Genomic DNA, 71,782 nt, shown 5'->3' with positions numbered 1-71,782 from the left:
ATAAGGGCTGACTGCATTCTCCTGCCCTGGCCCAGAGAGTTTGATCAAGGTTAAATTTGTAATGGACTGATGTGCTTGGCTAAAGATAATGAGACTGAGAGATTTAAGATTTTTAAGCTGGAAAACCTCAAGCCAGTTAAAATTACAGACACTGAGACTGGTCATAGGTTACTGAACTTGCTATTATCAAACACATTAGCAATCTTAAGAAAGATGGCCCAACTTCTTTACATTAAAACAATGGAGAGGATGCCTGAGGAAAGACTATCAGAGAAATGTAAACTCTTTTGAAAAGAGTTGACTAGAGAAGGAACCTGCTTTTCAAGGCTGATTTGTTTCATTCCTGAATTAAGAATATGGCTGTGTCCTGCACACCTGGTATTGGTTTCAGAATTGCACTTGATTCCAGCAGCCACTGCTGAGAAGTGGCATGAGGCAGGGCCTGATGCCCTGATAGGCTGAAAGAGCCATTGGAAGATGGACCATGGTTTGCATGAAGACCTAAAAATGTTTTGGATATACCAGGACTATTCAAGGGCTGTTGGCCTGCAAGTGTTCCCTGGCTACTCTACTTTGCCCAGATGGAGGGGCAGAATTGGAAAATCTGGAGACTGAAGTTTAATGTTTGTTTGGTGGTGGTCGAGTTTGCATTGTTTTAGTCTCTCCTTGCTATGCATTATACCAGTTAAAAATGTTTACTCTGGGGCTGGAGAGATGGGGTAGTGGTTAAGGCATTTGCTTGCAAAGCACAAGGACTCTGGCTTGATTCCCCAGTACCCATGTAAACCATATGCACAAGGGGGTGCATGCATCTGGAGTTCATTTGCAGTGGATGGAAGCCTGGGCATACCTATTCTCTCTCTCCCTCTCTCTGCATCTTTTTCTCTCTCTCAAATAAATAAATGAAAAGTTTTTTAAGAAGTTGGTAAAAGGGATGGAGAGATGGCTTAGCGGTTAAGCACTTGCCTGTGAAGCCTAAGGACCCCAGTTCAAGGCTTGGCTCCCCAGGTCCCACGTTAGCCAGATGCACAAGGGGGCGCACGCATCTGGAGTTCGTTTGCAGAGGCTGGAAGCCCTGGAGCGCCCATTCTCTCTCTCTTTCCCTCTATCTGTCTTTCTCTCTGTGTCTGTCACTCTCAAATAAATAAATAAATAAAAATTTTAAAAAAAGAAGTTGGTAAATAAAAGTATGTACATAATCTTTTTAAAAAAATGTTTACTCTCTGCCTTTATATGTTGGAAGTATTTAACTTGTTTGGTTTTATAGGGCTTACTATCTTAAATTGGTCAAGACTGTGGGGACCTTTGAAATTAGACTGAATACAATTTACAATGTGTGGTGGTTATAAATCTGTTGGGTTCCAGGGGTGGAACATGATAGTTTAAATGGATGGCCCCCAACATATTCAGTGTTTTATTAGTTTGTAGTTTGCATCTGCAGCCACCTGGCTGGGGATGGTGTTCTTGGGTGGATCTTAAGGTGTGGTGGTGGGTTTGAGATTTCAATCTAAAAATATACAAAGTATGCCTAGCTGGTGTTCCTAAAGTGTGCTATGTTGTGTAGCTTTTGTTTTGTGCTTCTCTCTTTCTGATTGGTCCTGTAAAAGCAGGCCAGCTTCTGCCATTATGTAACTTCCCCTGGGTCTATAAGCTTCAATGAATCCCTTCCTCCATAACTGGAAGTTCATCTCAGCGAACCTGAAGCTGTCTGCTACACTTACTGAGCAAGTTACATACTTCCAATATACAATGTGGAGCCTTGGGAGGTAGGACCTGGCCAGCAGAAGTGGATCAATAGGAATGGGACTTTGAATGTTATACTTGACCCCTGGTTGCTTCTTTCTCCTTCTCCTCTTCTTTCTCCTCCTCTTCCTCTTTTTCCTCCTCCTCTCTCTCTCCCCTTCCTGGCTCACAGTGATGTAAACCATCTCTACCTCATACCCTGTCACCATTAGCTGAGTTGCTCTGCCACGCCATCCATGCCATGGACAGTAACCCCATAGAAATTCTTCCTGAAGTTGTTTCTGTCAAGTACTGCAGCTACAAAATAATTAGCACACTGAGTTAAAATGATGATGAATATGTTGAATTTGATGTGATAATGATATAAATAAGAGATGTCCTGCTAACATATAGAAAAATTACATTATTCCTTATACTCTTCTACTCATTTATTATTCATTCTTCCTTTTTTAATAAAAATATGGGGCTGGAGAGATGGCTTAGCGGTTAAGCGCTTGCCTGTGAAGCCTAAGGACCCCGGTTCGAGGCTCGGTTCCCCAGGTCCCACATTAGCCAGATGCACAAGGGGGCGCACGCGTCTGGAGTTCGTTTGCAGAGGCTGGAAGCCCTGGCGCGCCCATTCTCTCTCTCTCCCTCTATCTGTCTTTCTCTCTGTGTCTGTTGCTCTCAAATAAATAAATAAAATTTAAAAAAAAATTTTAATAAAAATATGGCTGGAGAGATGGCTTGGTGGTTAAGGCATTTGCCTGCAAATCCTAAGGACACAGGTTTGATTCCCCAGGACCCACATAAGCCAAATGCACAAGGTGGCACATGTGTCTGGAGTTCATCTGCAGTGGCTAGAGGCCCTAGCTTTCCCATTCTCTATCTGCCTCTCTCTTACTCTCTCTCACTCTATCTCTCAAATAAATAAATAAATTATTTTAAATTAAAAATATTGTAGTAAAATGCACATAAAATTTACTGTTTAACTATATTTTAATTTTTAAAATTAAAATTGAATACTATTGGTTTCCAGTTTCTCATCTAGTATGTAAGGAGAGGCATCATCTTGTTATCTTAACAAGTAAAAATATGAACAGACTAGAATATCAACAATTTTTCTTAATTGCATCAGAGCAATGAACACAGGGAAGAACTGGTGTCCTCCCACAAACTGAAAAAAAAGGAAGGGTATATAGAATCACAACTCACCATGGCAGAAAACCATAAGCAGTAAACTCTCCAAAAACCAAGGCAGGAAAACCTAAACTGTAATTGAGGACTTGTGAGAGGCTCAACGTGGTCTAGCCTGAGAGTTACAAACTCCAGGGGGTCCCAGTCAGGGGTGGAATGGAGAAAATCTTTATGAGTTTTAGTTCAGGAGCTCTATGAAGCCTTCCCAGACATTGTAGAAAACTCTCACACTTATTGGGGGGAGAGCAGCTGTGTTGGTTTGAATGCATGGCCTCATAGACTCAGGTGTTTTTTGTTTTGTTTTGTTTTGTTTATTAAAATTGAGTTTGCAGCTTCAGCCCCAAGCAGACTGACTCCTGCTACAGGTGTCACTGAGGGCACATCTGAACTTCAGCCTAAAGGTATGCAGACAGGTGTGACCTCCAGAAGTCCTACCTGCTACCAGTATGTACTTGCTACTTTGGGGGGTTTTGCTGACTAGTAGTGGTTTTCTCTCTCTGCTTGGATTTATAAAGTGGAGCCCGTTTCTTCCACCATTGATGGAACATCCCCTGAATCTGTAAGCCTGAAATAAATCCCTTCCTCCCAGAAGACTGTGCTTGGTTGGATGCTTGTCCTATAGATGTGGAAACTGTCTGCTACAGCAGCTATTTTGGAAAAACCAAGGCCAGAGCACTTTTTCTTAAAGACAATCTTCAGGAGAACCATTTTCCCAGAGCCTCTAATAGAATTTTACCACACTCTAACAGTATGGAGAGGGAAATACTCAACTGCAACTGGCACTGGATATCCTCTAATAAGTTATGTATGTGAGGAGACTGAGCAGTCTTTGGAGCGTTGCAGCCAAGACACTTAATTAATTATCTAGCATTCTATTGAATACTTACTTCCTGCATGCACACACACATCCTACATCACCCAGTACATCATGTCTCAGAATGCTAAGCAGGGACCATACCAATGAATGGATAAATGTCAGCAACAGCTACACCTGTGTATATCATATTCAAATTACAGAAAATCTAAGAAAAATCTTGAAAGCCAGAGGATAAAAAGTCCCACTTCTATAGGAGCAAAGGTGGAAATTACATCCAACCCCAGGCATGACATAAAACTAACATAAAACAAATCCAATAATTATGTATACTGCATGCTTGTGTCCTCTTCAGAATTCAAATGTCAAAACCCTAGTCTTGGGTGATGGTATTAGGAGGTAGACAACTTTATGGCCACAAATTTCATGACCTAGAGGAAGTGAACCAATTCCTTGAGCAACAAAATTTGACAAAACTCACCCACAAAAAAAAGTAAACAATATGAATATGTGTCAATGAAAGAAATTAAATCAATACTTAATAGTCTTCTTAAAAAAGGATCATATGGGTATATTCTACCAAATACCAAACATTCAAGGAATAAAACACATTGAGTCTCCACAATCTCTTTCAGGAGATTAAAAACAGAATGTTTCTTTTTTTAAGATTGTATTTTTATTTATGCATTTATTAGAGACACAGACAGAAAGAGAGAGAATGAGTATGCCAGGGCCTCTAGCCACTGAAAATAACTCCAGATGCATGTACCACCATGTGCATCTGGCTTACATGGGACCTGGAGAATCGAACCTGGGTCCTTAGGCTTTGCAGGCATGTGCCTTAACTGCTAAGCCATCTCTCCAGGCCAAAAAACAGAATGTTTCTTAACTTACTCTATAACACCAGTATATTTTAATACCAAGACCAAAGACATCACAAGAAAACTATAGACCAGTATCTCTCCTCAATATAGATGCAAAAATCATCAACAAAATATAAATGAACCAAATCCTACAGTGTATTAAAAGAATTATACACCATGATGAATTGGGATGTAGATGTACACAAGACTGGCTTAACATTCAAAAAGAATAAATGTCATCCATTACATCAACAGGCCAAATAATAAAAATATTACCATATCAATATTAGCAGAAATAAAAATTATTTTACACAATCCCCATACTTGTTTTTCATAAAACTTAACAAGAAACCAACAGCTTTCTCAGTGGGATAGAGAACATTTACAAAAAACCAAAATGAAATAATATAGCTAACATTGTAATTAAAGGTGATAAACTACAGGCTTTCCACTAAAATCCAGAAGAGGCAAGGATGTCCACTCTCATTCCTTTCAACATACTAGAGTCCAAGAAAAAAAGAAATAAAAGGTGTTCATGTTGGGAATAAGAAAGTAAAACTGCCCTTCTCCACAGATGACATGATTGCATATAAAGTATAAAAGAATCAAAAACAGGAAGAAAAAGTGGCTTATTCCTTCTTAATCTATTTTGTTTATATATTTATTGATTGATGAACATTTCATTATGTCAACTATGAATAGAAGTGCTATAAGTATTTTTGTACAGGCTTTTGTGTGAACATGAATTTTTATTTCTCTGAAAAAATTACCTGCAAATGTAATTACTGGGTCATGTGGTAATTTATGTTTTCATTTTATAATAGGTTGTTCAACTTTTCCAGTAACTGAACACTTTTTTCTTCCCACTGGCAATACATGAGAGTTGCAATATATGAGCATACCTTTGGTATTGCCAGGAATTTTATTTTAGCAATTCTAATATGTATAACATGAGGTAAATATGAATTTTCATAATAGCTAACCATGTTGAATACCTTTGTTTTGTATATTCTCTTTAGTAAAGTGTCTATTTAACTCCTACTCCATTGTGATTAGGTTGATTGCATTCTTTTTAAAATATATATTATTTATTTATTTGAGAGAAAGAAAGAGGGAGAGAGAAAGAGAGAGAATGGGCACGCCAGGTCCTCTAGCCACTGCCAACAAACTCCAGACACTTGTGCCCCCTTGTGCATCCGGCTTACATGGGTCCTGGAGAATTGAACTGGGATCCTTTGGCTGTGCAGGCAAATGCCTTAACCGCTAAGCCATCTCTCCAGCCCCTGCATTCTTATTGTTTAATTTTGAGAGCTCTTTATAGGCTCTAGGGTTTTTTTGTTCTATTTATAAGTATATCCTCCCTGTATGCAGCTTGTCTCCCTGTTCCTTGCTGGGCATTTTACATCAATATTCTAACTTGCATGAAGTCCAATATACCCACTTTTTCTTTTATGAAGAATTATTTTTGCTGTCTTAGAACTCATTGCCTAATTCCAGGTCATTAAGATTTTCTCTTATTTTATTTATAAATGTTTTGGAGTTTTGTGTTTTACATTTAAGTCCATGATCCATCCTGTTATTCTTTTTGTGTAAGGAATTGTGGCTCAGTTAAAAGACCTTGGACTATGGGGATGTATGAACCTCATTGGGATTGGTAAAACTATGGGGGCTTAGTTAGACTGAATGTATTGTATTTTTCATCATGTGTGGTTATCAGTTTATGGAGGTCAGGGGTGGAATGTGGTGGTTTGATTCAGGTGTCTCCCATAAACTTATGTGTTCGGAATGCTATGTCCCCAGCTGATGGCAAGTTGAGAACTGAAGCCTCCTAGAGACAGTATATTGTTAGGGGTGGGCTGTTGCTGTTGAACATCTGATGTTGGCCAGGAGATCATGTCTATCCTCTGTTCATGCCATTATTTTCTCCTGCAATTGTGGAATTTCCTCTCAAGTTTGTAAGCCAAAATAAACTTTTTTCCCCCCATAAGCTGCTCTTGGTTGTTTTTCTTCCAGCAATGAGAACTTGACTCCAACAGGAATGAGGTTTGGTTAGAGGTTGGTTATTATATGGATATCTGGACTGTTCCAACACAATTTTCTGAAGACTTCTGTCTCATATGAAGTGTCTCTGCACCTGTGTAAAGCACCAGTTTGGTCATTATGCATGTTTGTTTCTAGAATGTGCATTCTGCTTCACTGATCTACGAGTCTCTTCTGTTGACAATATCACACTGCTTTGACTAGTTTTGTAGTGACTCTTACATCAGGTAGTGTGATTCCTCCAACTGCAATCTTCTTTTTGAAAATGATCTTAGCTATTTTAGCCCTTTTACTTGCCTGTCTACATAACCTTAAGCTTTTCTAGGTCTACCAGAAGTTTTGATTGAAATTGGGTTGAATTTATCAGTTAGGAAAGGAATCCATACTATTGAATTTTCCATTCTTTTTGGCTCTTCTGTAATTTTTTTTTTTCCATCAATGTTTAATAGTTTTCAGTATATAGCTCCTGGACATGTTTTGGGAGATTTACATATAAGCACTCCATTTTAGCTATCTTAAATTGCATTAGCTTTCTTCAGTTTTTCTTTCCAACTTTTATTTCTAACAAGTAGAAATATGACTGATTTTGTGTTGACCTTATATCCTATAACCTTGCTAAACTCACTTATGTTCTAGGTGTTTTGCATATATGTATGTGAATTCTGATCTTTTATATCAGCAAGCATGACACTTGTGGAAAGAGTCTAAATTTATCCATTCCGGTCTTTATACCATTTATTTATACTATATGCCAAATTTTATCAAATGCATGTTATACACAACTGCTAGATTCATGTGAGCTTTTGGTTAAATGACAAATATGAAAACTACATTGACTGATGACCAAATATTGAGTAAGTCTTTGCCTTCCCTGCATAAACCTCACTTGGGTATCATGTGTTTTCTTTTTTGTAGTATATTATTGGATTTGATTTTTCTAATATTCTGTTGGAGATTTTTGTATCTGTGTTACTGAGACACACTTGTCTATAGTTTTCTTATAATGTCATTTTTTTATTTTGCTATAATATCCTATGAATGTTCCAAATGATAACTTTACAAAAATATTGAACTTAGAAGATGGCAAAGATTCTGCAAACATCTCAGTAGCCTGGTAGTCTTTGCTGGTCTGTATGTAAGTTGAAGACCATGTTATAATTTGCTCCTGAATCCAAAATACAGATGGGAGAATATTATTGTCAATGGAAACTGACTTTTGCAATTTCCCTGTCTTTTTGCCAGTCATGAAAACTGGTCTTCCCGGATAGCACATTTCAGTAATTGATGCAATAGATGTTTATACTTTTCATACAGCTTTCCTGTCAACATCATCTCTTTTCTCGTGTTTGGCTGCCACACCCACACCAGTATTTACTAACCAGGCCAACCAAGATGTCCACTCAATTCATAACTGTCCCAGGGAACTCAAGGCATGTCTGCTTCTTTGTCCTCTGGAGAAGTATAGACTGCAGCCCAGCATGGTGGCACATGCCTATAATCCAGCACTCAAAGGATTATAACAGCATTCCTGCTGAGGCAGGAGGATCACCATGAGTCAAGACCAGCCTGGGCTCCATAGAGAGACCTCCATCTCAAAAGACTAAAACATGGGGGCAGGGGGTAAAGTACAAACTGGTAAATAACATTAGCCTGCTGGAAAGCATGGCATTTGGCTGTGTGGACTGCCCATCTGAGTCCTGTGGTTATTCAGGTAAAGACCAGCCCAGCAGAACTACTGGGACACAGGAAAACAGACAAAGGGGAAAACTTCCACTAAGAAGCCCTTCTCCACCTGGTGGGACAGAAAGTTACTTATTCACTTGTCTTGTTTCTTTTTTTGTTTTTCTTTACACAGTGAAAATAGGTTTACTGGAATGTTTTCAGTTATAGCTGAAGGCAGAAACATTTACATTTCACTTTTGTTACAGCAGTGAAAGTGGAAGTTGCCTGCAAAGGAACCACAATGCAGGAAGTATGATAGTCTTGCAAATGTTCATTGGATGGTTATGCACCTCTGTAGTATAATGATCTGGTACCCTTCACAGGCTTCCTGACCCCCAGCCTGACCCTTACTTTGAAGCAATGAGACAAGTTTCTCTGCCACTAAAATGAAAGTATGAAATATTGTTATCAGTGGTTAACTATATATACAAATAATGAACTGGCAAGTATCTAGTTTCAAATTAGATCCTTGGAATAAAGCAAAATAAAGATCTTTGCCTTAAATATAACTACTCAAAGCACATTTTTGTCAGGCAGGAAGAAGATAGCTGAACATTCTCAATGCACCAGTTTGAAATGGTACTTGCCTCTTTCTTGAAAAAGACAATTTGCAAGTTATATACATAAGTTTCATTTAAATTATGCAGCAATATTTTGTTGTTATTGCCCCAGATTCATTTAATGAGGAGCTCTGCCATCAAGTCAAGCATATTTCACAACTGTAAGGATGAAAATCACTAGAAAAAGGGCAGCAGCAACCAATGCCATGGTGGCTTTTATTTTGTATCCACACTGCCACATTTGCCTTTGAAGATATTTGGACTGGCTGCTAAAAGCAGTTACATTATCAGATAAGCTCTCTTTGTGATATTTTCTTGCATGACATCAATAACTTCATCCACCTGATTCTGAGCATGCTTAATTTTACCATTTCTAGGTCCAAATCTTGATTCAAATGGTCCCCTTAGAGAAAAGTCCTCTTCTCCATCTGAATCATCTTCCAAAAGATTTCTCCTTTCACTTTTCACAGAGCCAGTGACATCATCATCATTTAGGTGCCACTTGAACTTGGGAAGCATATTTTTTGCTCAAAAAGTGCTCTTCTCGGGGCTGGAGAGATGGCTTAGCAGTTAAGGAGTTTGCCTGCAGAGCCAAAGGACCTTGGTTCGATACCCCAGGACCCACATAAGCCAGATGCACAAGGTGGAACATGCATCTGGAGTTCATTTGCAGTGGCTGGAGGCCCTGGCGCGCCCATTCTCTCTCCCTCTCTCTGCCTCTTTTTCTCTCTCTCTCTCTCAAATAAATAAATAAAAATAAAGTAAAAAAAATTTTTTTTAAGTGCTCTTCTCTTTCCCAGCAGAGTAAGTATTCACCACCTGAGGCTCCAGAGCCAGGAGCTTGGCATTGGCTGGCCGTCTTGTTTCATTTTTTTTAAAATATTATTTGTGGGGCTGGAGAAATGGCTTGACAATTAAAGGTGCTTGCCTACAAAGCCTGAGGACCTGTGTTCTAGTCCTTAGATCCCACATAAGCCAGGCGCACAAAGTGATGCAGGCGGGCAAGGTCATACATGCACACATTACAGTGGCTGGAAGCCCTAGCATGCCAATTCTTTCCCCCCTCACTCATTTAAAAAAAAAAAAAAGGCCAGGACTTCCAGGTAAGATGGCAGCATAGGAGCCATGCCAAACCAGCCTAGGAATGGATTTAAGCAAAAACAGTAAAACACACTCTTCTTCTGAAAAGTGAAGGATTATAGGTTATTCTTAGACACAGCAGAGAAGTAGGAGAAACCAAGATCCACCATAAAGGAGGAAAACAGCCAGAGGCGCTTGAAGGTCACCAATCAAACAAAGGGATTTTCCAACCTCATCAGCCTCCTTGCAAAGTCAAGAAATCTGAAGGAAAGACAGCTGAGATCAACTAAGGAGCTACTGAAAGGGACACAGGCGGGACTGCGTGAGGAACTCCAGGCTTCTGCACTCTCCCATCCCCCAACCATCAGAACCACGAACCTCCGAACCTCTGGCATTCAGCCCCTGGTGGCATCGCTTCCAGCACAGCTGATCAGAACTCCAGCACCACAGAACACAGGTACATAGGCCTGCATTGGACGTGCTAATCTCTCTTTGCATGTCAGGACAGGTTATGGGTTACAAATTCTTGGTTGGCTTTACCATTTTCGAATAAGCTGTATTTGGGGGTTGGATATTGTTGCCTTAGATGCTTTCAGATTTACAGGGTCTTTGTCTTTTGCTTCTGTCATTATTGTGGGTAGGGTCTGATTCAGATCCAGCCTGGAAACAAATTCAGAATAGAAATTTCTACCTCCCAGCTGACAGGATTAAAGGTGTACAGCAAAACACACCCTTTGAGATTTTGGCTTTATAAGGCTATCTGTTTGTTCTACTCCCCACAATTGCAAACTCTGTGCTGGTTTTTATTGAATATATATATTGCTTAGATGAAGTCTAGAATTTTCCAGTAAATTGTTCCACCCAGTCCACTAGAATACTTGCTTAGCAAGCAAACTCAACACCTAGGATTAGTTATGAGGCTGGATTTGGGTACAAGAGCTACACCTGGCACCTTAAACTCAAATCCTTAAAGTATATAAAGGTGGATTGCCACCTCTGAGAACACTGCAGGTAAGTAAAAACCCAAGCACCAAATCAATTCAGGATGCAAAAGTTGTTACATTATAATACAAGAAACACAAAGAATCAAGACAATGCAATCTTACCAAAACTTGTAAATCCATCAGAAATGATTACCAATGAAACTGTTTTAGATGAAATGCCTGACAAAGATTTCACACACAAAAAAGATTGTATCTATATTCAAAGGAACATACTCCTGAAAGAGAACACTGGAAACCAGCTTAAAGAAATAAGGAGGTCATGACAAGACATGAGTAAGGAAATGGAAAGAGTGAAGAAAAAACAGGCTGAAATTCTAGCTCTTAAGAACACAGTCAAATAAAAAACTCTATGGAAAGTCTCACCAGTAGAATGGATGAAGGAGAGAACAGAATATCTAAATTAGAAGACCAGGTGGCAGACCTAACTCAGTACAACAAAGAGAAAGACAAGCTAATAGGAAGGTATGAATGGGACTTTCAAGATATTCAGGACACTATGAAAAGATCAAACATACGAATTCAGGATATAGTAGAAGAAGAAGAACTTCAATCCAAAGATTTAGTAGTTATTTTCAACAAAATCACAGAAGAAATATTTCCCCAAAATGGGAAAGAAATGCCAATGAAGATACAAGAAGCTTTTAGAACACCAAATAGAAAAAAACTGGAAAGAAAGAACCTCTCCTCACCATGTTATAATTAAACTACTAAACACACAAACCAAAGAAAATACATTGAAAGGAGTTAGAGAGAAAAAGCAAGTCACATACAAAGGCAAACCTATCAGAATAACAGCAGATTACTCAACACAAAATTTAAAAGCCAGAAGGGCTTTGAATAATATATCCCAGGTTCTGAACGATAACAACTGTCAACTGAGATTGTTTTATCCTGAAAAGCTATCTATTCATATTGATGGAGAAATAAGGGCATTCCACAACAAAAACACGCTAAAGGAATTTATGACAACTAAACAAACTCTATAGAATACTTGAAGGAATCCTTCATGCTGAAGAGAAAGCAAAACACACACAGGAGGAAATAGGAAAAAATAAACCACACTCAAATAACAGTTAAAACAAATGAGTAAAGGGAAAACAGGAAGCACTACAAAATAAGAAGAATGGCTAGAATAAGAACATCCCTTTAAATAATAATTCTTAATGTCAATGTCCTCAATGCCCCAACCAAAAGACACAAGCTTGCAGACTGGATTAAAAGGCAGGATCCTGCCATTTGTTTTCTCCAGGAAACTCATCTCTCAACAAAAGATAGGCACTGTCTTAGGGTAAAGGATGGAAAACAATATTTCAAGCAAAAGGACCTAGGAAACAAGCAGGGGTTGCTATCCTAATATCTGGTAGGACAGATTTCAAACCAACATTAGTGAGGAAAGATAAAGAAGGTCATTTTATACTGATTAAAGGGACACTCTAACAGGAGGACATTACAATCCTAAATGTATATGCACCTAACATGGGGCCTCCCAGTTTCATCAAACAAACATTATAAGACTTAAGGTCACAGAAAACACCAAACAACAATTGTAGTGGGTGACTTCAATACCCCACTCTCATCAATTGACAGGTCATCCCAGCAAAAAATAGACAGAGACTTTCATGGAAGAACTAACACCACTGCTTCTCAAACTTTTCCATAAAATAGAAAAGGAAGGAATTCTACTGAACAGCTTCTATGAAGCCAGCATCACCCTGATACCAAAATCAGGCAAAGATAGAACAAAAAAAAAAAAAGAAAAAGAAAAGAAAATTATAGACTAATCTCCCTCATGAACATAGATGCAAAATTTCTCAACAAAATATTGGCAAACAGAATACAAGAATATATCAGAAAGATCACTCACCCTGGCCAAGTAGGCTTTATCCCAGAGATTCAGGGATGGCTCAACACATGCAAATCAATAAATATAATTTGTTATATAAATGGTCTGAAGGTCAAAAATCACATGATCATCTCAACAGATGTATTAAAGGCATTTGATGAAATCAAACATCCCTTTATGGTATGTAAAGTATTATGGTAAAAATAAACTGGGAATAGAAGGAACATATCTTAACATAATAAAAGTTATTTATGACAAACCTATGGCCAACATAATACTAAATGGGGAAAAACTTGAAACTTCCACTAAATTCAGGAACAAGACAAGGGTGTCCACTGACCCCACTTTTATTTAATATAGTACTAGAAGTCTTAGCTATACCAACAAGACAAGAGATACTCATAAAAGGGATACAGATTGGAAAGGAAGAGATCAAATTATCATCACTTGCAGATGATATGATTCTATACAGAAAGGACCCTAAAGACTCTACCAGCAAACTGTTAGTGCTGATAAACACTGTTAGCAATGTAGCAGGATACAAAATAAATACACAGAAATCAGTAGCTTTCCTGTATACTAACAACAAACATGTGGAGGATGAAATCAGGGAATCTCTCCCATTCACAATTGCCTCAAAAAATAAATAAATAAATAAATAAATAAATGAAGTACCTTGGAATAAACTTAGCTAAGGAAGTAAAGGATCTCTACAATGAGAACTTTAAAACACTCACGTGAGAAATTAAAGAAGACACAAGGAAATGGAAAGACATCCCATGTTCTTGGATTGGAAGAATCAGTATTGTGAAAATGTCAATCTTACCAAAGGCAATCTACACATTTAATGCAATCCCCATTAAAATTCCAATGGTATTCTTCACAGAAATAGAAAAAAACAATCCTAAAATTCATTTGGAAGCACAAAAAAACTCAAATAGCCAAAACAATTTTAGGCTATAAAAAAAAGGCTGATGGCATGATCATATCCAATTTTAAGCTACATTACAAAGACATAGTAACAAAAACAGCATGGTATTGGCACAAAGACAGATATGTAGATCAATGGAACAGAATAGAGGACCCAGATGTTAATCCAGGCAGCTATAGCCATGTGATTTTTGACAAAAATGCCAAAAAATATTCATTGGAAAAAAGATAGTCTCTTCAACAAGTGGTACTGGGAAAACTGGAAATCTATATGTATAAGGATGAAAATAGATCCTTCTCTTTCTCCATGTACAAGAATCAAGTCCAAGTGGAGATGGATAGATCTGGAAAGGATTATACTAAGTGAGGTAACATAGGCCCAGAAAGCCAAACATGACATATTCTCTCTCATATGTGTATCCTAGCTACAAATGTATAGACTTGTGTGTGAGCTGGAACCAAATATTGGTAGCAGAGGCCAGTAAGCTAGAAAAAGGCTATAAGGGAGGGAGGAGAGGGAAGGACTTAAGGGGATGGTTTTGCATATATGTAATTCAAAGAACAGATTACAGGGAGGGGAAAGGCCTAAGCAAGGTCAGGGGAATAGAATATGTAAAATAAGGGTGGTGGGGAAGGTCAATCAAAATTCAAGATATTCTGAATAAGACATAGGAAAACCTACTTTTTTGAATAATGGCACATCTAGAAGCCATAGATTGTTACTAGAAAATTTTCAATGCCAGGGATGGGATACTTTCCAGTAAGTTGTTGACCAGGGAGGTCCCTTTTGCCTCCAAAACATCACAGGCTATTGCCAAGGCCCTTGGTTGCCCTTGAGAAACAGATGGCAAGACCCTATTGCTGAAGACTTCGCATGCCTGAGCAGCAAAGTCACTGAGAAATCAAGCTGGTACTGAGTAGAAAACCTTCTCCCTGTAGATCAGCCAACTGAAAGCTGGAAAAAGCATCCCTGTGGGAGACAGAAGTCATCAGCAGTGAAAACAGTGGACACTGGAAGCCTCAAGTTTGGCCAGGCAGGCTAAATGACTAAACGAGTGCAATAGTGGCATGTCTGCTCTGTGGAAAACCAACTATTCTCTAATTGGACTGGAGGCCCACTCTATGGGAGGGAATACATGCCTGGTACTGAAAAACCTAATCAAAAGCCTATGGCAGAGGAGGTCATGAGCCTTAGGGGTATAAAGCCTGCCCTTGTCTGGCTAAATGCATATATTGTTCTCATCAAACTGCCCTGAAAGCACAACACTTAATGTTCATATTAATATATTAATGCTACTCTCACTTCTGGTTAGAGAAGCTTCTCTTTTCAGTTGGCGATGACCACTGGGATGACCCAAAAGGCAACCTAGTGCTGAGAAGAAGGGACGGAGGAGTGTCCAGCACTGAAACATCTCTATCACACCCTCCAGGTTCAGGGTCCATTTCAGAAGAGGTGACAGAAAGAATGTAAGAGCCAAAGGGAAGGTACCACTCCTTACAATGCAACAGTTCAGATAGAAATTGGCCTCAATATCCATGGCCTCGCAGTGCCTAGCAATACCTACACAAGACCCTCATAATAGGAGAAATGGATGATGACATCAAATTAAAAGAGCGACTAATAGAAAGAGGAAGGAGATATGATGGACAGCAGAGTTGTGAAGGGAAAAGTGGGGGAGGGGAGGGAAATGTCATGGTTTGTTGTCTGCAAGTATAAAAGTTGCCAATAAAAATAATTTAAAAAAAAAAGTCTGTTGGGCTTGCCTCAAAAAATATATATTTGAAATTTTTGTTTCTAGATATAAGGATATAATCCCACTGTGGCATTCTAATGTCTATGAAATAGAGTGGCAAATAAATACATGAAAATAGGTAAAGTTCATGTGGAGCTTTTTACTTACAAAAAGAGCTAATATACATTGATTGTAGTTGCTTTGTTTTATTTTGTTTTTCAAAGTAGGGTCTCAGTCTAGCCCAGGCTGACCTGGAATTCACTGCATAGTCTCAAGGTGGCCTCAAACTTGTGGTAATATTCCTACCTCTGCTTCCCATGCGCTGGAATTAAAAGTGTGTGCCACAACACTCAGCTCTAGAAGTTTTTAGGAAATGAAAAGAAGCAAAAATTAGAAAAATAAGTGAGCTTTAATCTCATTACTCAGAGGAAATATGCATTTTGATACTTACCTTTCAGGGTTTTTTTTCATATAAAGATAGAATTTTATGTTTGCTAAAAAATTGGATAATTCCATGATGCTGTTTTAAAAGCTAAACTTTTTCAGGTAGAAAAAATTGATCGCTTCATGTCATGAGATATCTTTCTGCCTGGCTGCACAATGCTTCTTTCTGTTCAGCTGCACCAGAGTTTTAGATACTTACTGCTGAATTTTTCTTTTGCTTTTAAAAGTGTAACAGAGTGATTAATTACGCATTTAATGTGGCAGAGTAACCTGATTGAGAAATCAGCCATATCTGGTTTTCTTGGCTGTGGTCTCTTCAGAAAGGAATGTGAAGTATTTCCCCCAAATCTTCCCAAGAGGGTGTCCAGGGCCTCAAATCTGGGAGGTAAAAAAAAGGTTGAGATGTGGCTTTCTAACTGGACCGAGGCTTCCAGCTCCCAGAGAGGTGGATGATCAGGCGTGGCCACTAATGCAGAAGTAGAGACCCAACTGGATCCCCTTGCCCTGTGTGAGGCTGGCAGAGCCTGGTAAGAGGAGCTGGAAGCAAAACCTCTTAAAGGCCAGCTCCTGGGAAAGGGCCTGGTGAGTAGCAGCTCCGAGGCCTGCAGCAGCAGCAGCAGCGCCCTCAGACAGGGAGCAGCATGAGCCACTAGAGCGCCTCCAAATCAGGACCAGCTGCCCGCTTTCTACCACATCAAACCTTTTGATTACTGGCTTGGGGATTTCTGTTTTGTTTTACTTTTGGAAAGATCCAATGAGTCAAGAAGAAGAATCCTTAATAATGATATTAGACTTCTCACTAACTGTGAATGGGATTTGGAACCAGATTTCAATAAGTCTCCAAAAATAAAGAATGTGAACATTTCTTTCCTGTCAACTGCCATGGAACTATTTATTCCTTGTTTTCATGCAATGCCATGAGGAATACTCATGTGACTGAATGTCTGTGATCAACTGTAACAACAATTATTCACCGAAAGGTCTTCTTACCCCTCCCCCCCCCCCAGGAGTGGCAAGGTAGGTTGAAAGAGCCAGCCCCTTGGGCTGAGGCCCTGGATGATGGAACCTGAACTAGACCAAGGCACGTAAGGGTAGGATAACCTGAGTTTGGTCTGAGCTCCCTCTAGAATGTCCTTTATAGCTGAAAGCAAGTTTCTTCATCTTCCTGTTCCACCATCTTCTAATCTGTGAAGCTCTGTCAACAAAAAGGTCTTTGCTACTTGGCAGTCCTCGGCCTATAGGCAATTTAGACAAACACATTCACTGAAGATTTAAGCAGCTCCATATTCTCCCATATGCTCCAGTCAAACCAGATCATGTTCCAGAACATACTATAAACGTTACACCTCTATACTTTTTCTATTGCTATCCCCCTCCAACTAGAATGAACAGCTGTCATTCCTGCCTACTTGAAGGATGTCCTACTCATGCTTCAAGAATCAACAAAACAACAACAACAAAAAAGAATCAACAAAACAACTACCACTCAGGAGGCTGCCCCATTTCTCCCATGGGAAGCCATTTTTCTTTCTTCTTCCGCCAGCCTCTGACTTTTTCTAAGCTCCCTGAAGGTAGGGGCTGAGCCCCATTTATCTATCTATGTATGCCCCACAGGACCCAGGATTCTGAGAGTTATGATGCAGCCAAATGTTTGTGGAACTAAAATTGGGACCTAGGCCTGGGCTTGGATGTAGTTCCAAGCTATTTCAGGCCCTGGAATGGGTGGGGCGATGAAGGGAATGCTGGGACTGGGAGATAAGAGTCTGAGCAGGAATGTGGCCTGGGTTTCATTGCCTGGAACAGCCCCCACCCCCTTGATACCTCCTCACCCAGCCCCTACAGGAACATGAAAACACAGTGTTCTTGGGACTCTCATCAAGCAGACCATTGGCCTCTTAGGGTCCCCACTCTACCATTCCTTCCCTATGTCCCTATAAATGGGGCAAAGATCCAAGCAAGTCTGCCACAAATGGTTGGGGGGCCTTCAGGAGCAGGTCAAGGGTCCAAACTCCTGGTCTTTGACTTGGGCTCCACTTTGCTCTTGGCCTAAAACATCGTGTTGATCTTTTGTTGGGACTCTGTTTAGAGTGTGGAAGTGGCATGAGCTCATGCTGGAGACTGGGAAGGTCTGTCCTCACCACTGCAGAATGGGACAAATGCTCAGGGTGGGGATGAGGGAGGTTAACTCTTTTCCCAAGGAAGAGGATAGACTTTAATTAGTATGGTGGAGTCTGCAACTGTTTAAAGGCTCCCAGGCAGAGCCCCTGGGCATCATGAAGTGTGAGGGAAATTGTCACACTTGGGGCAGAGACATGAGAACCATCCAGGCTGGCTGTAGGGAGAGCTAGGAAGGTGAAACAGTTAATGGTTTGTTGAAAAACAGGGAGAGTCCCTCCTCTAGGGGCCCAGCTGGCTGCAAAGCCAGGAGCAGAGGCTCCAAGGGTGATGCAATGGGGCCCGCCCTGCACATCAGAGAGGGTGAGGAAGGCAGCTCCCACCCAGCAGCAGCCGCCACGCCACACCACCAGCAGCCGACTCCTCTCTCCCTAGCTCCAACACCCAGCCACAAGTGGGAGGGGCTTTGGGGGTAAAAGGAATAAGATCTTGTCTGCCTGTGCTTTGGGAAACAGCAGTTTCTGTCTGCCTGGCTCTAGCTAGCCTCAATGCCTTTCAAGTCAAGGTGAACTCTATCCCTACCCTGGGTGTTGTGGGGGAGTACCCATCAGGGTAGCTAACCAGCCTGGCTGACCATGTCTATTTTGACCCCAAGACCACTTTCAGTCTTAGGGACAGCAGGCAGGAGGTGGAGAGTCCATGACCATGAAAGTCACAAACAAGCAATGCAACCTCTGATCCCGGCAGGCTTGTGCCTCCACCTTGGGAAGGGAACCCACTCGTCATGATCTGGGAGAGGGTACCTGCCACAGCAACAAGCCCAAAAGCTCCCGAAGGACTCAGGGTACATTCAAGGGTGGGCAAGCTTTTCTGAACTCTGGAGCAGTACTGCTGTCCCCTCCCAGCCCTGGGGTCTGACACAGCTTCCTGGGAGGACTTACCAACATGGAGCACGTGAGGAGAAAAAGGAAGAGCGGCCCTCGCAGAGAAGATACTGGAAAGATTTTCTGCTCTTGATTCTAAGCCTCATGAGGGCAGGAACTATGGCTGTCTTCTTTCCTGCAGGATCCCTGGCACATATCACAGCGCCTGTCACAAAGCCAAGGCTCACAGTGACCAGCCAGAGGCTGAACTCCAAGGCCAGTTGCACAATTTCTGCTATTGTGGTAAACTCCTCACCCCCTCCCAACACACACACACACACACACACACACACACACACACACACTCATAGGTGCAGAAAAAATACACAAAGAAACACAAGGCATCATCAGAACGGGTTCTTAGACCATTGTTTACAACTTTGGGCTGCTTTCCCAGCCTGAAGTTTAATGGGCTGCAGCTTTGGGAACTGAAAAGAGATCATCTATCAGGATCTTTGGTCCAGTCTAGCATTTGAGGTATTTTCAGGGCTGCTGAACCTACAGTGGCCAGACTCTGAACCCAGTTTGGACCAGAAGTGGCAGTTACCCATGAGTGGGGTAGTTCTGCCTTCCTTTTCCAGAAGCACAGTCAAGTGCAAAGTGGTCCTAGAGAGCAGTAGTGAAAAAAAAAGGAAAAATATCACTTCAGGCAGCAGGCAAGTTTCTGCTTATTTCTGGCATTCTGGGAAGCAGTACACAGAATTATTCTGTTCAATACACAACTCCTTGAGTCTCTAGATTTTTAGCTGGGACCCACATCTTCATAACTTATGTTTGTATCAATTAGTTTTTGAGCCAGGCGTGGTGGCACATGCCTTTAATCCTGGCACTTGGGAGGCAGAGGTAGGAGGATCACCATGAGTTCGAGGCAACCCTGAGACTACATAGTGAATTCCAGGTCAGCCTGAGCTAGAATAAGACCCTACCTTGAAAAACTAAATGTGTGTGTGTGTGTGTGTGTGTGTGTGTGTGTGTGTATGACATTTTGCATTTTGCTTAAAGCTGTCCTGTATTATTATCTAATTGGATTAAGTTAGGACAGGCCTCAGCTGGAGAGCTATCACTATTTTTCAAGGAGAAATGAGATCCAACAAAGGCCCAAGATCTAGTGACTACCCTGGGAGCCGAGTCAAGATCTGAGCCCACAGCTCATCCACTCAGACCCTGGCCTTCTACATGTCCTCGACCCTCGCAAACCATCAAGTGTTTTCAAGTTCCCAGCGCAGGACCTCAAATGCCCTATGGCCAAAAGGCACATGATCCAGTCATTACTGGCAACTACCCCACTCCTTATATTTTTGCTCTCTTTTCCTGGCAAGATCTGTGCTGTGACCCAATTTTGCCAGTTTTGCTTGAAAGCCATCCACGCCCACTCCGACTCCCCTCCCCTCAATTCAAATGCACTGGGTTGGAAACAACTCAAATACACAACAACAGGAAAAATGGTTAAATAAACTCATAAGGCAAATGATGAAACACTTGGGCAACACAGACAATGACAAGAATGTGAACAATCTCTGTGCATGGTAATATGTTTTTGAAATACTGCAATTTGAACAGAACAGAACCTAAAATGACAAGTACTCACGGGTCACAGGTATGAAACAATGAGCTTCTGCAGACGTGAGCCAGAACTGAATTGAGAAAGATGAGAGTTTTCTCTCTACAGATCTTTCTTTCCTGCAATGTTGAAAACAGTACATAGGAATAACACTTAATTCCTTGATACATAGGCCATATATGATAACAATAAGCAGAGAGAGAACTGTGAAGGAGTGATTTCCTGATGAAGTTGCAGAAAAGGAAGGAGGAGAGGCTGGAAGTGGGGGTCAGACAGCACCATGGGAAGCAGGAACCAGGATGCCTGGGCTGCCCTGGCCTGAGGTCTGGGGGTCTGCAGTGCTGCTCCCAAGGAGACCAGGCCCATGGTACCTCCCAGAGCTATACAACCCAGTGTCTTCTGGGGCAGAAGGACAGGCCCCAGGGAGGGTTTGCCCTGGAGAGATGGCAGCAGGGCTATGGCTCTGACCACCTACTGCCATACTTTTGTCACTGAGGATCATTGAAATTTTTGTGCACATAAAGTGAGACCTGGCTGGTAGGAGGTGAAAGGCCTACAGAACAAGCCTGGCCTTGCTTGGGTATGTGGGGGGAATACTAGATTCCAGGGAGTGAGCAGACATAAAAGGTACAAACTAGATTTCCCTGAGACTCAGGGATAGTATCCTCCATAGACGTATCAAACCCAGTATGTTTCAAGCTGACCTCATAATTCAGCAGCCCCTCCACGAAGGCCTTCTACTCCTCTGTGATCCACAGGAGGAAAGTGCACTCCTGCTGACCCGCTGTGCACCAGGTGCTGCAGGATCTGCCTAGAGCTTCAGCCCTTGCTCTGTGTGCATGCACTTGTGCCCAAAGCACACCGAAACCCTGACATTGCCCTCTCTCCATTGCCTTGCCTTTTCTAAGACTGATCCTTTAACCTGGATTCTGTGCTCAAGTTCATCCAACTGCTTATTGTCAAGACATCTCAAGCAACATCCCCCTCTTTGAAGCCCCCTCCCGGCCATCCCATCAGCCCCTGCTAGAGGCCAGTGCCTCATCTTATTTGTCGCTCAAGCCTAACACCTAGCACTGCTTCTGGTTCATCTTCATCTTTCAGTATAGTCACACGTTGCTTCATGATAGCAATACATTATGCATCATTGGGCAATTTTACTGTGTGAACATCATACAGTGACTTACATCAATCACAGCCATTGCATATCTGGCTACAAACCTGTACACCATATTACTATCCTGAATACTATAGGTATCTGGAGTACAGTGGTAAATACTTTACCATCTAAACAGGTCAAAAGGTGTATTTACATCAGTACCACCATAAACATGAACAAGAATACAATGGCTGCGCCATCACAAATAGGAGTGTCTTAACTCTGTTATAACTTTATTTATTTATTTATTTGAGAGAGTCTATAGCCATACCACCCTGAACATACCTAATCTCATCTGAAAAAGAGAAAGAGGGAGAGAGAGAGAGAGAGAGAGAATGGGCCCAGGGTCTTCAGCCATTACAAACAACTCCAGATACATGCACCACCTTGTGCATCTGGCTTCTGTGGGTCCTGGGAAATTGAACCCGGTTCTTTGGCTTTGCAGGCAAGCACCTTAACTGCTAGGCCATGGTTTTTTGCTTTTGAGTCAAGGTCTGGCTATGTAGCCTAGACTGGCATTGAATTCATGGCAACCCTCCTGCAACAGCCTCCTGAGTACTGGGATTGCAGATGTGGGCTACCCCACCTGGCTCCGTTCTAATTTTATGGGATCACTCTTGTATCATGTCTGCCTTGCTACATAGCACATGACTGTGTGTTTAGGAATAAATGAATATCTATATAGGATAATTTGCAGTGGCCAAAGAGTGTTTTTGGTTAACCATATCAAGCCCATGTGTGAATCCATAGTGTCATGACATTTATGGTAAGAGTATCTTCCAATTCACTTCTGTCCTCAGGCCACTCCTGTCCTAGGTAGGGTGACCTCTGACCAACAGGTCTTTTAGAAATTTCCCACTATCACACACATCAGGCCAGTATTGGCCTTAGTTCCATGCTCTTCTCAAACACTGGCCCTTGGATGGCTCTCTAGTATGTGTGGGGACTATGCTGTTCAGAGAGACACAGCTGCTTGCTAGTAGAGACACTGTCAGGTTGTGGGGGGCGGGGGGCGGGGGGCGGGGTGGTGGTGGTGAAGTAAATCTTTTCTTTTGCATCCATGGTGAAAGTCTCAGCTGGGCCATGTAGGCATATCTTAGGACTGGTCATGAGGTAGGCAGCATGCAAGGGTTCTCACACAGGTTTTATGTTGTCACACTCACAAGTGGAGAAGACGGCAGCCACCTCTACCCTCTACAGTGGCTGGCTTCTAAGAATTCCCAGGCCCTAGTCTGACATGAACTGCAGAGACTCACCACTTCTCCTGAAGGGCAAGGTGCTGCTCCTCTCACTTTTTTTTCTTTATTTATTTATTACAGAGAGAGAGAGAATGGACATTCTAAGGCCTCTAGCCATTGCAAATGAACCCAGACACATGTGCCACCATGTGCATCTGGCTTATGTATGTACTGGGGAATCGAACCTGGGTCCTTAGGCTTTGCAGGCAGGTGCCTTACCCACTGAACCATCACTCCAGACCACCTAACCATTCTTTTTGGTTTTTTTGAGGTAGGGTCTCACTCCAGCCCAGGCTGACCTGGAATTCACTGTGTAGTCTCAGGGTGGCCTCGAACTCTCGAGCTCCTCTCACTTTTAAGCTGAGCACCCTGTGAGCCATCAGCCTTCCTCCCAGCCAGATACTCGCATACGTAGAGTCACCTTCTGGCCTCTTTCTGGATCTAAACCTCAGTAAATTCTGTCCCCTCTAGATCTGGCCCTGTCCTCTACACCCTCAACAGCAGGAGTACAAGCAACAGGACCAGCTCTGTGGGCCTGTAGCTAGGACGACCCTGTGTCTCCTGGTTCTGGAAGAGTAGAGGTGCACATCAATCTCCAGGAGGCTCATAGCCTGGAGGCTAAAATGCACAACAGAGAAGGAACAAAGCACCTGAACAATGGAAACTTTAAAAATCCAAAAAGATATGGGGGGGCTGGAGAGATAGCTTAGTAGTTAAGGTGCTTGCCTGAGAAGCCTAAGGACCCAGGTTTGATTTCCCAGGACCCATGTAAGCCAGATGCACAAGTGGCATGTGTGTTGGGAGTTCATTTGCAGTAGCCAGAGGCCCTGATGAGCCCATTCTCAAGTATGTGTATATATATTCTGAGCACTCAGAACAGTGGGCATTCGAGAAAGTTCTCTCAGTTTAGGATATAAGTATTCTTCTAGGCATTTCCACAGCCCTCTTCAAACATATATTTGTTTGTTTGTTTTTGTTTTATTTTGTTTTGTTTTTTGAGGTAGGGTCTCACTCTAGCCCAGGCTGACCTGGAATTCACTATGTAGTCTCAGGGTGGCCTCCAACTCATGGCGATCCTCCTACCTCTGCCTCCCCAGTGCTGGGATTAAAGGTGCACCACCACACCCGGCTCAAGTATATACATTTTTAAATTGAAGATAGACACACCTGCGCTTGCTAAAAACAAAAACAGCAATAAGTTGTTTTAAGTCACAATGAGACATGGAGCTTGAAGTTCTCAGACCTGCCTCTGGTGGGTCTTTCAGCCGGCAGCTCTTACCCATGTGCTCTGTTTGGACAAAGATGAATGCTCCAGAGTCCTGAATGGGCCAGGCTCTCAGTACCTGAGTAGATGAAGAGAAAAGAACCAGACTGGCACCTGTATGGGTGAATCTAGGATTCGTGACTCTTATCTCTCTGCCCTCTTGTCCACAGAAATCCCCTGAAAGGGAAGTCTGAGCACTCAGCACAGTGGGCATTTGAGAAAGTTTTCTCGGTTTAGGATACAAGTATTCTTCTAGTGAGATCCACAGCCCTCTTCAAACATACATTTGGCTCATGAATCTGGATAGTCAGGACATAAACTTCCCATATTAAGACTTCAAAGCTGGGAGTGGTGGCACACGCCTTTAATCCCAGCATTCAGGAGACAGAGGTGGGAGGATCATTGTGAGTTTAAGTTAAGCCTGAGACTACATAGTAAATTCCAGGCCAGCTTGGGCTACAGTGAGACCCCACCTCAAAAAAAAAAAAAAAAAAAATCCGTAAAGGCCGTCAGTGGCTCTAGAGGTGGCTATTTGACACCCTTTCCAACCTTGACCATAAATCACTAGAGGAAGAAAAATGGCATCTTAAATCACAACTTTTTTCTCTAAAATAAGGTTGACTCTCAAAAGTTTGGTGAGGCTAGGCATGGTATAAACCAACAGTTCAAGGCCAGTCTGGACTACATAGTAAAATCTCCTCTCAAATAAACAAGCAGGAGAGCTGGGTGTGGTGGTGCACACCATTAGTCCCAGCACTCAGGGGGCAGAGGTAGGAGGATCACCATGAGTTCGAGGCTACCCTGAGACTACATAGTGAATTCCAGGTCAGCCTGGGTTAAGTGAAACCTTACCTCAAAAAACAAAAACAAAAACAAAAACAAGCAGGGCTGGAGGGATGGCTTAGCGTTTAAGACATTTGCCTACAAAGCCAAAGGACCCAGGTTTGATTCCCCAGGACCCGCATAAGCCAGATGCACGAGGTGGCGCAAGTATCTGGAATTGCAGTGGCTCCTGGAGTGCCCATTCTCTTCCCCTTCCCCCTCTCTCGTTCTCTATCTGCCTCTTCCTCTCTCTCCTAAATACATAAAATAAAATAAAGCAAGCAAACAAAACAAAACAAATGGGGATATGAAAAGGTGGGCTTGGGGAAGAATTTAGGGAAAAAATATTGAGGAAGACTTGCTCTCAGCCCAATAGAAAAGAAGGTGGATTCTCAGTCCACTGAGGAGTAAGGGTGAGGTAAAGGGATGAAGAGGGTGTCATAGAAGGAAGCTCCATGGGTAATGGACTAGTGAGCTTTGTAGGATGTTGTGGCCATTAAGAAATCCCAAGCTGGTTGACCTGGAGGGATGGCTTAGCTGTTAGGTATTTGCCTGCAAAGCCAAAGGACCCAGATTCAATTCCCCAGGACCCACATTAGCCAGATGCACCAGGGGGTGCACGCATCTGGTGTTCGTTTGCAGTGGCTGGAGGCCCTGGCGGCCCATTCTCTCTCTTTCTCTGTCAAGTAAATAAGTAAATAAAAATAAAATATTTTTTTTAAAAATCCCAAGCTGGAGAGATGGCCAAAATAACTTTTCAGAACATTTCACAAATGTGATTTAAAAGTGTTTGTTCTGTGATGCAACCTCTCCCCTGTGACCCACAAACCTTCATTAAAAGTTCTGTTGCATGTTATAGTCTCATTTTTGTGGTTTAGGGGTGGGGGAGAAAGAAGAAGGGGCTGAAGTGACAGCAAGAGCTAAAGAAAATTCCAGACAAGGCAGAAACCTAAAGCCAGGGGTGACCATGAAAACTTAATTCCCCCAGTAATTCACATAAATCCTGGGGAGGGCACTGGACTTTCCACAGGACATGGGAATTGGAGCCAATGTCATTTGAATGACTTTCAAAGGACAAGTCACCTCAGCTGACACCAGGTTACAAACAGGCTTTGCCTCTCCTGATGAGCTAAGTGTTACAAAAACAAATGTGGTCACATGCACCTTTACCACCCCGGACTTAGCACCGGAACTGCACATAGTACGGCTAGGGAAATGAATGAGGCACATATTGAAGACCTCGGATGCCCACTTGGAGCTGGCTAATGCTTAGGTGGAGCTGGGAGTAGAAAAGCCAATTTGGCTGGGGTTTTCTCACTCTTTATCTCTGGTCCTCGACCCTAGGACCCATCAGCTTTATCTCAATTACCGTTTCATATCAGCGCTGCAGCCTTGTGAACAGGTAGGGAAGGAGATACTCATAAATTAAAAAGAGGTCAAAGCAGACCGCTCTAAATTTGTTTCATCCCCTATAACCTCAAAAAGTTAAAGCCAGGCACGGCGGCGCACGCCTTTAATTCCAGCTCTCGGGAGGCAGAGGTAGGAAGATCCCCGTGAGTTCGAGGCCAGCCTGAGACTACATAGTCAATTCCAGGTCAGCCTGGGCTAGAGTGAAACCCTATTTCCCAGAAACAAAAAACAAAACAAAACAAAAAAAACCGGTAAGCGCTGTCCTTTGGGAAAAAGGGCTTCTCTGGTCCAAAGGCTCCCGGTTACGAACAGAGAGGGGCCTGTCTCGGGCCCTGGATTTTTCCTAGGAATGGCTACAGGGTGTTGCCCTGTGGGACTTTGGCCTTTTAGATACTTCCAAAGCATCCCAGGGTAGCCAAAAAAAAGAAAAGGAAAGGAAAGGAAAAACTCCCTGCAAAGTCGCGGCGTCCTCCCAGGAGCCACGCGCGGCTCACAGGGCTGACGGCACCACCTGGCGGCGCAAAGCGGGACCGACTCACCCACGCAAGGCGCCGCGTTCACCCCGGAGCAGGGCGGGGGGGGGGGGGGAGAGGAGGCGGAGCGGCTTCCGCGGCCCGGCCCCGCGTGATGACGTCAGAGCGCGCGCCCTTTCCGCCCTCCTCTTTCCCCACCTTTGTGGGAGCTGCCAGTAGTTGACTTGGCGTCACCGCCCTCTACCCTTACTTTGCGTGCGTGTTTGCGTGCCGCGGAGGTGTCTGCGCGGGCCGCTCGGAGCTGCGTGTCGCCGCCGCCGCCGCCGCCGCTGCCGTTTCTTGGGGCATTCTGCCGCTGGCGCCGCGGTCCGGCAGTCGAGGGCCGTCCGAGCGGGCGCCGGTTCGCAGCGTGTGGGCAGCGCCCGCGGCCGGGCGCGGGGCCTGGCGGGAGCAGAGCGGGCGAGCGCGTGGCCGTGGCGGACGGCGCGGCGCGGGCGGGCGGGCGCCCGTGAAGGGAAGAGGCGGGGGCGGCGGGTTTCGCCGCGGGCCGGGCCGGCCGGGAGGGATGTCTATGCCTGACGCGATGCCGCTGCCCGGTGTCGGGGAGGAGCTGAAGCAGGCCAAGGAGATCGAGGACGCCGAGAAGTACTCCTTCATGGCCACCGTCACCAAGGCTCCCAAGAAGGTGCGGGGGGCCCTCGGGGTGGACGGGGTCGGGAGGGGAGACCGGGGCTCGGGCCTCGAGGAAGGGGCGCGAGCAAGCCCCGGGCTCAGGGGATTCGGTCCTTGAGGGGCGTAGGGTTCGAAGTGATCAGGGACCACTGACATGATGTTGGGGGGGGAGGTGACGGGTGGGTGACCCCAGGCCTATCTGGGGCTGAAGAAGTGGCCTCTGACTTGTCTTCTCTTTGTCCCTCGCTCGGCCCCAAGTCCCCCACCCACCCCTGGATCCTTTTGGGGCCAAGGTTCTGCAATTTGCGGCTGACTTTTCCTGCATGAAGGGCCTTGAAGATGAGAGTGGGAGGGGGGTGAACGGCTCGGCTGACCCCTGTGACCCGTCCCAAGGGATGAGGATGTAGAGGGGGAAATAAATCTCCCTTCAGATGAGTGGGTAATCTTTGGGCACATAATATTTGGGCACAGTGGCCGTTTAACCCGACAACTGCGTGGTAAGCTTAGAGGCCAAAGAATGCGTGGAACTAGCTCTTTCCTGCAGCTCCAGGCGGTCAAAGCAGCAGGGCAGTGAAAAGCCAACTACGATTTTCAGCTTCTCTCGCCTTCTACTTGCTCGGAAGTATGCAAGAAAGGGACATTTGGAGGTTGATGACAGCAGACACTGTCATGGACGCAGGTTAATCCCAGAGTCATGTGAACAGATCACTTAGGCATCCCTCCAGAAAGGAGCATGGGTGGGTTGGAGGGGTGGGTGGTAAGAAACGGTTGCTCATTCTTTACCGCACTTACAGAGGCAGAGCAAGTTGAGTCTGTTGTGCTGTGGGTTGAGCTCAAAGGGCATCCTTCTCATGCTCTTAGAAATGGCAATGGATGAAGCATTTGGTGAAACCAGCTCCCCGAGTGGTGGAATTGAGGTCCCTGGTGCTTTCTGTCAAGCACATACTGATTTTCCACGTACCTGGCATCCAGTTTGCAGAGGGGTGACCCTTCTGAAGCCAGTGAGAACCAGAACAAATACTTCTCTCTCGTACAAAGGCATGTCAAAGCTCTCCGTGTTTGGTGGATTGAAAGGATGAGCTGAACAAGGCTTGTAAGAATAGTTAACAATCCCTGATCCCAGACCTAGACCAGTTAAGCTTTCTTAAGTGGGAAAGATGGCCTTTTTTTTTTTTTTTTAAAGGGGAACTAATCTACAATTCTAGAAAAGAAGTTGGCATTGCATGAAGGCTTTAGATCTATTTTCTCATAAGATTGAGATTTTTTTTCCCAATAATGCCCTTAAAAAATTGTGGAAGGTCCCTAAGGAATCTTACCGAACATACTTTTAGTGTTTAGTTTACCTGGCTACTTCGTTGGGACAGTGACCTCTTGTGATCCACGCTTTATTTGGAGAAATGATTGCAGTCCCTTTAAGCAGAATGCTTAAAGATTGTACTTTAGATGAGTTGGGGAAAAGAAGAGGAAAGCCCTGACTGATAACGTAATTTTCTTGACTCTTCCTCTCATGATAAGCCTATCTTTTGTGTAGGTGTTTGAGCGTATTGGGCATCTTATTGTTATTTGCCTTTATTTCAGTGGAACTATATTCTTACAAGCCAATAGTGATAAGCCAAAATCTGTATTATAACTTGTAAGATCCCAGAAATGCAGGCACTCTTGTTTACCACTGTATCTATTGTGCCTCTCTGAACCTCGCCTATAGTAGATACTCAGATATTAATGGCCTACCTGGCTAAGTAACTGAGATGTGGAATGCTGGCAGGAATAAATGCTCCTTTTCCTCTCTCCTTCCCAGGAGGAATATTGCTAATGTGAATTATTATGAGGCCAAGTGCTAATGATTTTAGAAATTCATATTCCATTAACTAAAACAAGCAAGTCTCCACCAGGAATGTGGGAAGACCCTGTTGTAAGTTGCCATTTACTGGTAAATGTGCCCCCATATTATTAATCTTGTTTTTCTGAGCTTTTTATTGCATGGCATTTACGTAGCACTTGTATTTAAGTGCTTTGTGATGACTAATTAGCCTTCCCTTAGTGGTGATAAAAAGCATTTGCTAATGGACCAGTTGAGGACTAGTCAAGGTCACCAGAGCAGGTCCTAGGTAATCTGCTTTTTTTTTTTTTACTCCAGAATCTCAGCTGAATTGGACATTATGACTTAAATCACTTCTGTACCTCATGTGTTGATAATGGAGAAAACATGGGAGAAATAAGGGGGAAAGGTATCTTGAAGTAATACGAATAATCCATGAAAGGGGCCTTTCAAGTGGTGTTGTGTTCATTCATGAGGATTACAGCATGGCTGTAGACCAAGTAATCCTTGGATCATTCTCATCCCTGAGGCTCCTCTCGAATTGAGGACATTCCTGGTGCTGGAGGATATGCATTACTTTGGGGTAACTTTAATATTTCTCAGTCAGATCAGGTCCTGGTATAACTTTCTGATCAGCTTTTATTCACTCTGTTGGCTTTGAAGTTCAGTGAATGCTAACCAATTAAAAGCATATATACCTGAATTCTTCCAACTATCATGTAACTCTGGCTTGTATGTTATGGTGTCTGCCACAGTACTACGTATATAACAAGGCTTGTTGGTTTGATTCAAGGCCTAAAGTTTCTGGCTGTTAAGAACAACTGTATTGGTACCCTCTTCAGTAAATAGTTTGTGTGCCTCAGTTTCCTTATCTGCTAAATAAGTTCTGACCTTTCTAACAGGTGGAAATAGTGGCATGCTGGAAGTTAAGATAGTAAAAGTAAGTTTTAGGGCTCGGGAGATGTGTGTCACATTTGTGTGCAACAACAAGAAACCTTGAGGGTATGTGTGTGCATGTCCAAATACATAGTAGAATAAGATAGTAAACATAATTTTTAAAAAGTGCTTTGTTTCCTCTCGCTAATGAACATTTAAGGTACCTTATAGGAGGACATAAATACAGTATAATTTAAAAGATGAGACTATAGAAATAATGAGGGGGAAAATACTGTTAACTAGAGGCTAAGATTATCACAAGCAGCCTGAAGATAAAGAGAATCACAGTCATATTATTGCTTAGCAGGCCTGAGAAATAATGGCTTTCCAATTCTTCAGGAGACAGCTTTTCTTGACACAAAGTTCTATAGGAAAGTTTTGTGGACCATAATGATACTAGAGTATAATTCCCAACTTGCCAGGTAATGTGGTAGGTCCCCACTCCTTGAATTTAGGGTAAAAAAATACATTATATCACCAGTGAAGATGCTCACTGCTTAATGTTGGTAGTTACTCAAAATAAATCATCCAGTTTCCCCAGTCACTGGGCACATACCCTGTAGCCCTCTTCTGCTACTTGGTGTTGCAGAAAAGGTCTTTGGACCTTCAGAAATGGACATTGTGTCAAGTTCATTCTTTTTTTTCCCTCCCCCATAGAATTAGTCCTCCAATCTACAACTTACTGATGAAACATCCTTCAGCATACATGTTTCTCAGCATTGATAGTTCCCTTGGACATGTGGGGGAGAACTCTGTTGTATGATGAGTATCTGGCCTAGAACCTGCACAGTCAGACCTTTGCCACCAGCAGAATCCAGGAGAGGAGATCTCAAATGATAGGACTTTCTTTCTTTCTTTTTTTAAATTAAATTATTTTTCATTAACAACTTACATGATTATAAACAATACCCCAGGGTAATGCTCTCCCTCCCCCTACCTTCCCCTCTGAAACTCCATTCTCCATCATCTCCCTCCTCCTCTCAGTCAGTGACTCTTTTATTTTGATTCATGATCTTTTCCTCCTATTATGATGGTCTTGTGTAGATAGTATCAGGCACTGTCAGGTCATGGATATCCAGACCATTTTGTGTCTGGAGGAGCATGTTGTAAGGAGTCTTACCCTTCCTTGGCTCTTACATTCTTTCTGCCACCTCTTTTGCAATGGACCCTGAGCCTTGGAAAGTGTGATAGAGATATTGCAGTGCTAAGCAATGTTGTCAGCCCAAGGTCCCTACCATCTGGAAAGAGAAGGTTCTCCACCAAAAGTGAGAGTAGCATTAACATATAGGTATGAACATTGAGAGAAGTGCTTACTGGGCAGTTTGATGACCATAGTATATAGATTTAGCCAGACAGCAGCAGATGTTACACTCCTAGGGCTCATGACTACCCCTGTTGTAGGTTTTCAGTATCAGGGATGTATTCCCTCCCATGGAGCAGGCCTCCAGTCCAATTAGAGGGCAGTTCGTTTCCACCATGACAGACATGCCACTATTGCACCCGTTGACTCATTTGGCCTGGGTGGCCAAATATAAGGCTTGCAGAAATGATAGGACTTTCATGTGTAGGATATTTATTTTGAGTGAAGCATGTGTAGCAGAGATTGATTAGAAGATTAAGAAGCACATCAGGCAGCCCCATGAGTACCACTGAGGTGTTAACTTCAGATCTAAAGTCCAGGAGCCTCATTGACTGTTGTCTTATGATGACTTAGTGCAGTTTTGTAGGAATTACACTAGTTCCTACCAAGAAGAGATCAGGTCAGTTGCCATTTCTTAACTTTATACCCTTAGTACATCTTGATGCTCTTTAGAGTAGTTTCTGTTCTAGGGGCAATCTTCAAACACAAGTCATGCATATGGGGGCTGGAGGGATGGCTTAGTGGTTAAGGCATTTGCCTACAAAGCCAAAGGACCCAGGTTTGATTCCCCAGGACCCATGTTAGCCAGATGCACAAGGGGTCGTACGCTTCTGGAGTTCATTTGCAGTGGCTGGAGGCCATGCCACAACCATTCTCTAACCCCCCCCCCCATCTCTATCTCCCTCTTTCTCTGTCAAATAAATTAATTAAAATAAAATAAAAAGTCATATATGTAAGAAAATCCTTCCCTTCCTGCCTTTTTTTTTCAATCCTAGGGCTTGAGCCCAGGGCCTTGAACATGCTAGGCAAAAGCTGTACCATGGAGCTAAATCCCTAGAGCCATTGATCCTCTTTTTTAGATTTCTCCACAGATGCTGATTCCTTCTCTTGGTTGTTTCCAAATTAGTTTGTTTGAAGTTCCTTTAGATATTTAATTTGTATTAGAAAGAAGTGCATTCATTATCGAGATCCTTTGTCGTTAAGATGATAAATATGACTAGACATGATACACACTGTAGTCCTAGCACTGAGGAGGCTGAAGCAGGAGGATCACAAGGTTAAGGCCAACTTTAGTTATGTGGTGAGTTCAAGGCTAGTCTGAGACCTGTTTCAAATAAGCAAAAGTACCAGTATATTCTTGTCAAGTTGTCTATAAAAAGGATGTTTTGTAACAGACAATCTTGTAGATCTTTAGTTGCTGTGATTCCTTTAATAAGTTTATTTTGCCATTAGTAGTTAATGATCTCTAAACAAGTGCTTCCATCTTCTTTTGCAGTTATTTTAAGGGACTAGCTAGTAAAAGATTGATTTATATCTTGAGTCTCAAAATCAGGAATGTAAATACTAAATTTTTATATAAGTACCATTATAGAACCTTTTGGTTTAATGAGGCAAAGGCTCATGTAGTCCAGACCAGATCAACTTTGAATTCACTGGGGGTCTCGGGGGTTGGTGTTTTTTTAATTCTTTTTTGTATGACAGGGTCTCCTCATTCTGTAGTTCAGGCTAGCCTGAAACTCATGGTGATTCTACTGAGATTACACACATTTAATCACCATGCCTGACCTTTGTAGTAAACACTTAATTTGATGTGGTTCAGAACTAGCTAAAACTGAACACATCCATTGAGGCAGGCCAGAAACATCTCCGTCATGTATGAAGGACAACACATTGCATAGATCAGAGTTGTTTTTTTTTCCCCAGTCTGAAATCTGAGAATCAAAGTTGCTAACAGATTCTTTCCACAAATTTTCCTTCCACTTCCTGCTGGCCCTGTCAGTGCCTTGATGTAGTAAACTGTTAATCCCAAAATTATGCAGCATTTCAGCACCCTTTTCTCTTTTGATCCCATATTTCACTTTGACTCTCTTAGGTAGATCTCTTATTATCCAACACTGTTGCCTGGCTGCTGCAAAAGGCCTGTAAAACTTTCTTTTACTTCCAAATAGTAGTGGTACTGTGTAAGGTAAACACTTGGTTTTTGAAATCTGTGTTTTCAGTCTCTATTATCTAGTAGTATTTGGGATCTTAGACAAATGAATTAAGCTTTCAGGGCCTCCCTTCTCTCAACTATAAAGTGGGAGAAACAGAAGTACTACCTATGTAGATTTACTTAGAGGATAGAGTCTAGTAAATACTCCTTAGTGTGCTCGGTTCTTTCTACCTCGACTAACTGTATGTCATGGTTTTCAAAGCAGATTTAGTCTCTGCCTGTTAACCTAGCCTGTGATCCAGCGAGGATTTCCTGGTGCCCTATTTCTAACAATGGATGATGCAACATGGTAGTTCAAGTGGAGCCCAAGTTTAAATAATAATTATTTCCTATCTCAACCCCCCAAATTCTTTTATAATTTTTGTTAGTTATGGACATACTTAGTATGCAAACAACACTTCTTGGTACCTTCCTCTCCTTCATCCCTGCCCCTTTTCTGAAGGGGCTCTCCTGGTTGGGGATGCAGATTATCCCCATGGGGACTGTGGGTCATGTATTGCAGAACAGGCAATGCCTCTGTGCTTAATGTCCCAACTCCCCCCTCCCACTTCCAGAAAATTCCCTGAGCCATGTTGGGTGTGTTTTAAGTCAGCTTCAGTGATGGGCTCTTAGGATCCTCTGGGTCTCTGCTTTGGTAGGTGTTGAGTGTCCTGCTTTGGTAGGTGTTGAGTGTCCTCATGTCTATCTCCTTCACCCATGTGCTAATATCAAGTTCACAGAGAAAACAGCACTCTTGCTCATCTCTCCAATTTCTCTCCTCAGGTCTCACTTCCATCCAAAAAAGAGACGTAGATTCTCCAAGAGAGAGTGAAGTCAGCACCTGTTAAATGGGATAACCATTTATATTTAGAGAGAATTTAATGGGTGTAGTCCCTCTTATAGCCCAAGATTAGTGGGAGTTTGATATTGGAGAGCAAAATCATTGTCTAGATATGATTCTGACTTGTTTCCCAGTTCCAAATACGGTTTTCTTTCCACTGAGCAGATCTGTTAGCTAAGTTGAAAGCAACACCAATGCTGTGTGCCACTACTGCACTTGTATGAGCATCATATCAGGTTGTTTGCTTCTGAGTAGCTTAGATCTTGAGTTGTTTGGACAGATGTTGGCCATTTTCCCCCAGTGGCTCATGTAGCACCTTCCAGCACTAGGCAGGCTAACTGTCTGGAGACGTGTTCCAGCCAGGTTTCTCCATGGTCGGTGCTGACAGCATATGGTGTCTTCAGCAGTAGGGTCTTACCATTAACCTCTGGGGGGTAATCAAGCGCTCTGACAGAAGTATGTCTTGTTCGGGGGGACCTTGTAGGTACCGCTAATCAGTAGCTCATTATGGGTGTTAACTGCATCCTGGTACTGGGAGTTATAGGCTAGAGCCAAGGGAAAAGAAAAAGAAAACAAAGAAACGAGAAATTTAATGTTAGTTTTCATCCCACCCTCTCCAGGGCCCTTCTTTTCAGGTGGTCCTCCCAAGGTATATAACTGATTTTTTTTTTCATCAGAAATATGTGCATGAACAGAACTACATAGCACCTATGCCTTTGTTGAGGCCCAGATTGGTTTCTTCTTTTCCCCTCCCCCCAGCTCTGATCAACTTTTCTGAAGGTATTAACCCAGTGCTCTCATCTCAGACTGCAGGTAATTACTGGCACTGCCTAACAGTGTACCGTGGGGTTTAATCATTTACTGGTCAAACAGGACACAAAGTTAAAAGGTTTAGTGGACTGTTAGTAGTAGGCAGCATTTGAACTACTGAAGTAGAGCAAAGAACTTTGACAGAATTTCAAATGTGGCACTGTCTAAGCATGCTTCTGCTTTCTTTCCATGAATACCCCCCAAATCACTCATTAACATGCCCTGTGTGTAACCTATGGGGCTTTGTGGCTTGAGCATGTTACCTCCTGCCATCCAACCCATTTTGCCTCTTGTGAAATGGACATCCTGTACTCATGTGATAGAAATGAAGCTTATTTGGAACTGTACGTTGTTTTCATGCTGTTATCTTGGCCCTTTGTCAGGCAATAATCCTTTACAACGTGAACTGCTTGTTGCCTGTCTTCCCTCCCCTCTCCCTCCTTCCCTCTCCCTCTCTCTCTCTCTCTCTCTCTCTCTCTCTGTTTCTCTCTCTCTCTCTCTCTCTCTCTCTTTGTGTGTGTGTATGTGTGTGTGTGTGTGGTAGGGTCTCACTCTAGCCCAGGCTGACCTCCTACCTTTGCCTCCCAAGTGCATGTACAACCATGCCCTGCTTCTCCCCGCCCCCCCCCACACACACACCTTCAAGGTTACAGTGGCACCAGAATCCCACTGACACCATGTGCTCTGAGTGCCAAAGAAAATGCTGTTGTGCTGCTCTGCAGTGGCGCACGGCTCTCTTTTGTGAGGTAGATGGTGAATTGGTAAGTGGCAGAGTGCAGGGGTTAAATAAAGCCTAGAGATGAGAGTGGCCATATGTCATTCACTTTGAACTGAATGAAGCTGTTCATATTGTGGTTGGAGCAATGACAAGATTTTGAAAGTTCTGTTTTCAGTACATGGTTCCAACTCCTCCCGTACTTATTAACTGTGTTTTGTTGGATCTCTAGGGCACAGGCTTCCATGGGTATGATGGCAATTACTTTATCCCTTCTCCCATACTGACTGACCTCAAGTCTAGGTCTCTGGGCTGTGACTTACAGAGAGCCATCAGGAGTTGATAAGGGAGAGATTCTGATTTGTTGTCTTTGACCAACCTCACCGCCTCACTTCCCTTAGGGAGCTTAAAGAAAAAAATTATTTGAATGCAGCAATTGTTGAGTTTATTTCAGAGATGTAGAAGAGACGTTTATCTTGAATTTTTAAAATGCACATCCCCTCTGTTTTCAGTTTCAGAAGTGAGGTGCAATAATAGACAGACATGTCTATGTGAGGGAATGCACTTGGTAGTTACTGGGTTAGAAACTGTAGTTCTTAATCTTTTGAGTCCTAATCTTTAAAGAATTTCGTAAAAATCATGGCTTTTTCCTTAGGAAAGTTCAGGAGCACAAAAATGCATGTTTACTTCCAAAGGGTTTATAGAATTTCCTAAAACTCATTCATGAATCCTGGGTTAAGAAACCTTGACTTAGACTGGGAGAGATGGCTTAGCAGTTAAGGTACTTGCCTGCAAAGCCTAAGGACCCAGGTTCAATTCACCGGGACCCACATAAGCCAGATGCACAAGATGGCACATGTGTCTGGGATTTGTTTGCAATGGTTGGAGGCCCTGGCATGCCCATTCTCTATCTGCCTCTTTCCTAATCTCTCCCTCTCTCCAATAAGTAAATACTTTTTTTAAACTTGATTTATAAAGTCAGGCTTCTAGACCCGGTATTTCTTCCTTTACAGGTCTATAAACTGCTCTTTAAAAAATGTTCCTAGGGTTGGAGAGATGGCTTAGTGGTTAAGCGCTTGCCTGTGAAGCCTAAGGACCCCGGTTCAAGGCTCGGTTCCCCAGGTCCCACGTTAGCCAGATGCACAAGGGGGCGCACGCGTCTGGAGTTCGTTTGCAGTGGCTGGAAGCCCTGGCGCGCCCATTCTATCTGTCTTTCTCCCTGTGTCTGTCGCTCTCAAATAAATAAATAAGAAATGAACAAAAAAATATTTTAAAAAAAATGTTCCTAAACCGGGCATGGTGGCACATGCCTTTAATCCCAGCACTGGGGAGGCAGAGGTAGGAGGATTGCCATGAGTTCGAGGCCACCCTGAGACTCCATAGTGAATTCCAGGTCAGCCTGGACTAGAGTGAGACCCTACCTCAAAAAAAAAAAAAAAAAAATGTTCCTAAGCCGGGTGTAGTGGTGCATGCCTTTAATCCCAGCACTCGGGAGGCAGAGTTAGGAGGATCACCGTGAGTTTGAGGCCACCCTGAGACTACATAGTGAATTCCAGGTCAACCTGGGCTAGAGTGAGACCCTGCCTCAAAAAAAAACAAAAAAATTTTTTTTTTAAATGTTTCTAGCCTCAAGGTTGTCCTTGTGGCCTGGAGCAAAGCTGAGGCTGTTTTTGTCACCCTCCTCTTTGGGGTGCTCCTTAGCTTCCCAAGAGACTCATAAATGCCTTGAGGGTTTAACGAAGTTCTGTGCACACTGAAACCAGCATTTCAGCAACTTTTAGAGGGCTGGGCCATCTCAGCGCTAGTGCTCTTATATGAGATGTGGAGGCTCCTGAAGCTGCAGAGCCACTTTCACAGGAGGAGTAGGACACGCACACATAGACTGGGTATCTATTTAAAATGATTGGCCTGTTGTATATCAGCACTCAGGAGGCAAGGCAGAAGGTACATGAGTTTAAGTCCAGTCTGGACTATAGTAAGACCTTGTCCTAAAAAGAATTAAAAAATAAAACAGGTGATTTGACTTCAGAATAGCATTTCTCAAACTATTTTAAGATGAAGCTGATGGAATCTGAATTTTATAATTTGATTTCTTTAGAAATGGAGCATGCTAGGGTCAAGGACCATGTTTAACACTGTATGTAAGATGCAGTGCCTATTTATTGAATCAAATCCCCTGTAAGTGAGCACCTCCAGAAAAAGTCATTTGGACACATGGTGACTGCCTCACTCTCCCTTTCATTTGGGCAGGGTTGTCTTACCAGCTTAGATCCCTGCCTCACGGGTAGATGCAGCGGTAGAAGTAAGAACTGCAGGTGAGGATGTGATGAGAGGTTCCACTAGTCTACTAGAGCCCTTTCTACTGCCAGAAATAGAAGGTAAGAGAGGAGACAGACTACAGTCAATACGTGGCCTCAGCTTGTAAGTAGGGCAACATAAGCTTAGAGATAGCCTTAGACATAATGGGGAATGTGATTTGAATTTCTCACTGTTGAAACAAATTCAAACCCTTAGCATTGGGGACCCTTCGCCCAAAGTGGAAAGTGATAATCCTGGTTTGTACATGTTCTGGATTTAAGAAACAGATTTTTGCCGGCCATGATGGTACACGCCTTTAATCCCAGTACTTAGGAGGCAGAACTAGGATGATTGCCTTGAGTTCAAGGTCAGCCTGGGCTAGAGTGAGACTCTACCTCAAGAAAAAAAAATTTTTTCACCTAGGAAGGTTGAGGTGAGCAGTTGGATTTAGAATATATGTTGGAGCCCTGAGCGTAGCAATGGCCTACCTGTTGATGCTGAACAAGCGTCTGGCTCTTACTCTATCCTGGCTGTCCATTCTTAACCAAAGGCTGTACTTCACACCAAAAAGCCATATGGATGCTTGTTTTTGAAACAAACCTTCCTTAGAATTAAAGTTTTCTGTGAACTGGGCCAGTGCTGTCCTAAGCTATGAGCTCTGGCTATAGTTGGCACCAAATTTTGTATATTTCCTTGAAGTATGTACGTGACTTTGGCAAGATTGGGGGAAAAGGAAGACTTCAGAATTTCATTGTTTTGGAAGATGAAATAACTGCTTTGTCAAGGTGTCATGTATGTGCAGTTGCTCTGCAACAATTCAGTTTCCTGTAACTGTCCAGGTGGTTCTAACTTTTAATTCAGTACTTGACTTTTTAGTACCCAACTTCAGAGCACCAGACTTCTTAGCAAGCAAGGCTGGAAGATTCTCAGTGTTTTTCTTATGGGGAGAGTAGCCTAGCTGGCTTGTGGTGCTAGACTTGATGAATTGTGAATGTTAATTATACTGATCAATACAGTGGCCTTGGTAACAGCCTTGTAGCTTCTGTAGAATCTGTTTACTTCAGGGCTTTAACAGAAAAAGAGACCAAGTTGGTTGGGGACATGGCGTTCTCACTGTAATAAGCCGTATTGTCAGTCCAAGGAAAACACATACTGGAGGGCTGGCCTCACTGCATCTCTTCTCCAGGATTTCCCCGGGGAAACGTAACTTTGGAGGGAGTTTCTGTTCTTAGTTGCTGGTGGAGAATGACTGGGTTGGCAGAGGCTTGGTTCTTAGGGAGAGGAAGTAAAGGATGCCTCAGGTCGCACAGGTAGAAGGAAAGCACCTGTGCTGAAGTTCGTTTCTTCCCTGTATAGTTTGTAATTGGGAGTGCATGACTGAGATGAGTTTCAGTCCCTACACTCAGGAGTGAGAGCCCTCATTTGGGGAGTACTGAGTACATAATTCTGCTCATTCTTTTCTGACTCCATAGGGAGGGGATTAGCTGAGTGCTGGGCATGATTGGAATGAGAACATATTGGCAGTTTTTCTGAATTTGGACCAAGTCTTGGTTTAGAAAAGAAAAAAAGTTTCTGTTCTCAGACTTTTTGTCATGTTCTAACCCTTGGGGACCCATCAAGAAGACTGTACTGACAGGTGGAGTTGGTATTGAAGAAAGATTTTCCACTTCTTTTGCCTTATTTGATCTCTGCAAAAGGTGTGTTTAACCTCATTTGTTCCCATGTTCCTTGAGCTGCTTTACTGTGAGCCTGGTAAACCCTGTGCTTCTGTTTGCTTTTTCAGGTCCTGCTTAGATTGCTTGTGAAACCAGCACCTCTCATGGGATGGGGAGGATTGGAAGGCATAAGTCAAATGGCACTTTTTGAAAATATTCATATTCTGGTCTCTGAATTAGACATACTTAATCACAGTGGCAGAGGGCTGAAGGCATGGAAGGCAGGTGGAGAATGCGTTGGTATTTTGAAACTTGAAAGATCCCAGATTTAGAACCACTCTGAGATTATCTAGCAAAGCTGTCCAAAATTGTTATGTAATTTTATTTTGGGGTGAGAATACGGTTATGTATGATAGATTTCTTAGCCCCTGAGAAAGAAATCATGTACCCAATGTGCAAGGTCCTAAAGATAACCTACCATTCTTCTTCTTCTTCTATGTATTCAGAGTAAGTGAGGAGCAGAAGTCATGGAGCCCTGTCAAGTCAAGTGTGAGCAAGTGCTGTGTCCCAGGACCAGGGCGAGGCATGAAAACATACCCTGTATAGCTCATTTACTTGCTTGCCTTCTTGCTTATTTAGAAACAGGCATTCATGTAGCTGAAGCTGACCTTGCATTTGCTATATTGCTGAGCATGACCTTGAACTTTGATCCTACCACTTCAACCTCTACAGCACTGTTATTACAAGCCTGTGCCACCAAACACAGTTTATGTGGTACTGGGGATTGAACTTGGACTTCGTGCATGTCAGGCAAACCAACTAAGCTACATCCCCAATCCAGAGCTTAGATTCTTAAGAGTGTCTTAACTAACCATTGGAATTTAGAGTACTCTTTGAACTATCTACATATGTATTCCAGGAAAATACATACATATATGCATAGCAGTTTAAAGATAAGGGAGAATTGTCAGCCTGAAGCCCACCTATGGACTAAGAACCTAGAAGACTTGTCTAGAATTGAGACTGTCTATGGTAAAGGTAGCTAGTCATGAGTTTTGTTTGGGATTGTTGTCCCCTAGACAGCAGTAAAACAGCAAAGGCCATTTATAAACGACTAAAGGGTGTCTATGGAAAAACAGAAGAACCAGTCCTCTCTAAGTCAGTTGCAGTTTTTGAATCTAAATTCTGTTTAAAATGCTAAAAATTGGGGGCTTGGAGAGATGACTCAGCAATTAAGGCACATGCCTGCAAAGCCTGACTGCCTGGGTTTGATTTCCCAGTATCCACTTAAAGCCAAATGCACAGTGGCGCATGTATATGGAGTTTGCAGCAGCAAGAGACCCTGCTGCACCTATTCTCTTCCTCTGTATTTCTTCCCCTTTTCCTCTTTCTCTGCAAATAGGTAAACAAAATACTAAAAATTGGACTGGGGTTCAGTGGGTAAGGTACTTACCTGCACAAGCATGAGGTCCTGAATTCAGATCCCCAGCACCCATGTAAAATGCCAGGGTTGGTGGTAGACACAAGGAATCCCTGAGGCTCACTGATCCTAGCCGAATCAGCTCTGGGTGCAATGAGACCCTCTGACTTGAATAAGATGGAGAGCAATACAGGAAGGCCCCCATCGTTGACCTCTAGCCTCCACAGGATCTGCACACACTCGTAAGAACATGCATGCATACCATACACACAAGTGCTGAGAACAATTCTGGCTTTCTGTACTCAACCCTCACATCTACTTCCTGCATGGCTGGGTTTCCTGGACTTCATGAATTAAAAATCAGGTCAGGGTTTGAGAATTGTCCTCACATACTAATTTATATTATGAGTTCCTAGACTGAATGTGGTAGCAATATTTAAAAGATTATGAGAGGACAATTTAGTGAAATTCTAGCTGCAGCACAGAAAGTTATAAAAGTTGATTGAGGAGCTGTGGAAATAGTGAAAGGGTAAAGACCAGAAAAGGAAGGCCAGAACTCAGCTGAGTAAGCTGATGAGCCAGGTGGATACCTAAAGGGAGCAGATGCATACCAATGTTAAGATCTGTGTCTTGGGAAGAGCTAGTATTTGACTTGAAAAAATGGACAGACCTGCTTCCAGGTAACGCAGAGTGCATGCATTGAAGAAACAGAAATGAAACTTCTTTTGGAGCTGTGAAGGAAGCCATGACCACTTTAGAGGTCGTTCTTGCCTTCTCTGAAAGTCAAAGACTTCTTTTTTTTTTTTTAGGGTAATCTTTACAGGAATATTCTTTTCTGTCTAAAGTCTCTGGAAATTTCCAAACTCGCACTGAAAGATTGCTGAGTGTGTTCCAATCTAACTTTGTATACAGATTCAGATCCTATTAGTGAACAGAGCTCCAGCCCTCCCCAGAGAAGTCAGGAAGTTCTACCTGGTTCCTGTTCTAACTGCTTTCCAGCATGTGGATAAACAGGAAGCCTTCAACCGTGCTGTAGACATAAGTATATCTCACAGTTTACTCAGTGATCATCAAAGCTGAAAGAAATATAATAATATACCAGTCATCTTTATTTTCTGGTTTTTAAAATATTTTTATTTATTTATTTGCCACTGCAAACGAATTCCAATTGCAAGTGCCATTTTGTGTATCTGGGATTATGTGGGTACTGGAGAATCGAGCCCAGGCCATCAAGCTTTTGCAGCAAGTGCCTTTAACTGCTGAGCTATCTCTCCAGCCCCTATTTTCTGTTTTTATAGAAGCCTTTTAATAACCAAAGAAATTTAGATCTCACTGGAACTATTTAATCTGTTTTATAGTTCTGTTCAGCTTGTGAAGCTTTGTAGAAAGCATAGCACTGAGTTTTTTGATTCTCTTTTTGTGTGTACACATATGTGGAGGCCAGGGAGGAACCCCAATTACCATTCCTCAGGTGCTCGCCACCTTGTTTTTGTTGTTGGTGTTGTTTTGGAGGTGGGTGGTGGTGATGTTTCAAGGTAGGGTCTCACTGTAGCCCAGGCTGACCTGGAATTTACTATGTAGTCTCAGGGTAGCCCTGAACTCATGGCAGTCCTCCTACCTCTGCTTCCTGAGTACAGGGATTAAAGGCATGTGCCACCATGCCTGGCTGCCACCTGGTTTTTTGAGAGTCTCTCATTTGAGGGTCTCTCATTGGCCTGGAACTCACCAGTTAGGCTGTCTGGCTGGCTAACAAGCCCATTGCCTGTTTCAACCTCGCACTGGGATTACAAGCACGCACTCCATACCCAGCTCTTTTCACTTGTGTTCTGGAAATTGAACTCAGCTTCATGCTTGTGTAGCAACCACTGTACTGGCTGACCTCCCCAGCCCCAAGGTTTTGGTTCTTAATTAAATAAGGAAATGTATATCTTCATTGAGTATGTTTGGCATTTTTTTCCACCTTTTTAAAGATATAATTGGCAAAATTATGTGTTCCTGATATATAGTGTGATGCTTTGAAACATTGTCAAATGGTTACCATGCTCTAACCAATTAACACACCCATCTCTTCAGTTACCTTTTGTTGTTGTTTGTTTTGTTTTTTCAAAGAACAGTCTTGCTCTGACCTAGGCTGACCTGGGATTCACCATGTAGTCGCAGAGAGAGAACGGGTGCGCCAGAGCCTCTAGCTACTGTACATGAACTCCAGATGCCTGTGGCACTTTGTGCATCTGGCTTTTACATGAGTACTGAGGAATCATCTGGGGTCTTTAGACTTTGCAGGCAAGTACCTTAATGAATGAACTATCTCTCCTGCCCTCAATTACCTTTTTTTGGCGTGCATATGATGAGACTACTTAAGATTTACTCTTACTAGTTTCAGACACACAGTACATTATTATTAACTGTAGTCATGACACTGTATATTAGCTCTCTATAAAGTATTCACCCTAAAACTGCAAGATTACACCCTTTAACTAACATCTCCCAATTTCCCCCACCCTCACATAAGTGAGGTCATTTAATTAAGTACTTAACATGTCAAACAGCTGTGAAACCAAGATTCATCATTAATCACATATCATGTTACTTAAACCTAGATTATTCCAATAAAAGTAATAGCCTTGCAATAACGTTTTAGCCATTGTTCTATAGAGAAGTTATGCTAGGAAGAATTCATCAGTGATAATTTTTTTTTTTTTTTCGAAGTAGGGTCTCACTCTGTCTCAGACTGACCTGGATTTAACTGCGTAGTCTCAGGGTGGCCTTGAACTCACAGCGATCCTCCTACCTTTGCCTCCCAAGTGCTGGGATTAAAGGCGTGCACTACCACGCCCGGCATCAGGGATAAAATTTATATTACCTTACCCAAATTTAATATAACTTTTTACATTGTAAAAATGTAACCTTGCTAAATCTTTCCTAGTAAGATTCAAGATGGTATGTACAGTGTGCTTTTTTTTTTTAAATTTTTTTTTTATTTATTTATTTGAGAGCGACAGACACAGAGAGAAAGACAGATAGAGGAAGAGAGAGAGAATGGGCGCGCCAGGGCTTCCAGCCACTGCAAACGAACTCCAGACGCGTGCGCCCCCTTGTGCATCTGGCTAACGTGGGACCTGGGGAACCAAGCCTCGAACCGGGGTCCTTAGGCTTCACAGGCAAGCGCTTAACCGCTAAGCCATCTCTCCAGCCCTACAGTGTGCTTTTTGAGTGGTGCATTACAGATGCAAAAGGAACCTAGTATAATTTTTTCACTTAAGGGCAGGTTCCTTAGTTATATTTATGTGTAAAAGAAAAGTTTCGTCATCACCATGCAGCACAGGATAATCTCTAAAAAGCTGTATCCTGGGCTTGGGAGAGAGCTGTCAGAAAAGTGCTTATCTTAAAGCATGAGGACCAAGGTTCCATCCTCAGAACCCCCATAAATAAATGCCTGGCATGTTGGCACATATCTGTAATTTCAGGGAGACAGAGATAGGGTTTTTTTTTATTTATTTATTTTTATTTATTTATTTGAGAGCGACAGAGAGCAAGAGGCAGAGAGAGAGAGAGAATGGGCGCGCCAGGGCCACCAGCCACTGCAAACAAAGTCCAGATGCGTGCGCCCCCTTGTGCATCTGGCTAACGTGGGTCCTGGAGAAACAAGCCTTGAACTGGGTTGCTTAGGCTTCACAGGCAAGCGCTTAACCGCTAAGCCATCTCTCCAGCCCAAGATAGGAGGTTTGTAGGCCAGCCAGTGTAGGCTAATTGGTGAACTCCAGGCCAGTGAGAGATCCTGTCTCAAAACAACAGCCAAAAAGTGAATTGCATTCCCAAGGAACACCACCTTAGTTGTCCTCTGGCCTCCACCGCACACACACATATTCATACATTTAAACAAAAGTCATATCATGGGCTGGAGAGATGGCTCAGTGGTTAAGGCACTTGCCTGCAAAGCCAAAGGACCCTAGTTCAATTCCCCAGGATCCAAATGAGCCATATGTACAAGGTGGCACATGCATCTGGAGTTTGTTTGCAGTAGCTGGAGACCCTGAGGCACCCATTCTCTCTCTCTCTCTCTCTCTCTCTGTGCTTTTTGCTCTCTCTCAAATAAATAAAATAATTTTTATAAAGTCATATCAGGGGTGGAGAGATTAGTGGTTAAGTTGTTTGCCTGAAAAGCCAAAGGACCTCGGTTCGATTCCCCAGGACCCACGGAAGCCTGATGCACAAGGGGGCACATGCGTTTGGAGTTCTTTTGCAGTGGCTGGAGGCCTTGGTGCACCCATTATCTCTCTCCCTCTTTCTCTCTCAAATAAATAAATAAAAAAATAAAAAGTCATCATATTTGCATATCCATGGTCATTGCTGCTTTGTTCACAATAACAGAAGATTGAATCAGCCGAGATGTCCATCAACAGATGAATGGATACAGTACATATATTCAGTGGAATTTTATTCAGCCATGAAGACAAGTGGAATTTGCAGGATGAAACCCAGGCTCAGAAAGACAAGTACAGCATGTTCTTTTTCATATGCAGGTCCTAACATACGATTTTTATGTATGTATGTTTGTGGAAGTAAGTGTGGGTATAGGCCATGAAACCAGACAGGGCCTGCCCATGAGGGGGTTAAGGAATGAGGCAGGGAGCATAATAGAGCACGTGACATAAAAATGGAAAAGGAAATACCAGGGCAGAAGGATACCAGTGGACAGAAGGGACAAGGAAAGGGGGGGGGCGAGTAGGGGTGTCAACAAAATCTAGGTGTATGAGAATGCCAATAAGGAAACCTGTTGTTTTGTATGCTATTAGAAATAGGTAAAAAGTTTGAAGCACATTGAAAATATACTGTTTGATTTATGTCTTAAAGTATACATATAGAGGTAGCCGGGCATGGTGGCACACACCTTTAATCCCAGCACTAAATAACCCTAGCACTCGGGAGGCAGAGGTAGGAGTATCACCACCATGAGTTCAAGAGACTACATAGTGAATTCCATATCAGCCTGAGCTAGAGTGAGACCCTACCTCGATAAACCAAACCAAACCAAACAAAACAAAAAGACATGAAAATAACCATTGAGTTTCCAGGTGACCTCCTCCCCCCCCCCCCAAAAAAAAATAGTGGTTGTTTTAACTGTGCCAAATTGGGATTCTCCTTGTACAATACACTTGGGTTTAATGTAAATAGGAAATCTTTTTGTTGTTGTTGTTTGTTTGTTTTTTGAGGTAGGCTTTCACTGTAGCTCAGGCTGACTTGGAATTCACTCTATTCTCAGGGTGGCCTCGAACTCATGGAGATCCTCCTACCTAGGAATTCTTTTATCTTGCATTGGATTGCCATACGTTGTGCTCCATACCCAGAAAGCTGTGGGGGTAAATGTCACAGTGGGGCTTTTTGCCTCTGTGGGGTTTAGACTCCATTCTCCTCTCCTGGCCCTTTACAGGTCTGAGTTGCACACAGCACCTCTCAGTGGGAGTACATTAGCAACTTTGGAACATTACTTTTGTGGGGGGGAAAAAAGGATGGATGCTTTAATTTTTTTCCTAGATGAATCAGGATTTGGCTACTGAAAGAATTGCTTCCCTTCCCTGAAGCTCGCCATTGTTCTGTTATTGTATGCCCCAAAGCCTTACTACAATGGGAGGTAGACAGTTCGGTAAATGGCAGGGGAAAGCCACTGTTTCCTCAGCCTATTCTAACAGAAGAAAAATAGTATTGCGCTGATGGTTATTATTTCAGCTTTTGCTTTATTTTTCAGTGTTAAATTGCCCAAACAAGTCACTTAACCCTCATTCTCCATCCCTTTGTTTTTGCATCTGTGCATTGAAGATGCAGCCCTTGAAAGATTTCAGAATTTTTGTTTTCTTTTGAGGTAGGGTCTCACTCTAGCCCAGGCTGATCTGGAATTCACTGTGTAGTCTTAGGCTGGCCTCAAACTCATGGCAATCCTCCTACTTCTTCCTCCCAAGTACTGGGATTAAAGGCATGCACCACCACACTTGGCTTTTCAGAATGTTTTTAAAACAGAAATGTTCTGTAAAGCCTAGTACCATTTAAGAATGCTTAAGCTAAGTGTCAAGAAGATGTAGATATTGAGGGTCTTCGTGTGCATGTACTAGTTAGTGCAGATTTTAAACTTCTAACCAGCTTTAAGTAAAAGTCCTAATCTGGTGCTCTGGGGTTGTGAGCCTCATATGCCAAGAGTTGAAAAAAAATCGTATGAAAATTATATTATGTTCTGCTGTGTCACTTATTGATAAAACTTAACAATAGCTTTTCCCACACAAAATTCTATTTTGACTTTGGGTTTCCCATGCAGCAGAAGCAGGAGGTCCTTATCTTTGAGGTTCTGTCTACTTTACCTGTCAGAGGATGATTCCTTAGAAAGCCTGTGCCATAAAAACCCTACCTTAATGGATTCGGGTCTGAGGTAGACAGGATTGCATCCTGGTGCAGCAGGTAACTCTTGTTTTAAATAGCTCTGGAGGTGTCATAGCTAGCAATCCCTTGAAACCTGTTTCTCACAATCCATCTAAGGTAATGGCTTTGCACTAAGATTTTTAGGTAAAATTAAACATATTTATATCTCTAGTTAGAAAGTCAAAAAGAAAGGCAAATGCCATATCTCTGAGATAAAATGTGCAATTCTGTTCTATATGACCATGTGATAGATTTTTGTTTATGTGATGTGTCACTCATTGGCCTACTAATTTGTTTGTAAGAACTGTGAAAACTAACATCAGAATGTGCAGTCTTAACTCAGGATGAATTGTGAAAGGTCCTGGTGGCACTCTTTAGAAACAGTTGCTGTTAGTGCATAGTCACCATCTAACATAAGGTCCTTGATGTAACGGTGTCCCTGATTGAGTTTTAACAGTTTCTTCCTCCCCTAAGCTTTATGGGAAGCAGTGGTTTCTGTCTCGTGTTAGCCTGGGGTGCAGAACACCTATTCTCATAGACTTGACTCCCACATACTGGGAGCTACTTACAGTTCATGGGCTACTTAGCAGACACTTTGCATTTCCTTTTTTTAAAATTTTTTGTTTATTATTATTTATTTATTTGAGAATGACAGACAGAAAGAGGGAGGGAGGGAGAGAGAAAGAATGGACACTCAAGGGCCTCCAGCCACTGCAAACGAACTCCAGATGCATGCGCTCCCTTGTGCATCTGGCTAACGTGGGTCCTGGGGAATTGAGCCTCAAACCAGGGTCCTTAGGCTTCACAGGCAACAGCTTAACCGCTAAGCCATCTCTTCAGCCCCATTTTGCATTTCTTTCATCTCTAGACAGTTTAGCCTTCTCAAGTGCTGAGAGCTGACTCACAGCCGAGACTCACTCAAGAAAATACATGAACTTAAAATGGAATTGACTTTTAACTTTTCATAAGCTATACTTCAGATCAAGGAAGGAAGAATTGTTACACATTTCTAATCTCCATCCTCCTTGATCGCTTAAGAAATTACAAAGGTGGCATTTGCTCAGTCTATGTAGTTGCTTTCCAAAATGCCAGAGAATCAAGCTTCCTTCTAGCTGTCCACTTGTTTCCACGTTAAATTTTCTTCCTGTGGGCATTTGTTTAAAGAGTACAGGAATACCTATCTGTAATCATCTGACACGTTTTTATCATCTTAAAAAAGATCCCAGCATACCTTGTAGTATAGGTATACCAATTTTAAGTTCTTGTGAGCTTCATTTAAAACCAAGATTGGAGCTGGAGAGATGTTGACTCAGGCTGTTGACCACAGTAATAAAAAAATATCCTTGAGAAGATTGGGATCATTTTACACAGTCTGGATATTTGATTACATAGAATTAGTAGTAAGACTTGTAAGTGTGGTAATGCTGGAAAGATTCTTGTAGGAGAGTGTTCTTTGTCCTAAAAGATGAATTCTGAAGAACTTATTGGGATTGGTGACTTTTTATGTTTGCATCCTTTTTGATTTTTTTTGCTTCAACATGTGAAAGTATATATTTGTTTCTGTGTAAATATACAGAGAAAGAAACCTAACATGGAAAATGGAAAGAATCCTAGGTTGAGAGTCTATATATTTAGTATGTTGGTCTCTTTAAATTTTTTCTTTGTTAAAGATGAGCATAACAAAATTACAAAAATAAATACCCAGTAGATAGCAGTGGTGCTAGGGGAACTGGTGAAAGATTTTTAAGAAATTACTAAAGTAAGGGTTATGTTTGAAGGAACCAGGATTTCATCAGTCACTTATACTAATACTTTTCTTTTTAAAAACCTGGAGGGGGCTGGAGAGATGGCTTAGTGGTTAAGTGCTTGCCTGTGAAGCCTAAGGACTCCATTTAGAGGCTCGATTCCCCAGGACTCACATTAGCCAGATGCACAAGGGGGCGCATGCATCTGGAGTTGGTTTGCAGTGGCTGGAAGCTCTGGCTCACCCTTCTCTCTCTCTCTGTCTGCTTCTTTCTCTCTCTCTTTGTTGCTCTCAAATAAATAAATAAAAATAAACTCTAGAGGTGGCCAAGAAAGGCAGTGCATGTACTTGGGAGGCTGATGTAGAAGGATCACTGTGAGTTTGAGGTCAGCCTCAAGTTACAAAGTGAGTTTCAGATCTTCCTGGGCTAGAGTCCCTGCCTCAGAAAAAGAAGAAAGGACAAAAAAATTTTAGAGGTGATGATAATTCAGTGTGGGGAGGAGAAGGGGGTGACTAGCATGTTTTGAATAATATTGGAGGAGTGAGATCAAGGTTAAGGAAGTATGAGCAGACCAAGCAACTGGGCATGTAGCTAGCTAACTAGCCATGGAAACATGTTAGAATGTTTTACATTCTGTTGTAAATTGTGGTTTTCAAAAGATTAGGAAGCCCTTCTCTGTTCTCTAAGTGCATTTCCCTCTAAGTGGTGGTGCCTAGATCACTGTAGTGACTAACAGCTCTTAAGGAGAAAGCCAGTGAAGTGGCTCGTTTGAAGAAGAGGGGAGTTTGGCCAGATGCTGTCTCCAGTGATTGAGCAGCATGAAGACCCGCTGCTTCTTCATCCTTTGCTCCCACCAGCCTGAACAAAATATCAAATTGAGTCTCATTTTGAAAAAGATACTTCTGACTGTGGAATTAGATTCTTGCAGTGTGTATGTGATTTAGTGGAGGCACAGAGAAGGGTGGAATGACACGTGTTGTGATTAGTCAGCCTGCCTACTCCCTCCCTACTAGCAACTCAGGCCCCATCTGGGGAGATTGAGAACTAGAAACTTGAGACAGGGAGCAGCCCAGACCTGCTGAGCCTCAAACGACTCGTTTCCGCACCCGCACAGGCTCAACTCTAGCCTGAGATTGATTCGCTCAAGATACCTTGTTTTCTGGTGGGTGTGTCAGAGGACAGTGTTGGGAAGGGAATGCTCTTTAGGAAAGCTTTCCTCTGATTTAGGTGAAAGAGACTAGACGATGCATGTCTTATTTCAAGATGTTGGTGTTTGTTATTGCTGCTGCTGCTGCTTTGGATTCATGTGAAATGAGAATCAGACTGACAGCTGGTAAGTACCAAGAAAAGGTATTTGGGGGCTAGAGGGGTGGCTTAGCAGTTAAGGCACTTGCCTGCAAAGCCAGAGGACCCAGGATTGATTTCCCAGAACCCACATAAGCCAGATGCACAAGGTGGTGCATGCGTCTAGAGTTCACTTGCAGTGGCTAAAGGCCCTGACACATCCATTCTCTATATATTTGCCTCTTTCTCTGTCTTAATCTCTCTAACAAGTAAATAAAATAAATTTAAAAAACTTAAAAGGTATTTGGACTGACTGTGTCAGCCTTTTTCCTTTCCTCTTACAGAGTGTGGTTGAGAAGAGAATCTATAAAAGAGTTCACTGGAAGATGGGTGCAAAGGGGATTAGGGAAGATGTAGGAGCCATAGAAGGAATTCTGATACCATGCTTGGCAGCTGATGTTAAAACTTCTGGCTTTGCAAATCACCTTTTTTTTTCTCAGTGCTGTTTGCTAAGAAATATGGTGATCATAATTTCTAAACAAAAATATCTGCACACTGTGTTAGAGATAGAATGTGAAAATTTTGAAAGTATCAGAAAACCAAATAGTGTACTGACTAGTTGAAAGGATACAGACCCTTCAAATGGTCCTCGACAGTAAGAAAGCCCATTTACCCCACATACTTCTAAGGCATACTTCCCTAGTGGTTTGTTTTCCTAATAATCGCTGTTTACCTGTAAGTGTAGTTCTTCACCCTTAGGAGGAAACCTTTCTGAGGAAATGAAAGCTGTACGATAGACATGTGAAATAACAAGTTTCGTAATGTGTCTGGCCTGACCTGTAATTTTCAGAAGTCTAGGTTAAACAGTATTTAGATAAGGACTAGCATGGTACCTACCAAGATATTTGAACAGATGCTTTAGAATACACCTCACACTGACCTGCTATTAAATTAGGTGGTTTGGTTTTTTGTTTTTTTTTTTGGTTTTTTGAGGTAGGGTTTCCAGGCTGACCTGCTATTCACTATGTATTCTCAGGGTGGCCTCAAACTCACGGCGATCCTTCTACCTCTGCCTCCTGAGTGTTGGGATTAAAGGCGTGCGCCACCACGCTCAGCTTAAATTAGGTTTTAAGATGTACCAAGTAGATATCTGTGTGTGCATGTAATATGGTAGCTAGGACATTGCTAAAGGAGCAGTGAAGTTCAATGGCAAAACCACTTCTTAATATTACCCTGGGTCCAAAGTATACAATACACTATGGGTATTGTCCTGATCAATGTCCCTTAGCCACAAGACCATAGAGTGATTGGCAGCTGTTTCATTTTCTGATTCAGGACCTAGAAAGTAAAGTTGGGTAAGTTCTGGGAAGGCAGGTAGATAAGCTATTTAACTAGCATTTGAGTATAGGCCATGTGTTTGTGGTGAAAAAAAAATAAAAGTTAATATGGGTGCTGGAGAGATGGCTCAGCAGTTAAAATCACTGCTGCCAAAGCCTGGCAGCCTGGGTTCAGTTCCCCAGTACTCATACAAAGCCAGATGCACAAAGTGATACGTGTATCTGGAGTTTGTTTGCAGTAGCAGGAGGCGTTGGTGTACCCATTTTCTCTACCCTTCCCTTCTTCTCTTCTTCCCCCCTCAAATATTGTTTAAAACGTTAATATGATCAACTTACCAAGGAATATATAATGGTTTTTTCTCTTGAGGCTTATAATTTTGGGGGGGGGTTGATAGTAACTCCTTTCTCTGGGTAAGTCTGTATAGTTCTCACAGTTCATTCTGTCACTTGCCTAACACTTGGTGGGATACTTGTAAAGTATCCCAAGTTATTAAATAGTGCTTTTCTTCTACCCTTCTCATTACTACACAGAAGAAGGTAACCACCATGCCTGCTAAGCTATTTTGAAGTGGTGCTTTAAAACAGCTGTTGTACTGGCCTGATAGTTAATTGGGTTTTTAAGACACAGCAAGTAGACTTCTGTATTTGGATGTGCTATTTGAAGAATGGGTCACTCTGACCTAGCCTTTCTCAGAAGTAGAATGTTGGTGTGTTTATTCAGTTGTGGTAAGGCTGGGTGGTGACTACCTTAGCACAAAATAATAGTTAACATAAGGCTATATTACCTTACATTTTGTATTATTACTCCTTAAAGATCTAGATTTGCAGGAACACTAAAGTACATCAATTAAGACTTAATGATTGGGAGGGTGCTGGGGAGATGGTTCAGTGGTTAAAAGAATATTTGTTGTGCAAGCCTGGCATCCCCAGCACCCATCACAGTGGCACAAACCCTATAATCCTAACATGCCTACAGCAGCGGGAGGCAGAGTCAGGAGAATCCTAAAGTGTGTGGGCCAGCTAGTCTAGCCTTTGCAGTGGGAAAACAACAAAAGAAGCTCTGTTTCAAAAAACAAGATGGGGGCCTAGGTAGAGAGATGGCTCAGCTATAGTTAAGGTGCTTGCATATAAAGCCTAAGGACCTCATTTGGATTCCCCAATACCCACATGAAACCAGATGTGCAAGGAGGCGCATGCATCTGGAGCTGTTCACTGTAGTGGCTAGAGGCCCTGGTGAGCCCAGTCTCTATCCCTCCTTCCCTCTCTCTCTCTCAAATAGAAATTGAAAAAAAAAAAGAGAGAGATGGAAGGAGTGGTCCAACATGACCTCTACCCACACACATGCTGTTGGCACACACACACACACACACACAGACTTAATGATCAGAGGACTTCTTAATGATAGAAAATAATATAAACAGCACAAATGTGCTTTTTCACAAATTGTGTTTTTTTCAGTTATAATTGCAATGAGTCCAACCCAGTCAGAGAGGGAGAGCTGTTATTGAGATCTGGTTTCACTGGAAACTGACACCCAAAAGTTGCTTTTGGCAGCAGTGGTTTTAGTCACAGGGTAAAGGTGAACAGTGCTCTCAGGAGCTTCCCCAAGGGGACGCAGCTAGCTGCTGGGTAGACAGCCAGTGAAGCTGGAGGCTCGGAGGAGACAGGCAGGGCCCTCACTGTGCTGCCAGTCTGCAGCTTGTAGCTTGGGCTCACAGAGAAGACAAGCTTATGCATCTGAGTGCTGCTGCGCCACCTCATAGACAGACAGGGCTTGAGTTAATATTCTGCCCACTTCCGATGTGAACCATGTTCCATTCCTTGAACAGTGAGGGTTAGGGGCTCTGCACTGAGTAGTAAGCTGCTTGCCATGTAGTCTAATATTTTTAGATGGGAAAGATTTTGCTAAGCTTGAGGCTGCTGATAAGCATTATTAATACAAGGAGAGATTGTGACTATTAATTCAGGTCTTAAGCTGCTGAAGAAAGGTTGAGCTCACTGCAGCTGCCTCTCTATATTTTTTATCAAAAAATCTGCAAACGTTATTGCAGTTCCTTCATCCCTCATGTAGGTGGTATCTGGGAACATGCCCAGAACCTTTAGAGAAAAGATGAATAAGGAAGAGAGAACCATTACAGCTGGGAGAGGAAAGGGCTTCGGAACATGCTGCCCCTGCCAGCAGCAAGGACGGTGGAGGAGGAGGGGCTGCCTCTGGAAGCTCTTAAGGGCCACTAATGGTTTTTTGACTGTGTTCTTTCCACCATCAATGTAACTGCCTATTGGTATGAAAGCCATTACCTTTGTCATCTCTCTAGTAAGACTGGCTTTGCTGCCTGCAGAAGTCATGTGGACATGCAATGGGAAACCCTATCTAGAAGGTCGAATGCTGACTTGTGCCCATCTTACTGAGTTTTTGGTTTTTTCTTCCAGTTTTGGAAGGTTTTGTGATTAAAGTGAAGATTTTAGCACTCCAAAAAAGACCCTTTTAAAACATGTTCTGGCTTAGCATATGTGGTTCAGCTTTGAGTCTTTACTGTACTAGACCTTTGAAGGTTGATTGATTTGATCTAATACAAGAAATAGAAGGCTCTTGCAATGTTCACTCACTCTGTACCTATTTACTGAATGTTGCCTTATATACGTAAGACCCTGAGCTAGATAGCTGAATATATAGCATTTAGCTTCATGCACTGTGGTTCTGTTTTTAGACTTATTAAAACATTTTTGGGCTCTGTGCCTCCTTGTTTTATACACTTGCCTGAAGAAAAACACCCAATTAGATGTTAAACCAAGATGCATTTGAAACAAAAGTACACTCAGGTTTTTCTTTCTGGCCTGCTGCCTGATTCCATTCTTTGCATTCATTCTTGGTGAGAACTATACTAGACAGAAAGCTGAACGCCCAACATGTACCCCTACTTAATGCTTTGACTATGGAATCTTAACAGTTCAGTTTTGGGTTTGTTCCTGTTAGCTGCCTGTGTTGAGGCTATAGACTAAGCCTGATTCCTACACGCAACCTGGTGCTACCCCAACTGGAGGGGCATTTACCAGGAGAGGAAGGCTGTGCAGCTGTAACTAATAGTATTTTACTCTTCCTAGCATGAAAGTGGCAATGACCAGGTCCCTTACATTGTGCAGCAGAAATTTTTAACCTATAATATTTGCTAAAAACTTAACTCAGTAGATTCTCCATGAGGCTCTTTTCAAAACTAGAGTATTGGGCTGGAGAGATGGCTTAGCAGTTAAGGTGTTTGCCTGCAAATCCAAAGGACCCTGGTTCAGTTCTCTAGGACCTATGTAAGCCATATGCACAAGGGGGTGCATGCATCTGGAGTTCCTTTACAGTGGCTAGAGGCCCTGGTGCACCCATTCTCTCTCTCTCTCTACCCCCCCCAAATAAATAAAATATATTTTTAAAAGATTCTTTAAAAAAAAACTAGAGTATGAGGAGAATCTGAATTTAAATTCTCAAACTATCCTGTTTATTCAAATTTTATAGAAAGAGCTTATCAGAGCTTAATAAGATTTCAGAAGGAAGGTTTTAAACCACCTAATAAATTTCAGTGTTTTAATACACTTTTAAAACACCTGTTAATTGGTCTATAGATAATATTCATCTCAAGCTGTGTTCTACTATAGCCAGAATTCCAAGTATCCTTCAGTACAGGGTATGGTGAAGCACATTTACAACCCAGTGTTCCGGAGGCTGATTGAGGAAAATGGGGAGTTCTAAGCCAGCCTCAGCTACATAGTAGCAAGACCCTGTTGAGAAACAAAGAGGGGGCAGGGTGAACTAAGTTGATTCTGACTTACTCTGCTTTAGTTTACCAACAGTTTACCAACAAAAATCCTTTTTCTTTTTTTTAACATTCTTCTCTGGTTAGAATTTAGGTAATTTATAGTGTGTTTTTTAATTGCTCTTTCATTAATATAATAAAAACAATTGATTTTAGATTTTTACTGGTACAGAAGATCTGGGAATACTACATTGCCTATGTGAAACATGGTTGGTCTCTGATATTAACACACTAATATCTATTGTCATTTCTAGGCATTATGTTTTTTTTTAAAAAGCAAGACCACAGGCCACTTAAGAATAAGAATATGCTACAAGAGAATATTTTTGAAGAAAAACAGAAGCACTATGGGATTATATCTATTTTGTGATAGAGTTGGGAGGAAAGGTAAAGGGCTTAGTGTGTTAAAGTTATATAAGGGGAAGGAAGAAAACTGGGATGGAGAAAGATTGGCAAAATTAGACAAATACTAAAAGTTGACTTTTAGGTTTTTCCTCTCCCTCTAACCCCAAGTCTTACTGGAACTAGAAAAAGTATTTGTGTTTTGAGAGAAGTCAGAGAGAGCCTTTGCTGTCCCTCATTTCTAGTGAAAAGATTGCTAGTATAATAAGCACCACATGGAAATGTTGGCCTTTAGGGAAAACAATGAATGGCTTTGGAAAATGGAACATTTCATAGAATTCCCTTGTGCTATAAGGTTTCACCTTTTTCTTTCTGTTACAGCAAATTCAGTTTGCTGATGACATGCAGGAGTTTACCAAATTCCCAACCAAGACTGGCCGGAGATCTTTGTCTCGCTCCATCTCACAGTCCTCCACTGACAGCTACAGTTCAGGTTAGTGGGGACTTAGTATCCCAAAAATTCCTCACATCAAGACTTGCAGCAAGAGATGTTCTTATCATCTCAAGACTTTCTTCTCAGGCTGTCTGTGTGTGGGGTCTGTGGCCATTGGCCTGGATGGTTGTACTGGGTAGATTCCTATGTCCACATTGGCATGGGAGAGAATCAGTAGTACCTGACTGTTAGAACTGGCCTTTATACGAGAATGTACTTTGGAGCATAATTTCTTTGTATAAAATTATTTTCTACATGTCTTTTTTTTTTTCCTGTCCCCAAGAGTGAATTAGAACAATAAAATTACTATGTATGAAGCTACCTCTTTTTGTTGACATGTCATCACCCATAACCTTAGGAGTGGGGAAATATAAAGTACTGTAATGTAGCAGTAACTGTTTTTCTTTTTTCCCCTCTTTCTGTGCCATTTGCAATAAGTCTTTTTCTAATTGACTTGTGCCTGTCGCTGTTATAAACAGTGGTGTTAAAAAAAAATGACCATGACATGGCTGTTGAATCTAGTACTGGAGGAAACACAAGGGTCAGCTAATGTAGCCCTTCATCAGCTTAACTGAAGAAGCATGGTTGAACGATGAAGAGGCCTGCTCAAGGCCTCAGATTGCCATTATTGATAACAAAGGATTTGTACCCAAAGCCATTCATTGACCCTTGCCAGAATATTGTTTGCATTGTATTATTGACTTTAAGGAGCTGGGCTTGAGGTATAAAGAATGTAAAAAAAAAATTATCTTTTCCTTGTGCCATTGATAACCTATAAGCAAGATATGCAGGTGAGAACAAAAGAAGATACCTAGGGTTAACCACTGAAATAAATATTACAGATTCAGTGCAGGTAGACATGCATGAAGAACAAACCTAAATGTAGTGATTATCATAAGTGAAGAGGTACGTCAGAATGACAACCAAAAAGGTAGTGAGACCAAAAGGCACAGCTGAGAGAGAAGGAAATTAATTTTGACAGATTGAGTTATAGGAAGAGGAAAGATAGAATGAGTGCAGATTTAACTATCTTGATGGTCATCTAGAAACCAGCAGAGTATTTTAAAAGCCTAGTCATAGAGTTAACTTGTTGTAGTAGAGAAGTTAACCTTCTATAGTGTTAATGTTCACTGGACTTTTGTCCTTTTGGAGGACCCACCTGGGGAGGTCAGGAGAAAGCTTTAGTGCACCGACAGGAGCAGTGATGAGGAAAACACTCACCTCAGAGAGGAAAGAAGTGATTTGAGAGGGAAAGAGTAACTGCAGATCCTATTGCATATTTATCTGAAGGGTATATTTAGCTTTTATGTGAAGCTGCTATTTAAAGTTGTTCTTGACAGACTTTTTCCCAAAGCTGGCAGGAGAAAGACCTGCTCATTTTCTTGCTTATCCATTGCAAGGCACTCTCATTGCTTTCATCCATAGCACTGATTCTGAGTGACATCCTCTCAACAGCAGCATCGGCAGCACCTGGAAATTTGTTGTAAATACCAACTCCTGGGTACCTCCTGAGACTTAACACATGGGAATGTTTTTGGCCATGGGGCCTACAACCTGTGTTTAGCAAACCTTTCGTGTCATTCTGTATGAGAGCCAGTGATCTAGAGAAATAGAATTCCTTATCTCAGTTACTCCATTTTTGCTAGGTTTAGTTCCAGTCAAGATAGGGACCCAGTTCTTGTATTATGTAGGATTACCATAGGTGGTACAGGATTAGGATAGTTGGTTTCTTGTCACAAACACCAGTGGTACATTATCCTAGGAGTGGGTGAAAGGCCTGCAGTGCTGAGATGCATAGTGGTTTCATTCGTACCCACTGTTAGCTAGACCTGGAGAAGTAGAACTGAGGGTAACATAAAAGAGGGCCCTGCAGTTAAGTGTCCGTCTCATTTAAATGACAGTCTCTTGGAGGCTGCATTCGGTGAGGTTGAAGCTATTGAGGTTTTTCTACCTTTGTCTCTTTCTTTGCTGGCTCTAGCTGCATCCTACACAGATAGCTCTGATGATGAGGTTTCTCCCCGAGAGAAGCAACAAACCAACTCCAAGGGTAGCAGCAATTTCTGTGTGAAGAACATCAAGCAGGCAGAATTTGGACGCCGGGAAATTGAGATTGCAGAGCAAGGTAAAGGGAGTGGGCAGAGTACCAGAAGCAGCCTTCTTGCTGGTTATTAGGATCCAGACTGTTGAAGACTTTGAAGTATCCTTGGAAAAGACAGTTTTCCCAGACTTTTGGATAAAACATTTCACTCTGTATGGAACTTGAGCCCTAGGGTTCTTGTTTTTGTTTTCTCTAATCCTATTCTCAGTGTGTGGTAATTACATGAAGTAGTTTCTGTTTTCTTGCCAAACTCAAGGATCATCCATGCAGAATCAGCAAGTGTTAGATCACTGTATAGTGGTGAGTGGATCTTATTGTTGCTGCCAATGCCAGAGACCTAGATTTCCCAGGAGCAGCTGATGTGGCAGGTTTCTAAGCTAAGGATGTGGTGGCTTGGTGTCTAGTTTAGTCCTGAGCACCCTCTGCTGGAGCAGAGTAGAAGTGACTAGAAATCAGTTAATTGGCTTCTCTACACATTCCTACCCTGAGAAAGGTCTCTGCTCTTCTGTTGTTTTCACATTGAAGCCATGATACTGAGAGAGGGTCAAGAAACTAAACAGACTGACACAGAAAAGCAGAAGCAAGTGTCTTTTACTGAAAGCATCATCATTCTTCCTGCTCTGATAATCATGTATGGAAGTCTTATTAGCCTATGCTATAACTGTTTCCCTCCGAAGTGACTGGGGAACCATCACATTCCACTTTGGTCAGTTTTGAAAGCCGTTCATTCTCTGTTCTGTCCTCTGCACGTACAAGGCAGAAGCGGTAGATAATGTGAGAACTGAGCGGCCTCATGAGAACTCTCCCCCATCACTGTATTGTTGAAGCTTCCAGTCTTCAGAAGAAATATGCTTGGCATTTTCCTGCCCCATCTCACCATCTCTCTGCAGACCTGACCCTGTTTGTAGCTGAGCAGGAGTAAGTGGTGTTGCTAGTGTGGACCTGTCTCAGACCATCTGTTCTTCCACAGACATGTCTGCTCTGATTTCACTCAGGAAACGTGCTCAGGGAGAGAAGCCCTTGGCTGGTGCTAAAATAGTGGGTTGTACACACATCACAGCCCAGACAGCGGTGAGTTTGTTCAAGAAATATAGGACTTTTGTAAGGAGAAGAAACAATTGTGGGTTTTTAGATGGGGTTGTATGTTTGTTTGTTTCTGTTGTTTTTTTAAGAACATAACTTGTATGGATACATTATATGCTGGCTATGTTTGCTTTTAAACATTCTTTTTCTTCCCATCTAGCCAACTTCCCAATTCTACTAGATAGGACCACTCTGTTACACAGTAATGTGGTATTTTACTTTTGTTTGTATACAAGTAAACTCTTTTTTAGCACATTTGACTTAGGGGAACTAAAATATAATTGCTATAAAAATGTTAGGACTTTTAGGAACATGTCTTTCAGAGATAAATGCCAGTGTGCCACTCAGCTCAATCACACCCTTCTGAAAGGCCCCAGTGTGCGGCCTACTGCTGTGGTACAGGTATTGTATTCTTACTGCACTCCCTCACCCTGTCTTCCGCCCCTCCATCTAGGTACTGATTGAGACACTTTGTGCCTTGGGGGCTCAGTGCCGCTGGTCTGCTTGCAACATCTACTCCACTCAGAACGAAGTCGCTGCAGCGCTGGCCGAGGCTGGTAAGCTCAGCCTTCTTACCAGTGGTGCCTGAAAGTAATATCAAAGTGTAGCTGCAGATCCAAACTGCCCGTCATGTTTGTCCACTGGGGCAGAACAGAAGTGTGAGGATTAGGGTGCAGCACAGTAATAGAGCACTCACTGAGCATACACAAGGCCTTTATCACCCACACCACCAGAAAAGTCAGAAATCAACAGGAAAAGAAATGTTGATAAGCTCAAGAAATGACCTTTTATAAGAATCTAATGACCTAAGCAAATGCCTGATTCTAATGCTAAGTGGGTAAGGAAGAGTCTTCAACTGTAGGAGCTTAGCTGGTCTCTTCTCACCAAAAAGAATGCAAGTAAGCATTGCTGTTCAGTATCATCGCACTGACAATGTTTGTACTGGTAAATTTAATTAACAAAATAGTTTTGTTGTTAAGATGTTCAGAACAACATCACCGTGAAGTTTCTCTGAGGACCTCCCACCTTCCTGGGATCTTTACAAAGTAACTTTCTAGTAATTCTGTCTTACTCTTTTCTGATAAGTGTTTGTTGTAGAACTTTTAGGAACTTCCAAAAAGAAATCCATAATGCCATTACTTTACATTGATGAATTAAGTCTTAATAAGACTACAATTAGTAATGTACAGTTTTATAACCTAAACATAATACTTTGAGAAGTAAGTTTTCATACCACTGGAAACTGAAAGCAACATCTGTAATAAATAGTTCTCCAGAGAAAGACTTTGTTTTCTTCCCACTCAGTTTATCTCAAGATACAGTTTAAAGTATAAAATTGCCTTAAGTATTTTGTGACTCAAATACTTTTTTAAAACAGAAATCTCTTATTAACTAAAGTAATTTCTAAACTAAAAGTTTTGACTTTGCTCAGTTTTTACCTCTTCACATTAATTTCTTTTGCCTTTTTCTCTTCATATCAATCTCAGAAACTGGTAGTATATATGACTCCTCAGAGAAACAGTGAGCTAATTTTTTTTCCATCTCTGTAGGAGTTGCAGTGTTCGCTTGGAAGGGCGAGTCAGAAGATGATTTCTGGTGGTGTATTGACCGCTGTGTGAACATGGATGGGTGGCAGGCCAACATGGTAATAATTCATATCCATCCCATCCTTTTCACTATACATTTATTTCCTTTTCTCAAAGCATGGTTCCCTAAATATATTTTGAATGTTTGGTCTTATTCACTGATTTCATTGCTAAAGTGTGCTTAGCATAAAACCTACTTAGTATAGGACTGAGGTGCATAAGGCCCTGGGTTCAATCCCCAGCTCAAAAAGAGAGAGAGAGAAAGAAAAAAAAGAATGGCTCTGAGCACTGAATAGAAATTCTGGTGGGGAAGGGTAAGACTAGCTGAGCACATGTCTCAAACACAGCAGAATGAAACAAAAGGAAATGACCCTCTTTGGAGGGTCATTCTTATTTCTTCACTCCCTGTCCAAGCTCTCCTTTTGTATTCAAACAGTCTTCATATTTCAATTCTAGACTGAAAATGAGTCTGATAATAGGCCAACACTCTTCGCTATAACTGGGCATGGCAATACATGCCTGTAATCCCAGTGCTTGGGGTGCTGAAGGAGGAGGATCACTTGAGCTCAGGAATTCAAGGCCAGCCTGAGCAACATATTGAGAATCCCCCCAACTCAAGACAACAACAACAAAAAATTTTTTTAAAGACCTGAGGCTTATCATTGTAGCCTAGAACAAACTTGGAATTCTTTCAATCATTTTACGCCAACCATTTATCTGTATTTCCCCTGCCTAAGCCTACTCTGTGGAGCTTTAAGAAGTGCTCTTCCAAAACATAGGGCTCTCTTACTAGTACAGAAAGTGGGCTCAAAGTTCCCCCCAGCTCTAGCAGCCTGAATGCCCATAGAAGTCTTCTGGCTGTTCTGTAGATCCTGGATGATGGGGGAGACTTAACCCACTGGGTTTATAAGAAGTATCCAAACGTGTTTAAGAAGACCCGAGGCATTGTGGAAGAGAGCGTGACTGGTGTTCACAGGTAACAGACTCTGGAGTAGCTGCCCCTTGTGTCCTTGCCTCATCACATTCTTCTGGTCTCTCTTAGGCTTAGGGCTGTGTCTCAGACTTGAAATAACTAAATGGGAGCATCTTTGCCAGGCAGAACTGAGTTTGTGCTTTTGAAAAGTCAAGGTGGCTCTAGAAGGAAGTTTCTTCAGGTTCTAGTTGACGTTGTCTAGTTGTCTCCCATTTACTCCACTGAGTAATTCTCAAATACTGTTTGGGGTAGGAGAGTAGGGAAAGAGTGTATCTTGGAAAACTGTACTTAATGTTGTATTTTATATTTGAAATATGGAGGGGAAAGCCTGTTGGAAAACTTTGTTATACACGCTACAAAAATAAAACTGGGAATTTTTTCTTGACTTGTTGGAAATACCTAAATGATATCTAAAAGTGTTTCAATTCAGCAACAAACTACACATGATTGCTCTCATTAACACAGGAAACCACTTGCAAATCATTGTAATCTTCATTTATTAGAAATAGACATGGAGTTTCAAAGATGGAAAAATGCCGACCTGAGGTTCTAATTTCCTTTTATGGGAGAGAATTGAAATTTTTCTTTTCCTCCCATAATTAAAGGATAGAGGGAGAAGAAAAAATAACTTGAGAGATGACAAAAAGAAATGGCATTTCCTAAAATCCTTGAGCAGTAAATAAGAGCGGGGCAGCATGGAGCTTAATGGGAAGTGGGCAGATGCTGCTTAATACTGTTTTACCAGCTAACTTGGTTTTTCTTTGTCTTTGTGGCTTCTTCTCCCCATAGGCTATATCAGCTCTCCAAAGCTGGGAAGCTGTGTGTCCCCGCCATGAATGTCAACGATTCTGTTACCAAACAGAAGTTTGATAACTTGTACTGCTGCCGAGAATCCATTTTGGATGGGTAGGTTGAACTGTGTGTATATTCAAACAGAGGGGATTGATTTGGATTGGCTTGGATTTGTGTTAGTCTGATGTCACGATAGGCTTGTCCCTTGTTTGTCTTTGCCTTCAGAAGTTCATTAAAGGAGTCCACTTCATACTAAGCTTAGCCAGCTTCCAATTGTAGTTGTCTTGGGCATTGCCCCACACTTTGATTTTGTGAGAAGGGACTGAGTTGGGCTAATAATGTTTGAGTTGAGTGAGTCCTTGTCTGTCTCCACAGCCTGAAGAGGACCACAGATGTGATGTTTGGTGGGAAACAAGTGGTGGTGTGTGGCTATGGTGAGGTAAATGGTTGAGCCTCAGTGTCTTTGTCTTTTTACAGACTTCAGAAAGAGTGGGTGAGGGAGACTTGTGCTATCAGTCTAGAGTCACTGATGGAGAGATCAAAATACATTTTTAGATAATGTGTCTTAAAAAGTGGCAAAAGATTTCATTAATAGAGCTAAATGGATTGAGTTTAGATTTTGCCAATTTGTCTTATGGAATGGTGTGTTAGCATTATTTCCCCCCAAATGATAACAATAACCTTTATGAACTGTAATTCATGGGGCATTAGCCCCATGAGTGACTCGTATTAGAGTGGAGGGTGGACTCGGAAGTAGCATATAATTGGTTATCTCTAAACTGGAATAGGTTACAGTAAATTTTACTGTCTTCAGTAGTGACCTACAGAAGTTCTTGGGCTGCTAGGCTGTCCTTGAGTAGACATAGGGCAAGTAAGCATTACCGGGTTTTGTGGAATAAGAAATTAGAGTTGCTCTTGCTTGGTCTTGTTTCCCTAATGGTACCTGTTACCCAAACACTCCCTCCCCCTGACCTGTGCCATGACATGTCTGATAAATTACCTCTGATTGAGGTTCACAGCCTGGTCTGTCTGGGTCTCTTTCTGTGGGGTTGGAGTGTCAGGTGCTCACTAGATGATGGTGATTTCAAGAATGCTAATTCCTACCTCCCAAAGAGCCTGTTTGCCCCATGACCATGCCTTAATAGACATGGAAACCTGGCCTTTCTTGTGCTCTGCAGGTAGGCAAGGGCTGCTGTGCTGCTCTGAAGGCCCTGGGAGCAATCGTCTACATCACAGAAATTGACCCCATCTGTGCTCTTCAGGCTTGGTAAGGAACAGAGTGACAATAATACTATTAGATCTGTTCCAGGTGTCTTATATTAACTGATAATTCTTGCAGAAACCTCCCAGGGAAAGAGAAGATTAGGATTGTTCTTGCCCATCACTGTGGTCTGGGGCCTTTCTAGAGCCTCATGAAGTTTGATGAAGCCAGCGTGTGGTTTAGTGCAGCTTATTGCTTCCCACAAGGGAGCTCGCGCTGGCTTTGACTTCAGAAGGCGATTTTGTTGTCTCGCATTGAGACTCGTGTATCTCCCCATGCGCATCTGCATGTACACACCCTACCTTCTTGCTCTGCTTCTTCCTTTCTTCCAGCATGGATGGGTTCAGGGTGGTGAAGCTAAATGAAGTCATCCGGCAGGTCGACGTTGTAATAACTTGCACAGGTAAGTATCAGTGTTTTGGTGCCTGGGGAGGAGTGTTAACTTGGAGGCTAAATCTCAAAAGTGAGTTCACCCATTGCATACACAGAAATGTGAAGCCTCAGCACTAAAGGAAGGTCTCAGAACCTTCATAAAAAGGACTCTTTCCTGGTGACTTTTTATACTGTTCTATCTTAATACTAAAGAATCATCCAGCGAGGCGTGGTGGTGCACATCTTTAGTCCCAGCACTAGGAGGCAGAGGTAGGAGGAATTGCCATGAGTTCAAGGTCACTCTGAGACTCCATGGTGAATTCCAGGTCAGCCTGGGCTAGAGTGAGACCCTACCTCAAAAACAAACCAAAAAAGAGAGAGAGAGAAAGAAAAGACCAGGGCTGGAGAGATGGCTTAGCGGTTAAGCACTTGCCTGTGAAGTCTAATGACCCTGGTTTGAGGCTCAACTCCCCAGGACCCACGTTAGCCAGATGCACAAGGGGGCGCACGTGTCTGGAATTCGTTTGCAGTGGCTGGAGGCCCTGGCGCGCCCATTCTCTCAACTTCTCCATCTGCCTCTTTCTCTGGCTGTTGCTCTCAAATAAATAAATTTTTTAAAAATCTTATTTATTAGCTGGGCGTGCTAGCGCACGCCTGTAATCCCAGCACTCAGGAGGCAGAGATAGGAGGATCACCATGAGTTTGAGGCCACCCTGAGACTCCATAGTGAATTCCAGGTCAGCCTGAGCTAGAGTGAGACCCTACCTCGAAAAAAAAAGAAAAAAGAAAAAACAAGAAAAGAAAAGAAAGAAAGAAAAGATCAGAGCATTGGCCACAAGGGAAGCATTGGATTCACCCAGGCTGTAGACGACTCCAAGAATCAGTTTTCCTCTAGCAGGCTCCGTGTCTACAGCAGCTAGCCTGCTCCTGGCTAACTCCAAGGGTTTACCTTCTCTTCCAGCTCTGTGCTAGAAACAGCTAGCCCGCTCTTGGGCAAACAAATTCGAGAGTCAGTTTCTGGCCAGGTGTGGTGGGAATGCCTATAATCCTAGCACTCAAGAGGCAGAGGTAGGAGGATCAGTGAGAGTTCGAGGCCAACCTGAGACTACTTTCCAGGTCAGCTTGGGCTATAGTGAGACCCTACTTTGGAAAAAAAAAAAAAGAACCAAAAAATTAATTAACTAATTAATTAATAGTCAAGCCAGTGGACCTCTGCACTTATTTTCTCATAATGTGTGCAAGCTCTTTAATGTCCGCAAACCTCATCTCCTGTGTTCTGGCTGAAACCCAGTCAGTACTGTCATGATGCCTAGCATCTCCTGCATCAGCCACAATCTTTATTTTCAGGAAATAAGAATGTAGTGACACGGGAACACTTGGATCGTATGAAAAATAGTTGCATCGTATGCAATATGGGCCACTCCAACACGGAAATCGATGTGGTGAGCCTTCTTTCAGTTGTAGCTAGACCTTTCCCTCCCTCCATCAGAGCCAGAGTCAACTGTCCCTCTTCCTTTCAGACAAGCCTCCGCACTCCAGAGTTGACATGGGAACGGGTACGATCTCAGGTGGACCATGTCATCTGGCCCGATGGCAAACGAGTTGTGCTCCTGGCAGAGGTAACACGCGCGCGCACAGGATCCTGAAGGGTGGCACAAGCAGCCTGGCTGTGTCCATGTAAGGAGGGAAGACGTAGGGAAGCATTAGGCCTGCGTTTGCCTGGATTTGGTCTTTGACTGGAGTTTTATTTCCCAGATGATCTAGATCCCAAAAGAGAGCTCCAGGAAATTTTCCTTTTTGCTAAGTAACATACTAGTTCTTAACCATAACTGGATTTTAGCCTCTCACACTCAGATTTGCAAAAAACAAAATAATATAGAAAAACAGGATAAACCCATAATCCTGGTCTGGCACTGGAATTCTTTTTCCAGTAGAATGCAGAAGGGTCTAAGTTTTCTCATCGGCCTGCTTAACTTCTATGCCATTCAGAATCTAAGAGAAGCAGCCACTCATCCCAACTCTGTTGCCTTCCCAGGGTCGACTGCTCAATTTGAGCTGCTCTACAGTTCCCACCTTTGTTCTGTCCATCACAGCTACAACGCAGGTATGTGGCCGATGCCCCATCTTCCTGCACTGAGATCTGTGGAGCTGCTCACAGTGGAGCTCTGATGTGTGTGCTGAGCTGTGTTCTTGTCAAGCTGTCTTCTTTTTCCCTGTCTTTAAGTTGGGAGACTTGTTGTTTTGAGGAGTCATCAGTCAGTGTGTGTCTGAATTGCCTGTTTAGTTGTAAGTAGAGTGTTTAGCTTAGTTATAGATAGTTTGTTCTTTTGTCAGGAACTAAACAAAAACACCAACAAATCTTCTTAAATGATACATGCTAGTCTGTAGCACGGGTAGAGTCCTGGGTACTGTCATGATTGTAGATTGCTGTCACACTTACCCTAAGGGCCTGTTAAACCTCATTTTTATGTCCCTAAGACATGTTTTGTTCTGTGGCTCTTTTCCCTCCTTAGGCATTGGCACTGATAGAACTGTACAATGCGCCCGAGGGACGGTACAAACAAGATGTATACTTGCTTCCTAAGAAAATGGGTGAGTGAAAAACAGTGAAACTTATATATAGTTAGCTGCATAGTTTAGTAAAATGGCTATTGTCGAGCTGGGCGTGGTGGCGTACACCTTTAATCCCAGCACTTGGGAGGCAGAGGTAGGAGGATTGCCATGAGTTCAAGGCCACCCTGAGATGACAGAGTTAATTCCAGGTCAGCCTGGACCAGAGTGAGACCCTACCTCAAAAAAACAAACAAAAAAAAAAAAGTTATTGTGAAGAGCACTAGATTTGGAGTCAGAACTGATTAATTGTTTGGCCTCAGAAGAAGTTAGCTCCATGAGGCAAAAGTGAGGATAATACTATATACATTAGAATTGTAGTAAAAATTAGAGCTAATGAATGGCAGTACTTAGTACATTGGTTCCAAGTAGATTCGCTTATTCTCAAGTAGCCTCATAAAGCTCAGTAAACTTCCCAGTGTAGCTGGCTACAGCCTACACCAAAATGAGAAAAACAGAACATGTTTTGTTGTTCATCCTCTGCCTTGTCAAATCACCTCCAGTCAAACATTTGCAGTTCCAGGATCCATCCTATATTCATGCATTAGTCCTTTGCCTTTATATATAGTGGTACCCTCTCCACCCCCATCTTATGATCAGCCCAAATGCTAGATTTTAAGCTAAAAAAACATCATGCTTTGGTCTCCTTACAGAGTTTACCTTAGGTGGTAGTGGTGGTTGGTTCATCCATATTCATAAAAGTCATCTATGGAGGTTCATCTATGAAAAAGAATTAAACTTGTGCCAGCCACCTTAGAAATTTATGAGCCTAAGACTGGCAGTTTTTATGAGTGATAACCTAGAGAAATCTTGATGACTCAGGCTCTTTTGAGATTCTCTGGTCTGCTTTCATTCATGATTGATGATAGCTTGTTCCAGTCAGGAAGATTGTTACAGGAAAGACATGTATTACATGGCATTGTAACCACTGAGGTGAAGCCAAAATCATTGGCAGAAAAAAATGAGGTAAAAGTCCACACATTTTGTCACCTGGTATGTGGCTTTCTACTTAATACTTTGAAGGTATCCAAAGGAATGACTAGCCAGAAATGTAGCTTTGAAGGTTGTGTGTGTGTGTGTGTGTGTGTGTGTGTGCATGTGTGTAATTTATTTAACAGAGAAAGAGAGAGAATGGGCACATCAGGGCCTCCAGCCACTGCAAACGAACTCCAGAAACATGCGCCCCCTTATGCATCTGGCTAACATGGGTCCTGGGAAATCAAACCTGGGACCTTTGGCTTTGCAGGCAAACACTGTAACTGCTAAGCCATCTCTCCAGCCCAGGTTTTGTTTTTTTAACTTAGCAAGTATTTCAAGTTGTAGATTCTTTCAGTTATTCCATTCCTGTACTCTTCCTTACAAAGTTTCAAAATGACTGTAGGGGGAGGTTATATCTTGAGAGGCCTATCTGACAAGGACTCTACTGCCACTTTACTCTTCCTAGATGAGTATGTTGCCAGTTTGCACCTGCCATCATTTGATGCCCACCTGACAGAGCTGACAGATGACCAAGCAAAATATCTGGGACTCAACAAAAATGGGCCATTTAAACCTAATTATTACAGGTAAATAAATAAGAGAAAGCCACAAAAAGCTTTAAAATCAACTAGCCCAGCCAGGTTTCTTCAACAAAAATCAGGTTTTGAACCTGATATTGAAGAATATCAGAGTTGCCGGGCGTGGTGGCGCACGCCTTTAATCCCAGCACTCGGGAGGCAGTGGTAGGAGGATTGCCATGAGTTCAAGGCCACCCTGAGATGACAGTTAATTCCAGGTCAGCCTGGACCAGAGTGAGACCCTACCTTGAAAAAAAAATAGAGAGTGTGTTGAAAGCCATTGGTTTATATGCTTTAGGAGCAGAAGTAGGGTTGGATGATGCCCTGAGGATTGCCTGCAGGCTTCCTCAGCCTGGGCTGGGATAAGGCCCTAGAGAAAGTGCTATTTCAACTTTTCTCAAAGAAGGCCTGTTGACAGTCACTCTCTTTCTTTCCAGATACTAATGGACCATGTTGCCAGTGACCAGCCCACATGAACCACACAACTCTAATAGAAATATTTTTAAGTTAACTTTTTATTTTCTTCTTATTCCTCTCTTCTTGATTTTTTTTTTTCTTAATTTCATCCTCATTTTTTTTTTTTTATCCATTATTGAAGTTTTGCAGAACACACAGGAGCTTGCTTCATGGCTCTTTAGATGAAACAGGTTTAAGGTTTCTCACCCTAGTCACTAGAGAAAGATTGTACTCTCCCAGCCCAGAAAGCTGATTCTTTCTTAACTATTTCTGGGGACTTTGGTCTTAACTAGGTACCTTGTTAACATGAAATGCTAAGGTACCATCTATGTGGAACAATCTGTAATGTCTAAATTGCCTTAAAAGAGCCTATTTTGTAGCTACTGATGAAATCAGGGCTCTCCCTTCTTCAGAGGAGCCAGGATGGCACTTAACAGCAGGTAGGTTAGATGTAGGTGGTGCATGTCCGTTTTCCTTAGTTCTGAGCCCTGTTTCCTGTGTAAAGGTGGCGTGTCTGGCTCAGAAATGTGCTGCTTGGTACACCTCAGTAGGCCCACTTGGTTTTATAGTGCAGCCCTTCCACCAGTCTCATTGTTCTAGTTTTTAACTAAACTGCATTCTGTCAACTTGAATTTTGTCCCCTAGCATTTATTTCTGTTGTATTTCTTTTAATTAAGGAAATTTTTGAGTGTTGCCACTGAGAAACTGCTCAGGTGGTTAGTTACCAGTTTCTTTTTAGAACCTTTACAGAAAGAGTGACGTCTAGGAAAATGCTAGTCTCCAACTCTGCTGAGTCCCTGTTTCTAGCCCATAGTTTATAGCATCAGTGAACTGGAGCCACAAGCAAAACTTCTCAGCTCTGCCCCTACAGCGTATGCCGAAGGCCAATTTCTCTAGTCATTACTCGGCATGAAACACTTAGGGTTTATCCTTTAAAAACAAGTCTCTGGCCAGCTGTGCTTCTGCGACCTGAAATAATTGGAAGGGAAGTAGGTGTGGATGGGAAGAAGAATGAACATCTAAATTGTGCAATCTGTCTGGAACTGCAGGTTCCAATACTTTTATAGAAGTGGTGCCATTTTTAATTGACAAATGCCACAGAAAGTTTATAAAAATCTTAAAAGAACAGTCTGTAGAGAAAGTAATCAGTGCACCCTGACTTGTGCTCTGAAGGAAACACCAGAGAAGGTCTCTTAAAAACATCAGAGAGACTTACTCCCAAGTTGCACATCCTGCTTACCAGCATCTCTGCATGGTCAAGTGAGCTTTATGCTCATGAGCTTTAAGTAAATAATTATCCAGGATTTTAAAACCTCAACTTGTTCTAGCTTGCAATCCTTCAAAGTTGGATCATGCATTAATGCTAGGTATTAGGAATTTTTACTTCTCTCTCTCCACTGATCAGAGAAACAGACATTAACAACAGAAGTACAAAAAGGAAAGCTATGGCCCTGCAGCTTCTTAGCAGGGGACTATCTTGCCAAAACGATTTTCCCTATCCTCTCCCATTTCTCCCTCCTGGTCCTTTCCTACTCCTTGCCAATGTGATCATGCTTTCTTCTCTATAGATGCTAATATTTGAAGCCCCTTTTCCTATGGCACTTACCCAGGCAATCAGAATCCCACATCCATTAGGGGAGTTATTCTGGCCAACAGTTACCTGGTCAGATCAGCTGGAGGGAAGAGTCCCAGGTCTTACTACCCTCTGGTCTGCCCTCTGATTCCGTATCTGTTACTGTGTCCTTAGGAATAATAGGTAAGGGCTCGTCTCTGCCAAGCCATGTAACAAAGGACTGGAAAATGTCTGGCATCAGAGGGAGCATGTGGAGACCAACTTGGAAGGAAATTGTTCATTTTGTATTGAATGGTTTTTAATGAATGCAATATTAATCCTTGCAGATGAGCAATAATCATTAAAGTCAATTAAAATTATAAGCCTATTGGTAGCCTGTGTCTTCCTTGGTTGAATAGCAAAACTTCATTAGAACAAAACCTGTTTTCTAGAATCAGACAAGCCATAGATCAACATTAATTTTTTTTTAATTTTTAATTTATTTATTTGAGAGTGACAGACAGAGAGAGAAAGACAGATAGAGGGAGAGAGAGAGAATGGGCGCGCCAGGGCTTCCAGCCTCTGCAAACGAACTCCAGATGCGTGCGCCCCCTTGTGCATC

The 71,782-nt window shown here is 42.5% G+C and overlaps 1 protein-coding gene and 1 pseudogene across 3 annotated transcripts; one reads left to right on the top strand and one right to left on the bottom strand.

The window, feature by feature from the left end:
• Positions 1–9,060: 9,060 nt before the first annotated feature.
• Positions 9,061–9,437, bottom strand: LOC123455973 (annotated as a pseudogene).
• Positions 9,438–27,434: 17,997 nt separating this feature from the next.
• Ahcyl1 (adenosylhomocysteinase like 1) lies at positions 27,435–71,543 on the top strand. 3 transcript variants are annotated; one of them, XM_004659017.2, is made up of 17 exons: positions 27,436–27,599; positions 56,710–56,821; positions 58,800–58,943; positions 59,890–59,990; positions 60,457–60,559; positions 61,553–61,647; positions 62,458–62,564; positions 63,351–63,467; positions 63,729–63,792; positions 64,532–64,620; positions 64,947–65,017; positions 66,334–66,428; positions 66,507–66,605; positions 67,022–67,090; positions 67,500–67,578; positions 69,041–69,161; positions 69,590–71,543. In XM_004659017.2, the coding sequence occupies exons 1-17, from the start codon at positions 27,480–27,482 to the stop codon at positions 69,594–69,596; spliced, it is 1,593 nt and encodes a 530-aa protein (XP_004659074.1). In that variant the 5' UTR covers positions 27,436–27,479; the 3' UTR covers positions 69,597–71,543. The 3 variants fall into 3 exon arrangements, with proteins under 3 accessions (XP_004659075.1, XP_004659074.1, XP_044994170.1); XM_045138235.1 differs by lacking the exon at positions 27,436–27,599 and adding an exon at positions 50,815–50,898; XM_004659018.2 differs by lacking the exon at positions 69,590–71,543 and having other exon boundaries at positions 27,435–27,599; positions 69,041–69,165.
• The last annotated feature ends 239 nt before the right edge of the window (positions 71,544–71,782 follow it).

Source organism: Jaculus jaculus, chromosome 19 (assembly GCF_020740685.1).
Source record: "Jaculus jaculus isolate mJacJac1 chromosome 19, mJacJac1.mat.Y.cur, whole genome shotgun sequence".
Taxonomy (NCBI): domain Eukaryota; kingdom Metazoa; phylum Chordata; class Mammalia; order Rodentia; family Dipodidae; genus Jaculus; species Jaculus jaculus.
Note: the sequence above shows the minus strand (reverse complement) of the source record. Positions and strands in the feature narration are given on the sequence as shown.

Bases quoted from the DNA above. Each gene is read 5' to 3' on its own strand.
- Ahcyl1 (XM_004659017.2), top strand. From the start codon at position 27,480: ATGTCTATGCCTGACGCGATGCCGCTGCCCGGTGTCGGGGAGGAGCTG. The intron at 27,600-56,709 runs GTGCGGGGGGCC...TTTCTGTTACAG, and splicing joins TCACCAAGGCTCCCAAGAAG to CAAATTCAGTTTGCTGATGA. The intron at 64,621-64,946 runs GTAAGGAACAGA...CCTTTCTTCCAG, and splicing joins ATCTGTGCTCTTCAGGCTTG to CATGGATGGGTTCAGGGTGG.